General features: G+C 35.2%; 5 protein-coding genes across 8 annotated transcripts; 1 reads left to right on the plus strand and 4 right to left on the minus strand.

The window, feature by feature from the left end:
* Positions 1–9,630: 9,630 nt before the first annotated feature.
* LOC125583032 lies at positions 9,631–10,428 on the minus strand. Its single transcript, XM_048749570.1, has one exon. It carries the CDS (start codon positions 10,426–10,428, stop codon positions 9,631–9,633), a length of 798 nt encoding a protein of 265 aa, XP_048605527.1.
* Positions 10,429–18,521: 8,093 nt separating this feature from the next.
* Positions 18,522–22,940, plus strand: LOC111204598 (aminotransferase ALD1, chloroplastic). The gene is made up of 10 exons (XM_022699699.2): positions 18,522–18,655; positions 18,783–18,808; positions 19,073–19,140; positions 19,260–19,376; positions 21,117–21,179; positions 21,370–21,474; positions 21,546–21,596; positions 21,753–22,073; positions 22,169–22,375; positions 22,463–22,940. The coding sequence occupies exons 1-10, from the start codon at positions 18,585–18,587 to the stop codon at positions 22,802–22,804; spliced, it is 1,371 nt and encodes a 456-aa protein (XP_022555420.1). The 5' UTR covers positions 18,522–18,584; the 3' UTR covers positions 22,805–22,940.
* Positions 22,941–26,920: 3,980 nt separating this feature from the next.
* Positions 26,921–29,992, minus strand: LOC111204599 (somatic embryogenesis receptor kinase 4). Of its 2 annotated transcripts, XM_022699700.2 has the most exons (9): positions 29,737–29,991; positions 29,584–29,655; positions 29,362–29,505; positions 28,939–29,007; positions 28,801–28,872; positions 28,501–28,712; positions 28,078–28,419; positions 27,470–27,864; positions 26,921–27,394 (listed from the first exon to the last, which is right to left on the minus strand). In XM_022699700.2, exons 1-9 carry the CDS (start codon positions 29,946–29,948, stop codon positions 27,080–27,082), a joined length of 1,833 nt encoding a protein of 610 aa, XP_022555421.1. In that variant the 5' UTR covers positions 29,949–29,991; the 3' UTR covers positions 26,921–27,079. The 2 variants fall into 2 exon arrangements, with proteins under 2 accessions (XP_022555421.1, XP_048607091.1); XM_048751134.1 differs by lacking the exon at positions 28,939–29,007 and having other exon boundaries at positions 29,737–29,992.
* Positions 29,993–32,887: 2,895 nt separating this feature from the next.
* LOC111204600 (non-specific lipid transfer protein GPI-anchored 11) lies at positions 32,888–34,710 on the minus strand. The gene is made up of 3 exons (XM_022699701.2): positions 34,104–34,710; positions 33,982–34,017; positions 32,888–33,189 (listed from the first exon to the last, which is right to left on the minus strand). Exons 1-3 carry the CDS (start codon positions 34,429–34,431, stop codon positions 33,029–33,031), a joined length of 525 nt encoding a protein of 174 aa, XP_022555422.1. The 5' UTR covers positions 34,432–34,710; the 3' UTR covers positions 32,888–33,028.
* Positions 34,711–49,013: 14,303 nt separating this feature from the next.
* LOC106439750 (probable disease resistance protein At1g59620) lies at positions 49,014–53,678 on the minus strand. Of its 3 annotated transcripts, XR_007320759.1 has the most exons (6): positions 53,165–53,678; positions 52,047–52,933; positions 51,755–51,901; positions 49,940–51,656; positions 49,677–49,833; positions 49,014–49,603 (listed from the first exon to the last, which is right to left on the minus strand). XR_007320759.1 is itself a non-coding variant. In XM_048751136.1 (5 exons), the coding sequence occupies exons 2-4, from the start codon at positions 52,924–52,926 to the stop codon at positions 49,951–49,953; spliced, it is 2,733 nt and encodes a 910-aa protein (XP_048607093.1). In that variant the 5' UTR covers positions 52,927–52,933; positions 53,165–53,678; the 3' UTR covers positions 49,014–49,833; positions 49,940–49,950. The 3 variants fall into 3 exon arrangements, 1 of the variants encoding a protein (XP_048607093.1); XR_007320760.1 differs by having other exon boundaries at positions 52,047–53,678; XM_048751136.1 differs by having other exon boundaries at positions 49,014–49,833.
* Between the last annotated feature and the right edge of the window lie 7,239 nt (positions 53,679–60,917).

The following is a 60,917-nucleotide window of genomic DNA, read 5'->3' on the forward strand; positions in this document are numbered from 1 at the left end:
CTCTGTCGAGTAGGATACCCTTCCATCCATGAGAGTAAGAGATTGCTGCTTCGACTTTGAGGAAATGGGAGTTGTTGCAGTACTTTCCTCCTAGGATACGAGATAGGAGACATTCAGGTTTTGTGAGTAGACGCCAAGCTATTGATTACGCGTTTAAGCACACACCAATTAACCTAATGTGCCAACAATACCACAATCGAATGGTATGTCATTGTAGCATTTTAGGATCGAATCCACAGAGAACTAGAGACTTATAACACCAAGAATACACAAACCTTCCTAATCTAAGCAAACAAGAAGATAGATGATTTGTAACAAACTAATATCCTAGAAATATAAACAAGTGAATCCATGGGCTAAGGGAATTGACTTCAAGTAACTAAGATCCAATCTAGGTGACAAGCTTTCAATCAAAGTAATATCTTAAGTCTAAACACAATTTTAGACAAGTCCTATGTCTAGGTAAATGTCCATTTGCTTAGAAATCATTAAACATCAAATGTCTTTGGCTTAATTCAATCAAGCAATCTTTAAGTTCAAGTTTAATAACTATCTAGCAATTTTAACATCAAGTGTCCTTGGCTAATCTCACTAGAGCTTAGTTGAGTTGATTCAAACACTTCATCTAATCATGTCTGATGAGAAGTGTTTAGAAATCAGGTTTAGAGTGATCAAGACTAAACAAGCATTAAAAATACTCAACAAGCAAGTTCATACAAGGATCTAATACAATAACACCATAGATCTTCACTAAGTTACTCTAATCTCCCTAACCCATGAATTCTTAAGGAAACTACTCACTAATCTTCATGAAAACACTTAATCTCATAATAGATTGAAGCATATTCAAGTAGATACAACAGAGAATAAAGATAAACAAGGATTAAATAAGCAAAACGAAATTAAAACTCAAGAACAGATGATGAACAATTGAAGAACAGCTCAAGAACACTAAGAACAATGATATTTCAAAGAGAGAGAGTTTTGACAAGTTAAATTATTACAAAGTTGGATAATGATGTTTCTTGCCCACTCTTATGATAAAAAGAAAGCAGATATTATACATAAAAGTAAGAAAAATCGTGCAAAGGTAAGGTGGGTGGAAGAAAGTGGGAAGTTGGTTAATCCCATCAACTTTCCAGTGGTCCCCGGCAAGGGTTGATACACCTGTAGTAAATCGATTATAACTTATCCAATACAGCTCCAAATGACTTGAAACCACTTCCATTGGAAAGCTAACTCAATTTCCAGTGTCTCCACCAATTTTGAGCTTCAGAAAAGATCTTTAAGGCTTTCATCCGTGTTCATCTTTCACTCTCCGGATTCGGGAGCGACCTCGCTGTGTCGCTGCGAGAGGTCGCTCCGGATTCGTTGTCTCCGGGTGATCAATACGCGAGCGACTCTTCCCTGTCGCTCTAGTGAGGTCGCTCCAGACTGGTGATCAGAGCGACTTGGTGGTGTCGCTCCGGACTGGTCGCTCCCATCCCTTGTTCGCCCAATGACCACTCTAAACACTCCTTTTTGAGCTCCAAATGCCTCCAAGTACTCCATGTGGTACTCCAATACCTGATAAGGACTCATGTATGCAAAATGCAACCTAAACATGGCTAAATCCTAATCTATATGATCAAAATGCACATGGATGAATGGATAAAACAATAGAAATATGCAAGATATCAACTCCCCCACACTAGTCCTTTACTTGTCCTCAAGTAAACTTTCAAGTCCTAAGAAGGAAGAAGTTTGAAAAAGGGAGCTCATAGCCAAAAGACACACATCTTAGCTCTTCTACAACATTCCAAATGATCATAGCAAACAATCATTGGTCATTTTTTTATCAGTCTAGCTTCTCAATGCCTATCAACCTCTTTTTATTTCTTTATACAAAGTGCAATGCTCATCAATCAACAAGTAACTTCAACCAATTCTCACATTCATTCACACACACACACAAGGTGGATTCTCACAAATGGGCACATGATCTCAATCACTTGGCTTGGTAGATTAATGGTCTTTTATGAATAAAAAGAAAGGTTCAAATACAATCTTTTTAATGGTGGCAATCACTCAAGAACAAGGAGCATGATCATTATGCAAAATTTATCTAAGACTAGGAGCAATTCATGCATACATAGCTCATTCTCATCATTCTACTCTTCTTCCTAAGTGATTATAAATTCTACCCATCTTTTATATTTCAAAACCCAAGTATATACACTTCACTCACATTTCTCACCAAGTGAACTCTCTTTTTTTTTTTTTTACATGATCAACCAACTAAGAACTTGACACTCTTTTTCTTTCCCCATTATGATCTTTCATTCATTTTTTTTTTTTTTTTTTTTTTACTTTGGGGAATTCTAATTGACACACTTAAGAGTTTTTCTTCTTTTATTTTCTTGGTTCCTATTGGTTTTCTTTTCTTATTGACACTCTTTGATCTTTTTCTCTTTTCTCAAACCCAAGATATAACAACTTAAAAACACACAAACTCACTCATTATCCTAGATGCTAGTTCAAATGAGGATCTTATGCTAGCAATAGATGAGAACAAACATATGTCGCTCCCAATACTCTCAAGATTTTGCACATGACAAGCTATCAATAAGAGACCTCACTCAACAAATCGATATTGGTTTCAAAGAATGGCAAGGGTTCAAGGGTAGGGGAGTGCTATTTGGGTTAATCAAAGGATAAGACATGGAATAAGATAACCCAAATGTGTATGAAATCCATGATCAAGTATGCAAGTGCCCATATGCAAGAGAGATTAAATTCATTATGCTCAAGTTCAGTTTGTAATTGGTTTCAAGAACAATGTCAATATCATATGAGCAACATGTTTCAAAAAGAGTTTTCAAGGCTCAAGAGATGCTTGTAGATATGTTCTTTTCATGGCAATTTCAATCATGGCTCCCTATGCATAATTCAAAACTCACAACTCTTTTTAATTTTTTTTTTTTTTTTTTTTTTTTTTTTTTTAGAAATCACAAGAAAATCCAAAATGCAAATCATTAAAATCCACACAGATGCAAAGTGCTAGATATGTCAAATGCAAATCATCCAAATAAAACCAAGCAAAATGATCAGTTTTTATAGTACCCCCACCACACTCGAATCACACAGTCTCTTGTGTGACTTTGAATTTGGAGTGGTTTACATGATAAGTAAAATAAAAATTACTAGAGATGTGGAGAGATTTTAAACCGGATTAGAGTACTTACCTTGTGACTGTAGCGACTTGAGCATGTCACTATGGATATGTCGCTATGAGCATGTCTCCACAACACTTGTGTTTCTTTCCTAGCCTCTTTTGAATCCTTTCCTTTTCCTGAGCACCTTCCAAACTGAAATGACACACAATTCACACAAACAAACACACAAACAAGGATAGTTCACACAATTTATTAAAAACATTCACACATATATACAAAGGATACTCTTGAGATTTCCTCCCAAGTGAGCTTGTTTTAAGTCTCTAGCTTGACTTTGTGTGCTTGCTAATCATAAGTATCAAAAGGTTGAGCCAATGCACCTTTGGTCCCTCTCCTCCAAGAACAAGGAACCAAGTATGCAAAGGAGCACACTACTGTCCATAGAAAATAGACAGATTTTTCCTCAAAGAGCTTCACTAAAGATATGACATGAGTTATGAAATGCTCCTTGAGGTTCAGATGATCATGAGAATCAAAAGCATTAGGTGGAAACACAAAATCAACTACATGTTCAAATGAGGTTTTAACAAAGTAGTCAACTCTATCTCCATCAATCAAATAATACACAATGTTCACATTCTCATGATAGTTTTCAGCATGGGGGTTTTCTATCTCAAGCAAGAGCTTATCCACATCAAGTTCATCCCCTAAATCAGGAAGTTCAAGAAGAGGTCTAGGTTCATCAAGAATGAAAAACTCAGATTCAAGATCAAATGAAGCACATAGATAGCTCTTGTCAAAACAAACTTCAATATGATCTCTAACAAGTTTTTCTATTCTCAACTCATCTAGTTTCTTAGTTTCACATATCAGATCAAGACATTCATTCATGAGCACAAGAGAATTAAGACCAGAGATATTATTCTCACCACAAGGCAAGCATATTTCCTCGAGTTGAAGTTTTAAAGTGGAAATTTCTATACCTTCCAGTTGGAGTGGTGGAGCCCAATACATTACCTCATTAAGGGCACAAGCAGCATCTAACTCATACTGGGTAACCTCCCTTTCTTCAAACTCTGCTCGGTCCCTAATGAGGTGTATCCGGATAAGTTGTGCTAGGTTTCTCTTTGTCTTGTCCCGATTCTCTTTCATTCTCTGAAGCCGATGCAACTCATCCCTTTGGTCTGGTGTGAGTATGCGTATATCAAAGGGTGGTGGCTTCACATATGGCTGATCTTCAATGCGATCTTCAAATGTCTCTTCCTCTTCTTGTGGCTTCTCAGAGTAGCTTGAAGCCATCTCTACAAATAACAAAAGCTAGAAGAAGAGGTTAGTAGCTATACAAAAGCAAAACAAAGCATAAGAAAATAAAGCTTAGTCTCAAGAAAGTTTGAAATCTTAATGACAAATCTACTTAGTTCCCCGGCAACGGCGCCAAATTGATTACGCGTTTAAGCACACACCAATTAACCTAATGTGCCAACAATACCACAATCGAATGGTATGTCATTGTAGCATTTTAGGATCGAATCCACAGAGAACTAGAGACTTATAACACCAAGAATACACAAACCTTCCTAATCTAAGCAAACAAGAAGATAGATGATTTGTAACAAACTAATATCCTAGAAATATAAACAAGTGAATCCATGGGCTAAGGGAATTGACTTCAAGTAACTAAGATCCAATCTAGGTGACAAGCTTTCAATCAAAGTAATCTCTTAAGTCTAAACACAATTTTAGACAAGTCCTATGTCTAGGTAAATGTCCATTTGCTTAGAAATCATTAAACATCAAATGTCTTTGGCTTAATTCAATCAAGCAATCTTTAAGTTCAAGTTTAATAACTATCTAGCAATTTTAACATCAAGTGTCCTTGGCTAATCTCACTAGAGCTTAGTTGAGTTGATTCAAACACTTCATCTAATCATGTCTGATGAGAAGTGTTTAGAAATCAGGTTTAGAGTGATCAAGACTAAACAAGCATTAAAAATACTCAACAAGCAAGTTCATACAAGGATCTAATACAATAACACCATAGATCTTCACTAAGTTACTCTAATCTCCCTAACCCATGAATTCTTAAGGAAACTACTCACTAATCTTCATGAAAACACTTAATCTCATAATAGATTGAAGCATATTCAAGTAGATACAACAGAGAATAAAGATAAACAAGGATTAAATAAGCAAAACGAAATTAAAACTCAAGAACAGATGATGAACAATTGAAGAACAGCTCAAGAACACTAAGAACAATGATATTTCAAAGAGAGAGAGTTTTGACAAGTTAAATTATTACAAAGTTGGATAATGATGTTTCTTGCCCACTCTTATGATAAAAAGAAAGCAGATATTATACATAAAAGTAAGAAAAATCGTGCAAAGGTAAGGTGGGTGGAAGAAAGTGGGAAGTTGGTTAATCCCATCAACTTTCCAGTGGTCCCCGGCAAGGGTTGATACACCTGTAGTAAATCGATTATAACTTATCCAATACAGCTCCAAATGACTTGAAACCACTTCCATTGGAAAGCTAACTCAATTTCCAGTGTCTCCACCAATTTTGAGCTTCAGAAAAGATCTTTAAGGCTTTCATCCGTGTTCATCTTTCACTCTCCGGATTCGGGAGCGACCTCGCTGTGTCGCTGCGAGAGGTCGCTCCGGATTCGTTGTCTCCGGGTGATCAATACGCGAGCGACTCTTCCCTGTCGCTCTAGTGAGGTCGCTCCAGACTGGTGATCAGAGCGACTTGGTGGTGTCGCTCCGGACTGGTCGCTCCCATCCCTTGTTCGCCCAATGACCACTCTAAACACTCCTTTTTGAGCTCCAAATGCCTCCAAGTACTCCATGTGGTACTCCAATACCTGATAAGGACTCATGTATGCAAAATGCAACCTAAACATGGCTAAATCCTAATCTATATGATCAAAATGCACATGGATGAATGGATAAAACAATAGAAATATGCAAGATATCAGCTATCTTAGCGAGCAGAGCCTGATTGAATGCTTGGATGTCACGGAAGTCCAAGCCGCCAGAGCTCTTAGGCAGTGTAAGTTTGTCCCACGAAATCCAGCATATATTTTTTTCTCCCTTCTTTGAGTCCCACCAAAATCGTGTAAGGACTGATTGGATGCGTTTGCAAACACTTACAGGTAGTTCAAAGCATGACATTGCGAAGGTGGGCATGGTGGAGAGGACTCCCTGTAGCATTACAGATTTACCAGCCATCGAAAGGAACCGTGAGGGGCAGCTTAGAGCGCGTTGTACCATTCTGTCTACAGTGGATGAGAACAGATCCTTTTTGCTTCTTCCAAAGTGCTCAGGCAGCCTAAGGTATTTACCCACTCCTCCCTCTTTGTCAATGCGTAGGTGTTGTTTCACCCTAAGTCTGACGTCTTGTGATGTTTTGGCAGAGAAAGAGATAGACGATTTAGCCACATTAATCATTTGCCATGACGTTGTTTCATAGCTGTGGAGTATATTGAGGAGCGCAGTACAGCTCTGGGGGTCAGTCCTTGTAAAGAACAATGTGTCATCGGCGAAAAGTAAGTGGTTTATTCTAGGACTGTTTCTAGAGACTCTTATCCCTGCCATTGTTCCATTGATTTGAGCTCTTTTGCAGAGTCCCGAGAGTACCTCTCCACAGAGTATGAAGATGTATGGGGAGAGGGGGTCTCCCTGACGTATTCCACGTTGTGGAGAGACGCTACCAGCAACCACATTGCTGATGAGGAAAGACCGAAAGAGTAGGACACTGTGGTGATGCACGTCATGATCAGCTTTATCCAGGTTTGATGAAAACCTAGTCTCTCTAGAACAGCTTGTATAAAAGGCCACTCCAGCCTATCATAGGCTTTACTAATATTTGTTTTAACAGCCATAGAGGTGTGTACCGTCGCTCCTGAAGTCTTCAAGTAATGAAGCATCTCGTGGGTAATAAGCACATTGTCGGAGATGGCTCTATCAGGTATAAAAGCATATTGGTTTTCAGATATGATATCCTTTAGCACTGGCTTCAAGCGTAGACAAGGATTTTTGAGATGATTTTGTAGTAGACGTTACATAGGGAAATAGGTCGATAATCAGACACTTGTTTAGGACTTTGGACTTTTGGGATTAGTCTGATATGTGTGCTATTGATAGTGATGGGTAGAGAGCCTGTCCCGAAGATCTGAATTTCTTTTATAATTGCAGGCCCCACCACATTCCAGTTAGACTGGAAGAAACTAGCCGAGAAGCCATCTGGCCCCGGGGCTTTATCAGGATGAATACCAAAGAGAGCTGCTTTCACTTTAGACGCTGAAGGCAGGGAGATGAGCAGCTCATTTGTCGATGCGGATATACACGGAGTTAGAGCTTTGTTGACGACCTCAGTGGCTGGTGGAGATATAGAGGTGAAGATCTGTTGGAAGTAATGTGATATGGAATCCGTGATCTGCTCATCCTCAAACACTGGGTTGCCTGTTTGGTCTTCGATGGTGGTGATTCTATTTCGGGATCTGCGTCCCTTTGTGGAAGCGTAAAAGAGTCATGTATTCTTGTCACCAAGAGTCAGCCAGAGCTAGCGGCTACGCTGCTTCCAGAATTCCTCCTCGTCTCTGTAAGCGGCAAGGAGCTTTTGGTTGATGGAAGATATCAGAAGGTCATCAGCAAGGTTGTCTGTCATTGCTACATCCAAGCTCCTTCTAAGTTCCTCTATCAGGCGTTGACTATTGATGTAGTTGCGCTTGCTCCAAGTTGCAATAATGTGTCTGCATTTACTGATGCGAGCAGAAACATCCAGGTTAGGATTTTCCAGCCAAGCTTTCTCTACTAGATCAGAGACTTCAGTGTTGTCGCGGAGTCTCTTATCATATCTAAACGCTTTTTGTTGTTTCTTCATTTTTGAATCAAAGGTTGAAAGGAGGGGCCGATGATCAGAGCCCTCGAAAGGTAGATAGTGAGAGCGCGTCCATTGGGGAAGAGGTCCGACCAAGAGCTGTTAGCCATAGCTCGGTCTAGGCGACAGTTCACAAGGTGGGTGTGACGTTTACCTCTCCAGGAGAGGAAATTTCCAGTATGCTTGAGATCAAAGAGGTCACACATAGATAAGAAAGATCGGAAAGCAGTGAAGGAGCTCTCAGGGCGTTCCCTACCTCCAGATTTCTCTGAGTTGTTAGTTATCTCGTTAAAATCCCATGTCCGGAACCACGGTGAGTCGCGTGTTTCTGAGATGGTGGAGAGACCGTCCCAAACTGCTTGCATGTTTGGTATTTCTGGAGCCCCATAGACGAAGGTACCATTGAAAGTTGTCTGCTTAAAGCTGATCTGAGTGTCAATGAAGTTTGGGTTTGAGTCCAAAATCTGAATATTGAGTTCTTTTTTCCAGAGTAAAGCTAAGCCCCTACCACTTGTGGCGCTAGGAGAGACCAGGAAATAAGATTCCAGACGCAGGGGTTCCAGTTCCTTGAGGACAAAGCCATCTTCATTCCTTGTTTCTGATAAGAAGAGAATATCAGGGGAACTCTTCGCACAAATGTCTTTGAGCTTTAGAACTGTCTGTGGGTTCCCAAGACCACAACAGTTCCAGCTCAAGACGACTAAGGAAGAGGAGGAGGATGGGTGGGAAAATCCTGATGACGTCCCTCATTTGCTTCAGCAGGGAGGTGTGCTTGTCTGTTTCCCTTAGAAGTTGCATTGCTCCTCGGCCTCTGAGACAGAACAGGGGAGGCATATGGGAAGCCATGTGTTGAGGGAGATCCCTGGAGAATGTTGTGTTTTATGGAGCTTGCTCCTGGTAGATTTGGAGGGCTAGGGGCCGTTTTTTTCCTCTTCGTAGCTGTAGAGTTACCTAATCTCTGGAGAGCTGATTTCTTCTTGCCGGGGGGGGGGGGGGGGGGGGTGGGGGGGGGGGGGGGGGGGGGGGGGGGGGGTGGGGGTGTTGTCAGGAAACTCCAGTCTGTTGAAAACCGAGGGAGGAGATGGGATCACCTCAGTCTCTCTAGATAGATTTGCAGATGCGGCCGCTATTATGCCTGCAACTGTTTCCTCCATAAGTCCATCCTTCTCACACTGCATGACCCTCTGTTTGCGAGCTGCACTTTCGGCTGGGTCGGTCACATTTATGTATTGATCAGAAACTGTCTGTAGCTCTGCGAGAACTTCATTCCTGGTTGGAAGAAAGGGAGGTTGGGGGAAGTCACAGTTTGCGAGAATTCTCTCGAGGGGTGGTCTGTTAGTAGCATCATGTGATCTGGTGTTCAGATGAGTTGAGGGGTTGCTGCTCTGGTCCTCTGCAGGACGAGGAGCAGGCGTGTGCTGTTGCTTTCCTCGCCATTGCATCTGGGGTTGCTGATCGTGGTGGGGAGATAGCTCTTTTCTTCGGTTTGTCTGGGATAAGCTTGTTCCCTAGCGGCTGTCCTCGCGCTGCAGGGAGGATAATCCTATCTCCAAAAGGGCGGCCATACCTATCCAGTCTCTGATGGAAAGGTTCTCAAAGAGGTGCTTGACTAGTGTCATTCCTCTGAGGAGGAGGTCTTGCAGGGCTTCCGTCTGAGGATCGAGTATCACCAGTCAGCTCTTCACGGTACCTGCGCTTCTCCATTGTATCAAGATATCGGGCAGTTGAAGCAAAGGGGCAGTCACTAGCTTGGTGGCATAGCCTGAAGCAAGAGGAGTAGTGACTCTTAAGGTTTTCATAGTCAAGAGATACAGCCAGTTCTTCTCCCGAGTCGAAATCAATCACCGCTTCTTTGATAAGGGGTTGGAGTCCGTCCATCAGGACCCTTATTTTTGCTGAGGTCTTTGAGATCTGGAAATCTTCAAGATTCCCTATCTCCCTACCTATGTGCCAGAGCAATTTTTCGTGCCAAAAGTGAAGCGGTAATCTTTGCAGACGTATCCAAAAGGGGATCTCAGAAGGGAAGAGCGGGGAGATAACATGTTCCCGTTTTTGAAGTATGACCATCCAGTGATGATAGGAGTAAGGTCTGTTGGCAAGAACCTTTCTTATGTCCTCTTCCAGCTCAAATCTAAATTGGAAGCAGCTTTTACCAAGGCCAGAACCTGTCACCCTTCCTCTTAGGATCCAGTTTCTTGGCAGCGAAGCAATAAGACTATCAATGGGTTGTGCTCTTGCATTAGTTACTCTTCCGATGAGGGTCAGAGCATTTTCCTTTATTAGGTCGGAGGTATCAAAATCCGGAGCTCTGATGCATTTTCGTGTCGGTTCCGTTGGGTGGTGGGCGATAGATTTCCCTTTTTCCACTGCTGTGTAACGTCTGGTGGCCATTTTATGTGAGTATTCGGAGTTTTAGCAGGAACGCTGGTGTGTGAGTAGAGGTTGTTCAGCAGGCAGGAGAGCAGACAGCACCTGAGGAGTAAGCGTCGACTCTAGGCTGCTGCGCGTACGAGGGACCCGCTGGCTTAAGCCAGGGGGTCGGAACCTGGTTGAGAAAAATCCGATCAGTGGTGGTTTTCAGTAAGACGGGAAGTTAAGGACCGTTGGGTAAAGGCGGGAGAGGAATAAAGTCCAGTAGATAAAACCAAAAAGGAGAGGTAATTTGAATCTAGTAGGCCAGGTGGCAGAAGAGCGTATCTACTTAAGGAAAGTCAACTTCGGGAGCATAAGAGGGACCAGAAAGTAAAGACTAACACCGAAAAGAGTGTCTAGAAGAAAAGGAGAACAGTTTTCTTGGTCTGTAAAAGGCTATTTAACGGTGTTTGTAAAGAGTGGTTTCGAAAGTAAGAAGGTAGACAGTATTTTCTGTCAACAATATTTATATCTACAACAACTAAAAAATTCAAGTCATCTATCATCTTAGGTCAAATTGAGTTAAGCAGAGTCTAAAACATTCACTTGATAATTTTTTTTTATTTCATCCTATTTGATAAATTATATGTCTACAAAGAAATAGATAACAACATCATGATTTTGTGACAGTCAATATAAGATCACTAAAACTATTAAAATAATAAAATATATATATATATATATATTTTACAGTCATTTTTTTATTTGTCATTTTCAGAGATCACCATTTTATATATATATAACGGTAAATAATATTACTATTTAATTAAAATTATAGTGTAATAAAGATGCCTAAAAGACATGCCCATCCATATTATAAAGCAAGTGTATTGTGTCACATGCTACCAAAAATTAAATTAGATTTGATCCGTGTTTTGAAAGCGCGTAATAATTATCTTTGTAAAACTTTATTTAGAAGTTATAGTTGTATCCATAATTTATGTATTGTAAGTTTTTCTAACTTTGTGTATATTATTTTTAATAGTTTACTTAAATTTGAGTTTTGAATTTTAAGAAAAAAATATAATCATTATTCTATATAGGTTTTCTTAATTTGAATATTTCTAAATTAGATGAAAATAATATAAATATATATATATGAGAAATGTCATTTTTAGTTTTATTACACGTGTATAAGTTTAGATTTCAATCTTAAAATTCTTAAGTAAGGCAAAGCGTTAGTTTGAGATTTTAATATAATTTATATTTTAAAGTTGCGAAAAGAAAATTTTAGAAAAACTTAGTTATTCTATTAACTAATCCGTACTATAACGCAATATCATAACTAAAAATAATATTAAGTTGTAATAAAATAATCATTGTAAGTTTATTATGTATTGTCTTGATTTAAAATATATTGTTTTACGGAATAAAATATATTTATATAAAATTTTATTTAGTTTTAATATTCTATAGCCAAGTTAGAGTTTATACAAATATAATTATAATAATCAAAATAAAATAATAAATTTAGTTGGTATGTCTCGTATTTTTTTTGAGTTTAACTTTAACAAATTAAAATTGAAACAGAATTATACATCTAAAAAATGTATTTCACCGGTTAAATTTTGTTTATATAAAAAAGTTAGAGAAGCTATCTACTATAGCACTTAATTTTTTTTATCATAAATATAGCACACAAGAGTCAAAATGATCAAATTTTTCATAAAGAGGTAAAAAAACATTTTAACCCGTAGGGTCAACTTAGAGTTTTAGATTTGAGAGGTGAGGTTTTGGGAATGAGATTTTTTTCTTAAAACATAAATTTAAAATTTAAAAAATAATTTTTTAGCATGGATCATCTATTCTGGAGAGTTTTACCACAGATGGAGGATCACCAGTTTGTATGGATACTATGGTACATCTGAAAAGCTAGGAATAATAAAGTTTTCAGCAATTTGGATATGGACCCTATGGATACGCTTAAATTGGCGGAAACAGAATCGACATTGTGGGCTGAGGCACAAGTTGTGAATGACCAGAGGATGCCACCACCAATAATAGATATGATATTGTCGTCGATCCCAGGAAGATGGTGTTTCACAGATGGCTCGTGGAAAGAGGGGGTTACTTTTTCAGGGCAAGGTTGGCTTAGTACTTTGGAAGGTTTTAATGGATTGTTGGGGGCGAGGAATGTTCGGGCTAGTCTTTCGCCTCTTCATGCGGAGATGGAAGCGCTACTATGGGCAATGGAATGTATGAGGAATTTACGTCAATTTCAGGTCACGTTTGCAACAGATTGTTCTCAATTGGTGAAGATGGTTTCGGAACCAGAAGAATGGCCAGCTTTTGCAAATTATTTGGATGATATCAAGATCCTGAAAGAGAGTTTCTCCCGATCAGAGCTTATCTATGTACCACGAACGCACAATTCAAAAGCAGATAATCTAGCACGCAGTGCTAGAAAGCAATCGTCTTTCGTCGTTCACATGGATGAAGATTACCCGGTTTGGTTTACAGAGTCAGTATGAGTCTGTATTGTTGATGACAAAAAAAAAAAAAAAAAAAAATAATAATTTTTTAGAAGTAATTTCAAAAATATAGAGGTGAGATTTTGGGAATGAGAATTAATTTTTTATTTATTTTAAAACATAAATTTAAAATTTAAATAATAATTTTAAAAGTAATTTCAAAAATATTTTTGAAATTCAAAAAACAATTCTTGAAAAAAATAAGAAGAAAATTCAAGAAAAATGTTCAAATTGAAAAAAATTATTGTCCAAAGAAAATAAATAGTTTTTATTATTTTGCTAATTTTTTATATATTTAAATATTTCTTTATAAAAAGGTCTCTTACCTGTTTAATAAAATAATTTTTGGTCATGTTCCTCCTTATGTGCCTTTTTTGTCAAAATAACCTACTTTAAAATCTTCTAGGAGATTTGTTGAAAGATTAGTTGAAATGGATTAAAGTGTATTTAAAAACATCTTGTACTTGATTTTACATGATTGATGAAATAAACCATAAATCTGTAATTGCAGATATATCCATCATAAGTCATTTCAATATATTATAAAATAATATAAATATTAGCTACTTTAATATCCTATTCTTATAAAGTAAATACATATATAAATATATATAATTTTTAGTATCTATATAAAAAAATATTTTAAAATTATAATATTTTTATTGATTTTATATTTATTTTTATAATATGTTTTATGAATTAAAGTACATTGCCAGATCTAGGAATTTTTTGATATTTTGTGTGTATTACACTTTAATTGAGTTTTACAAAAAAAAAAATTAATATATTAAAATATTTAACTATATTTATCAGTTAAATTAATATTTTATGCTATAAATAAATAAATAAATAAATATAATTTTATAATTTTATATTGTGTATATAAGTCGAATTTAATTATTATTTAATACTTCCTCTGTTTTTTAAAGATGAATGTTTTGGTGTTTTTACACATATTAAGAAAACACAATAATCATGCATCATTTTTTGAAATTATCAAATTTCAATGCTTTTTAACCAATATTCTTTCAATAAATTCAATTAATTTTATTAAAATTTACAATTTTTGTATAGAAAACATAAAAAAATCTATCTTTGTGAAACAAAAATTTTCTCTAAAACTTCTATCTTAATGAAACGGATGGAGTATTAATTACGAAATTATTTAGATATTTATAAAGTGTTAGTATTTTGTATGAACCTAAATATTTATATTTTATAAAATATATAGCAAGATTTTAAATAATAAGTTTTTAAAAAAAATCTGTATGAATATCATTTTAGTTTATGAATATTTAACTATTTAGTTGATTTAGTTTAGTAATTAAGTTGTTATACGACATATTGGAATGTATAGTTCATATAAAATGCTAAATTTGATAATATCAAATAGTAAATCAAAGTTATGTCCAAATAGTGTTTTTTCTTCCTAATGGTATATAGATCAAACAGGCCACATTTTCAATACATTGTGAGTAATTTAGATGGTTTAATACATGAAACTGATATTCATGTCCCAAGTTCGATGCATTAAAATATGAGCAAATTAGCTCAATACCCTAAAAAGAGTGGGATACCATTGAATTGGGGGAAAATGGTAGTATTGGGGGGAAAAAAATTGAAGGGAAATAGGGTATAGAATGCAAATAGGTGAGAAGTTGTGTGTAGGGAGTACAAATACTCTTAAAATATTTTATTTATCTTTTCTGAAGACAACTTTTCATTTTGCTTTAAGAAAAAATATTTCATTATTTTCTGAAGGCAACATATTTCCACGTGCTTTATATTGGGACACATTGCTAAAGGACACCTAGATTCAACTTATATCATGAAATAAGAAAAGAGAAATTTTCATCATTATCACATTGTTGATACCATTTATCATATTTACTTTCATTAATAATATATTTTCACAAATACATTCTTCATTAAGAGACAAAAAAATTCTTATACCCTTACTTTACATATATGTAATAAATAATTATTTAAATAAAAAAAATAAAAAATAGTTTTTGAATTATACGTTTTCAAGTTTGAACTAATTTATAAAAAAAAATCAATTTTTATTTTATTTTTCAAATTTTCTTTCTGAAGCTCGAAGATTCTTTTTGAAATTTTTTTATATTTTTTAAAAAAGTTTTTAAGTATTTATTTATATATTTATTAGAATCTTAAACTCCACGTTCCAAAACCCTACACCATCCCTTAACTCTAAACCATAAATTTAGATTAATTAATCTGGTTATAAGTGTATTTTTACCTCTTTAAAAGTAGTAAAAGTAAACATGAAAATGATATTAAGAATGTGTTATTTTAGGCAATTTCTCAAAATAGTGCAAGTGACTAAAACAGTGTTTTAAAATAAGATCTGAGCGCTTGTACATGCGACAACGTTTATGCGCAATAAGATAGTTGATCTTACTGTTTTTATATTTTACAATATTTTATGCGGATTTATATAGTTCAGATGAATAACAGCATTTAGGCAGACATTATACAATATGCACAGACATTTAGGTGGATTTCGAACATTAATACTCAAAATTTTCAATATTAGTGTTATTATAAATTTTATTAATATTATTATCTATATTAATTGTTACTTATGTATGTATTTCAATTATTATAATTATCAGTCTAATTGTTTGCAATATTTTTAAACTATCATTTTTATATGTTTTAAATGTTTTTTTTTTTTTATGATTTGACAATATTTATATGTTTTACGATATAACTTCATATATAAAATTATATTTAAAGTATATTTATAGTTAATTTTCTATAACTTATGTTTATATTAATTTTATATTTTATGTAAAATATATATTTATAGATACCAGGTTTAGGCATAAGCGTATACGGATAAACGCTAAAAATCTATTTTTTACGTAATGAGCGTCAAACGGGTTTTAGAACACTGAACCAAAACCATACAACATCAAGAACAATTCTAATGTAATATTCATGATGTGGCCCATACACGGAAGATGCTTACTACTGAGGAACTTGCCGACAGTTTTCTAAAAGAATTGGCCAACCTAAATTTGAAGCAAACATTTCAATGTAGGCGTTTGCATTGAGCAACAATCTGCAAACTCCAACTTAAGAGAGGGTCTCTTTGGGACGCAAAGTCACTGTTTCTGCTTCCAAAATGTTCTATAAATCTCCCAATATTTTGTATATTTACAATTCGGATAACTTCATGTATTGGAGGAATATTTACTTTTCTTATTGTTCTTTTGTGAAACAGACATCCGAAATTTCTCAAACCGCAACCTTTTCTTTCTGATGCTCAAACCGCATCCCTTTGTTAAGAACTCGTAGTTCCTAAGTTCAAAAAAAAAACTCGTAGTTCCTTAGAAAGATTATAAAGGAGGATAATTCACACCTTGGATGTAACCGGTGACCAAGAAATGAAAAGAAATAATGTATTTTTTACTATTCCTAATTTGTTTTATCATTTACAAAAAATTATTTTTTTCTTTGCATTCATTCTCATTCATTTTATGTTAGAGGAATATAGAACAAATTTGTTTCTCACCAAAATTGATAAGGAATCATTTTCTTTTTCATTTCTCTAATATTATTTCTCTGCATTTTTCTCCTACTCATTCATAATATTTCTGTAATAGTCACCAGTTAAACCCCTTGTCTACGTAACGTTTCTGATGTAAAATTGAAATTCATTTCTTTAACAAAATGTAAAATTAATTTCAGTGGAAAATTTATTTGGTAACGGAAAAATTTCAAATAGGAAATTTAGAGCCTATTTACTTTATTTACGTATTTAAATTTTATTTTTCCTTGACTGATCCAAGATTCCTAAATTTTATTGTTCCTGTCTAGAAGAGATGATTTTCCACGATTTCTATAATATTATAACGACAAGTTTGCAGTTTTCCGTGTTCACTGAGCAGTTTTTTCTTTCCAAATATTTTAATAAATGATAATTATTATTTTAATTTTCCTCTTTTATAGTTTTCATGACACATGGGTGGCTGATAAGGAGTGCAGAGTTTTCAAGTGGTAGTCGTATATCATATAAAACTATAATCTGTACTATATCCTGAATTCTGACCGACAAGCTTTAAAAAAAAAGAAGGAATTATTCTCTTTCAGAATATGTCATATTTGTACCAAACTTATTTTAATATAAAAATTGACTATTATGAATTTTCTTCCTCTTTATTATTGACTTTTCACCTGCTAGAATCAATATATAGTCTGGTTTGGTATATAAATGAGTGATACTTTTGTTTTTTTATTCTCTTATAATGATGTTGAGATATATTAGTCCAGTATTTTCATTCTATAAGAAAAAGCATGTTAATTTCTACGAGGCTTCTTAGTCATTTCATAAGCATATTTCTTAACCTATTCATACGTGACTTTCCTGAAGTCCTCTTAGATCAAGATAACAAAATTTGGTCCAAAGTTTGTGGTAAACTTAGAGTGGTATGAAGGTTTAGTATCACTTGGTGGAAGAACATTTCAGATTACTAGTCGAAAATGTTTTAAGACTGGTACGAGTCCACCTAATGGTGACATGTTATAGGACTTATCTTGGTCTACAGAGTGGAGCATAACCATTTGATCCCAAAGTATATTATTCAACCATAGGATCATAATGAATGTATATATGTTGTAGCTAACAAGTTTTGTAATGACCTACACCAATATAGCTGCTGTGTTTAGAGATAATTCTCAACACTTGCTCGTGAGCATCAACTTCGCCAAGCTCGGTTTGGTACTACACATGATAACAATCATAGAAGTCAAAACAAGTAACTTATAATATCCACTTAATTAATTAGTCCAAAGTAGAACCGTGGAACAACTTTTTGTTGACCCCTACAATTAAAGAGATCAAAATTAGTTGTTTGCAACATTGTGAAAAAATCAAAATGGTATAAATATTTAAATTTACCGAAAACAAAATAAATTAAAATGATCAAAATGCATTTAAGTTAAACTCTATGGCACGGCATTGAAGTCAGGGGACACCACCATCTAGTATGACACCAACTCGCGGATCCGAATGTTAGTCTACTAGAACTGCTTCATCGTGAAAATTGAAGTTTTTTTCCCTAATCTAAACGCCTCTTTTTTGCTTAAGTTTCGTGTTCACGCATATTAAAACCAGCATATAGATACTCTTTTTATCTTACCCTTAATAACGCACTTATGTATAAATTAACTGTTCCAATAAAAACTTAAAATAAAAAGGATAAACCTAAAATTTGTTTAAAATCTGTATTAAATGCAAAACGCCTTTTCGTGTAACAAAACTAAAATCCCAGAAAAGGATGGTTCGCTGGAGTTTTCAGATGATTTTGAAGTACCTTCGATTAATAAGCTCTATTAAAATATTCTTGTTCACGTATATATATATATATTTTTGGTCAAACTATTGTTCGCGTATATATTTGTCCAACATTTAATGGACAATAATAAGCAGACATGGTGTGACGTCATCTGACTAACTAGCCGTGCATGGATTGGCTGCTTTAGAAATTTCTTCGCTTTGTCTACTTGAAACTGACATGTTTATATCACTTTAATAGTGGTTATTGAACTTGCTTGGAGTATATATATATACGTGCTTAATAGGCTGTATCATTGATATATAACACCTTTAAAGCTTTTATAACTTGGAACTAAAGAATGGTCAGTCTAACGTTCTTCAGTTCGGCCTCATCTTTATCCTCTTCTCCATCAAAAATTGTCAAGTCTAGGTACTGGTTCACATTTGTAATGCAAGAAATATACTAAAAATTATATATATACTAAAAAAAATTCCCCTCTATCTTTGTGTTATAATCCGTTTTATCTGATATGTTGCACTATTTCTTTATTCTACAGTTTAGACTTCGAGTTGAAGAAACTTGGTAAGATTTCCTCATCTTTACTCTCAAAACTCTGATATGTATGTAATTTTATTTGGTTGTCGTCATAACTCATAACCATCTTTTACCATGCGCAACTAGATCACTGGAGCAGAGTCCCAATTTTACAATATATGTAAATATAACCTTTTAAAAAATATTTTAATACATCAGATAAATTCAATAAAAATTGGACAAAGACTACATATATTTTGAGACGGTTCAGATATCATAAATCTGTTCATTGTTGTCTTAATGTCTTCTCAGGTGGCTGCACAAAACTGGTCCGCAATGTGAATTTGGAGAAACTAAAGAACAACTATTTGTTTCCCGAAGTAATTTCATGATCTTTCTAACTTTATTGAAAAATTTACATATACCGATTGGAGGTTTCATATTTCACATGTCACGAGTTTTCACATGTCACGAGTTATAATGATGTTAATATATATAGATAAGCAGACGTGAGGTTGAGCACGTTAAAAAGCATCCAAATGTACAATTAATAAGCCTTGGGACTGGTGATACAACAGAGCCTATACCGAAGCAGATCACCTCAGACATGTCTAACGTAAGATTTATCGTACTTCTGTTGTTTTTAATTTTTATTTGCGCGTTTGTTGGTTTTCATCTGTTCCCTAATTCTTCGCAACATATAAATCGGGGACAAGTATATACTAGTATGAAATAAACCAAAAAGTACATGGACCGTTTAAAAACGCAACAAATACGAGTTGAGCTGGGTTTAATTGTGTTACATGCAAAAACTTTCTATGTTGTAAATGTGTATGGCATTCTTCCAGTTTTCCTAGTATTTTTTTTTCTTCCTTTTCCTATTCAAAAATTTAGGTTTCATAGTATTTTTTATTTATTTTTCTAATAAAAAAATTATGTTTCCAAATATTTTAACGTTTAAATTTTCAGTTTTGATGTTTCAGTTTGCAGTGCAAAAAGAATAAACAATAATTGGCAGTGATATAAGAGCACAGTTATAATTGGAGATATCTGACAAGGGTTATCAACTATTAATAAAATAAGAAAATTAGTTAAATATTGTTTATTATTTTGGATATTTTTTATAGAAAAACTCTTACCTAAAAGAAAATTTATTTAATATTTATATTTAATTAATTATATATAACGTTGACGAGAAATCTAAAATGAAAATGCTCTAGTAGATCGGCCTAACTAATCAAGTCTGAGTTTTATCCAAATCTACAAGCCAAAGTGAGCCATTAAAACCTGGTTTGATCCAATTAATAATCAATCCAAGTATTGTCTAATATGGAATCCTTCGTCTAGAGTTAGAACACTTCAACTGTTCTCAACGCTTTACTAATTTATGTTCACGTGAATTGTTTGTTTTCTGCATATTTTGTTGTTATGCTCGTCGACGCATGTGTCGGCTCTTTTGTCTGTAGCTAATAATAGCTCTGACAGTCGATCTTTTATATATAATCTGTTTTGGTATATTAGATATATGTGGATGATAATGGGGGTGATTGGTAGTTGGTACAGTTCTATTTATTTCTAAATCACTAAATTCAGAGTAATCAAGCTTTAATTTTTTTTCTACAGTTCTTTAAATAACCTACAGCTGTACAAGTGCTCTGCAGAACCAAATATCCAAAGCAATTTTTTAGTGTTTTCCATAAAATTCTACGGTAATAAAATCTAAAACCACTGCAAAAAAATTAAAAAAAATTTTCTACAGCAAAAATTTTAAAGCTGCATGCCATTACCAATGAGACCCAATATGAAAACTTTTGGAATTATATTAGGAGAGCAAGAAAAGTCATGTTAATCCTTGCCCAATGTCAATGCGTCGTGAGTGTCTTTGTTTCTTTTTATTAAATACTTGTCCCATTAATTATGCTGCTAGAATATGGCAAAAATAAAAATAAGAATAACGTTTTTAATAAAAAAAAATGTTTTTAATAAAATAATGTTTTGATAAAATAATGTTTTAAATAAAATAAGTTTCTATGTCACATGTCTATGATTTTGTAATTTCGTCTGTTGTGTGCTCTTATAGTGTAAACTGTAAAGTTTATTTGACTGCATGACTTTGGTAGGTTAGATCAGTTTACTTTGTTTAATTGTTGTTCAGGTATTTCCTTATATATGTGAAGAAACTATTAACTTTTGAGAATGAACTTATCATTTGTTTCTTTTATTCAAATAAAAGCACAAACCCTGGTCCAACTGGTCACATTCGAGTTTTCTAAATCATTGGTGATCGTATTAGAGTAATATAATATCTGTAGATAAATGTTAAGTAATTAAGTGTGTTCAATTCTGGACCATTCAGTTTGCACATGCCCTATCAACTGTGGAAGGATATAGAGGGTATGGCCTGGAACAAGGTGACAAGGTAATTATGGTCTTTCTTTCACCTTGTTTTGACAAAGTTATTGTGTGTCAATTTAATTTGTTCTTTCTTTATCAGCACGGTTACTATATATTAAAAAAAAACTAAAGAAATATATTAATTTACATATACATAATTTAATTTTTATAAGAGTGAGTGTCTTTTCCTACATTGACATTTTATTTGGTACCAGGTTCTTAGGAAAGCTATTGCTGATACGTTCTATGGACATTTGCACGTGAAAAGCAATGAAGTATTTGTATCAGATGGTGCACAAAGCGATATTTCTCGTATTCAGGTATGGATCATGAGATGTTTTGACATGTAAGACAATCTCTTGACGTTATGCTTACTTGATTTCATCCACAGCTACTCCTAGGTTCCGGTGTGACAATTGCTGTGCAAGATCCTACCTTCCCAGTACGTAATGTCATCGATTTTATTTTATGTTTCATCTGTACTTTCTTTCAATAATTGCTGAACATAAAAAGCTTAATTGGCTAAAAGATGGAAATAGAGAACTTCTTGTGAATGCTAGTCTTTGCCTCTTATGTTGCCTTCTCTTTGTGGAATTAGGCTTACATAGATTCAAGTGTGATTATTGGCCAGACTGGTAATTTCCATGAAGCAACCAAGAAGTACCAAAACGTTGTCTATATGCCTTGTGGACCTCAAAATAGTTTTTTCCCTGATCTATCAAAGACTCCAAGAACTGATGTCATCTTCTTTTGTTCTCCTAATAATCCTACTGGTTATGTGGCTTCAAAAAAACAACTACATCAACTAGTTGAGTTTGCAAAGACCAATGGTTCTATTATTATTTTTGACTCTGCATATGCTGCATTTATCGAAGATGGCAGCCCACGTTCAATATATGAAATCCCTGGTGCTCGAGAGGTGATACGAGTTTTCATGTATATATTTCTTGGAGTTATGTTTCATTACATTCATATATATTCACAACCATCAATCATCATATTACATTTTGCTAGGTGGCAATTGAAATTTCATCATTCTCTAAGTTTGCTGGTTTCACTGGTGTTCGGCTTGGTTGGACTATCATCCCTGATGAGCTCTTGTACTCTAATGGTTTTCCCATTATAAATGATTTCCATCGCATTGTAACAACTTCCTTCAATGGAGCTTCAAATATCGCTCAGGCGGGTGGATTAGCATGCCTTTCTCCTGTTGGACTTAAGGTAGTTAAATGTTTTAGCATTAGTTTGAATATTTTGTTTATTTTTATTCAACATCATCTTTATTTTTTCTTTGGTTAAACATGATAGGAGATACGCTCGGTGATCAATTACTACAAAGAGAACAGAAAGATACTAATGGAGACTCTGGCATCGCTCGGCCTCACGGTTTATGGTGGCATAAATGCTCCATACTTGTGGGTTCACTTTAAAGGATCAAAATCATGGGATGTGTTTGCTGAGATTCTTGAAAAGACTCACATAATTACAGTCCCTGGCTCAGGTTTTGGACCTGGTGGAGAAGAATATTTAAGGATCAGTGGGTTTGGACGTAGAGACGATATGGTTGAAGCATCGAGGAGGTTGCGAAGTTTCTTCAACACTCGAACCAAGCATTTTCCTTTTCTCTCTTCCGCTTCTAATACAAACTAAGTTGAACGCATCTCCGGACTTATATTTACCTTGCCTTGAATAATACCTCCCACTTGTATGATGCATATAAATAAAAGCTATGGGACCATGTTTAACTTTTATTCATAATTAATGAATAATCTTATATATTAATTTATAATCCTATTTTTTATCCCCTTATAAATAGTCTACGTTGGACCATTACATTTAACTAGATTTTCTATTATTTTTATTTTTACTTAATTTAATTATTATTAAATATATACCCTAACCTAAAATTAAAGAACTAAATAACTAATCTATTATTTTGAATGATGAGTTCAATTTATATTAACACTACTTTTAAGTAAATAATCAATTATATTTTATTTATTAATATAAAAAGAATTATATATACTTACTAATTCATATATACAATTGTACTTTAATTCAAAAGTAAAACACATTTTTTTAAAAACCTCACCAAATACATAATAATATATCTTATTGATAAAGTAATAAAACTAGATATATATATATACATATATATGATAAAATAAATAGTAATAGTCATTATTATTTAATATGTTGGAACATGTTATTATTGATATTTTTTATGAATATAGTTTCAGGGGTTATTCCAATACATATAATATTTATCAAATATAAAACTCGCTGAACAAAACATAAAATATACTTTAAGTTAGGCTTGAGCATTCAGGTACCCGTTGCGATACGGGTTGAGTATTTGGAATTTTAGTTCTAATTTATATCACATCCTAGGTGTCATTCTGATAAATTTGTAAGTACAAATCGGGTTCGGATATAACACTTCGGTTTTGCTTATAAATTGTATCACATCTAAAATCCATAAAGTAACCATATATTGTTTTTGATTCAGGTTATATGGGTTTGATTCGGACATATCTAAAATTAAATCCAAAATTAAAAACCTCTCAAGGACTCGGCACTCTAAGTTGGTAAAGGGATAAGCCTTGCTGCTATGAAACTGTAAAGCTTCAAAGACAAGGGATGTGGAGTGAATGGTCGCACGAAGGATGCGGAAGGCATCCGATATTCCAACTCAATGCCCTAGGATATGACACACCAAGACGACAATGAGGATGATTCCCTGGATATGACGCACCAGGACGAATCGGTTTGATCCCTTGGATATGACTCACCAAGACGGATCGAAAAGATCAATGGATATTACACACCATTGAAAGAAAAGTGAGAATCACTCTCAAGGTTCCAAAAATAATCACTCAAAGCTTCTCTTATTTCAATAGAGATTACAACTTATTTATAGGAAACTAAACTTGTTGAGAAAGCTAGATAATTAATACATAGGAAATCACAAAATAGTGCATGGAGGAGAGAGAAGGTTATTGGAACAAACAATCCTTGCATGCAGGAGATATAAGCTTTCCATGCAATTTAGTTTCTGATTTTCGTCACTTTCCTTGGACATCAAAAAAACCACTTGATTTTGATTCTTCTTGGACTTGTAACTTCATAAAAATGGGCTGGACATGTTACCTAACATCATAGGTTGATTTCTGATTATTTTCCATGTCCAAAACTTCATAAACCTTCCCAAGATCAAATCATACTCCTTCTCTTCAAAAAGATTTATCCTCAAATCTTGCTCTCCGAATAAATAAAACTTGTACACACACTTTCCAAAGATCCAGCAGATTTGTAGAACATAAATAATAAAACTCTTTTTTTTTTCTTTTTTTTTCTTTTTTTTTGTAGAAGATAGAAAGAAGATAATGGTGATAACAGAATTGAATACCAAACTCAGAGTGTTGCTCTGATACCAAATGATAAAAACCTCTCGAGGACTCGACACTCTAAGTTGGTAAAGGGGATAAGCCTTGCTGCTATGAAACCGTAAAGCTTCAAAGACAAGAGATGTGGAGTGAATGGTCGCACGAAGGATGCGGAAGGCCTCCGATATTCCAACTCAATGCCCTAGGATATGACGCACCTAGACGACAATGAGGATGATTCCCTGGATATGACGCACCAGGACGAATCGGTTTGATCTTTTGGATATGACTCACCAAGACGGATCGAAAAGATCAATGAATATTACACACCATTGAAAGAAAAGTGAGAATCACTCTCAAGGTTCCAAAAATAATATTCAAAGCTTCTCTTATTTCAATAGAGATAACAACTTATTTATAGGAAACTAAAGCTAGATAATTAATATATAGGAAATCACAAAATAGTGCATGGAGGAGAGAGAAGGTTCTTGGAACAAGCAATCCTTGCATGCAGGAGAGAGAAGCTTTCTATGCAATTTAGTTTGTGATTTTCGTCACTTTCCTTGGACAACAAAGAAACCACTTGATTTTGATTCTTCTTGGGCTTGCAACTTCATAAAAATGGGTTGGACATGTTACCTAACATCATGGGTTGATTTCTGATTATTTTCCATGTCCAAAACTTCGTAAACCTGCCCAAGGTCAGATCAAAAATAAAATCCAAAATTAAAAAGCAAAACATAAGAAAGAAACTTATTTATATATGATTGGATATTTAAGGTACTTATTGAAGATTTAAATACTTATTTTTATATATAGTTTCAAAATAAATATAGAATTGAGTATTTGAAGTACATATTTATGTTTCAAATATTTACATTTGCAATTAATTTGGACTTTCGGATCGGTTTTTTGGATTTCTTGGGTTTTTTTTTATTTTTCGGGTTTTCCGTTAGGGTTCGGCTACGGCTAATAACACTTCGAGTTCGAATATATGGTTTATTACACTTCGAGTTCGAATATAAACTTTGGATTACGGATTGTATGCTCATGCCTACTTTAAGTAAAGAGAAAATGCAATTATATATAAAAAATTACCAAAAACTTTTTATGCGCTTTAGCGCGGCTAAAATTCTAATTTTACTTTAAAACAAAATAAAATTTGCGATAACATTAAGGTAAATTTTACTTTATGACTACTGGGAAAGAAAAAAATAAATATGTTAACAGAAACCAACCACATTCTTGAGTAATTTTCATGTTTACCATTTTCTTGGTACAATTATACATATTTACCAATGCTAAAGAAACATTTTAAAAATACATTTTTCAAGTGGCAAAAGATTTTTATACTCTTGTTTTCTCTATATATAATAAATAATTATTTAAATAAAAAATAAAAATTAATAACTTTTTTATGATTTCGAATTATATTTTTTCAAATTCAAACTTTTTTTAAAAAAAAATTGATTTTTTGGGAGTTTTCATGTTTACCACTTTCTTGGTACCATTATTCATGTTTACCATCACTAAAGAGATATTTTCAAAAATACATTATTCGTTAAATGACAAAAGATTTTATACTCTTGTTCTTTACATATAATAAATAATTATTTTAAAAAATATTTTTTTTTTGTTTTTTATTATACTTTTTCAAAAAAATCAAACTTTCTAATAAATTATTTTTTTTTGAATTTTGTTTTTCTGATTTTTATTTTATTTTTCAAAATTTATTTTTGAAACTATTTTTCAAAACTTTTTTATATTTTTTTAAGTATTTATTTATATATTTATTAGAATCTTAAATTTCACATTCTAAAAATCATATCCCAACCATCAACTTTAAACTCTAAGTATAGATTAGTTAAACTTATGTAGTATTTTTGATAATTTTCCCGCATTCTTTTCCATTAGTACATTTATGTTGAAGCACCAATTCAATGGAGAACGAACTAACAATGATTACTGCCAATTCATAATCTAAAACAATACATTCTACAAGATAATAACGTAAAAATTTCACAACATTTATATACGAAGATTTTTGTTAGAAATTTTAAATAAATTCTCAAGTGAGTATTTTATAATTTTTAAAAGAATAATAAGAAAATAAAAGAGAGTGAAAATAAATTTTCAAATGAGCCAAAAAAAAAATTCAAATGAGAATCTTTGATATCCGTGAGAATTAGACACATACAAAAAGGTGAAATTTTTCTTTGTTTCTTGATGGTTTTCAAATCGTTTTAGTTTCTATTTGTTTTTCATTTCATGGCAAGACTTTTATCTACTTAGAAATGAGGCAACTGTTCCTCGAAACGTAAATGAACTGATGCAGTTATTTAAACTGAACGCTAACATTTTTGTTTTTGCTCTAAACAAAGATCGGTGATATATTCTATTGGTTCGTAAACAAATATGGTCTATATCGTAGAGATGATTTGTACGGTTACTGTTTTGCTAAAGATTTAAACGTGAATGTTGGGTTTTACGAATCTATATACTTTGTCTGAAGAACCTCCATGAGCCCTTTGTAAAAGGGTTATCGGGGACCCGAGGGATAATCGTTTTCGATGAGGGAATTGGAAATTGGGATGAACCATTCAGTGCCAACTTGAAGATAGTTAGAATCATTTGTCAAAATCTCTTCATTTTGCCATTCTTCCCATTTCTCAGCTAAACCTTCTCCTTCAAGCATCCTCACCACTTCCGACATTTTAGGACGTTCCAAAGAAGAAATCTGAGTGCATAGCAGAGCCATTTGGATCAGCTGCTCCACTTCTTTCTCCTCGTATTTCCCTTCTAACTCTTCGTCCACAAGACTTTCAAACTTCTTCTCTTTCAAAACCTCTTTCACCTAAAAAAACACGACACTTACACTGTAAAGGAAAATTGGCAGTTTTGTAGATGATAAGAAAACCATGAAACATACCCAGTCGAGTAACATGATATCATCATCATTAGCAAGGCGAGCAAGATCAAAAGCCTTTTGTCCAGTGATGAGCTCAAGAAGCATGACACCGTATCCAAAAACATCAGTTTTCTCAGAGGATTTTCCCGTCGAAAGGTACTCAGGTGCAATATGCCCAATCGTACCGCGCACAGCAGTTGTCACATGAGAGTCATTATAATTCATGAGCTTTGCTAGCCCAAAATCTCCAACCACAGCTTCGAATTCTTCATCTAACAATATGTTGGCAGCTTTCACGTCACGGTGAATGATTTTTTGCTCGCACTGATCATGTAAATATGCCAGCCCCCTTGCTGCTCCCAGAGCGATATGCTTCCTTTTTGGCCAATCAAGTGCTGGATTACCTTCAAGTCGTTCTAAAACATGATAGATACATATATATAAGATAACAGAGATAATATACATGATTATGTAGTTAATTGTTTTTTATTAACTGGGTAATTGTTTTTAAGGTTTTATGGTTTTCTTATATATAGCCGTTTAGGCTTCGCTAATTAACGAACTTGATTTCTAAATGACCTTTATAGCACGTGCAAGTGACATAATTTAAAACCTGCATGTTAAGATACCTCTTAAACAAGAAGCAACACTTCCATTAGCCATATAGGGATAAACGAGCAATCTTTCAGTTGGAGTCATGCAAAAGCCACGAAGACGAAGCAAGTTCCTGTGAACAGCCATACTAATCATCTCGACCTCGGTTTGGAACTGAAGCTCTCCACCTTGGGTACGTTCTTCCTTTAGCCTTTTGACAGCCACTAGAGAGCCGTCGGCTAAACGTCCTTTATACACTTTACCAAAACCACCTCTGCCCAATACATTTTTGTGGCTAAAGTTGTCTGTAGCAACAAGCAGTTCACGCAGTGAAAACCTTCTGAGTTGTCCAAAATGAACCTCTGGGTTTTCTTCAGCTGCAAAAATGAAATGAAAAAAAAAATCAGGCAAAGAAGTTTTAGTGGGGAAAAAAAGAGATGAAGATAATTTTGACTAACCAGGTACATCAAAAAAGCGATCCTGTGATCTACTTCTTATCCACCAAGCAAACGCAATGGCTGGACATGCAAATAGAACTGCTGCACCTGCAGCAACTCCCCCTGCAACTGCTGCAGTCATTCGACTCCTTGACACTGGAGGTGAAGGTGGTGGAGTAGAGATAGGAGGAGGCGGAGAGGGTGGATGCTGCCGTAAATTATTATTGGCAAAACTGCAAAATAAATTTCAGAGAATTAGTAACGCGTTAACATGAATATCTCCATCGAGCCGAGAATAAGACTAGGGACAAGAAGGCAAACCTAATAGGAGTGAAAAGCGAGAAGGAACCATTAACAGGAATATCTCCATTGAGTTGATTGTTTGCGACATCCCTGTATTTTTTTTTGTCATAACTTAAGATCGCATCAACAAATATTTGAAAAGAAATGAACACTCACAGAACTTGCAGTGACACAGCAGTCAAAGACAATGGAATTTCGCCAGACAAGTTGTTGTTATTAAGACGCCTAATCCACATACAAAAAAATAACATGCCATAAATATTAACCAAAGCTGAGTTAAAACTGAAAAAGATGCAAAGATGATTTATTTATTAAAACAATAGTGCTATTTTGAATCCAACAACATGGAATTTTAGGGCAATGACTGAAATGTGTTATTGAATTTGTACAATTAGACTCTATCTAATTCTGAAGCATTTTTGCTACACAACAGGGACCCAGCCAGTGACTTTTTTGAAGATAGCTTATATTGAGCAAAGGCCAAATGATATTCAGTGGAAGAAGGAAAGTTTGCTACATCTATTAAGCTGCTTAACTTTCTCACAATTATAAAGATAATAAAGATGCAAAGATACATACAAGAAGCGGAGTTTGTCTAGTTTGCCAAGCGAGGATGGGATAGGACCGCTTAGTCTGTTCTGGTAAAGATCTAAGCTAACCAGTTCCCTCAAGTCTCCAAGCTCTTTTGGTATCTCCCCAGTAATGTTGTTGCTGTAAAGCTCCCTGTCATTAACTATACTTTTAATAATAGAATTTTTATTTTTATTTTTGAAAATCTCTATAAGCCTACTTTTTACTTACAAGTACTGCAAGTTTGGAAGCTGACCAAGCTGTGGCACAAGTTGACCAGACAGTTTTGCATTCCCCAAGTCACTGACCAAACATCAAAACAAGGACTTTTTGAATCATTTCAATTTTTTAGAAACAGAGAGACAAAGACAGAGAAGAACTTACACACGGACAACTCTGTTCTCAGGATTGCAAGTAACATGAAACCATGTACATGGAGAAACACTGTTCTGATTATCCCAGCTTTGGAGTGCGTTGGTAGGATCAGATAAGCTGTCCTTAAACGCAGTTAAAGCCTCACCTTCTGAGTTTCCGACGGCTCTGAGAAGCAAATCGGAAAGAAGGATCAGCCAAATAAAGCTACGTGGCCATTCCATTTTTTTTTTATGAACTTGTCAGAGTAAAAGCAAAAAATCCTTAGAGCTTTATGAGTGAACTTTTCAACGCAAACATTGGATTCAAACCTTTGACGAAGGAATAAACAAGGGAGAAAGGTCTTCCTGCACACGTTTTCCCGGCCGTTGACTAAGAATACAAAATGGACAAGAACTCTGAGATTTCTTCTGATTGCTCAACGTTGACTCCATTAGGAAACTAGATGACTGGAAGGGGAGAAGCTCAGCTGACCGGTGATAGACTCTGTTCGATCTAAGGCTAAAGACAGTAAAGTTTTTGGGAGAAACCTGATCGACGGAACACTGATTAATCAACTTACGCTCGGGTAGGCCTGGGCAGGTAAGAGTTTTTTGGGTTTTCAGGTACAAGTCCACTCTAGTTTTATTGGTTAATAATACTTTGGAATTGGGTAGGATTTATAACACTATCTTTTTTTCTTTAAGTTTTTATTGATAATGATTTGCACCTACTACATCCTAGAAGAATATATACAGCAAGAAAACAGTGAGAAACTAACGGTCCTTGAGCACCAGAAACTAACAAGGATAAAATCATTGATGACACATTAGAAATAACAAACTGATCTTGTTGCTTCGAACGAAGATAAATTAAGTGTTCTCGTTCCAGCAATAGCAGACATATTTCTAATACCTCTAACGAAAACAAGAACATGTAGATATAAGTCTTCTTCTTCAATTGACTTTGTCAATTTTGTTCCGAGTTAGCTTTAATTAAGCTACCGTTGAACAAATCTGAACTGCAAAATACAAACCACGTAGATAGTCGATCACATCCATTAACATCACCTTTAAAACATATGTCCCTGAAGACAATGGAAACGTGATATCAACCACTTTGCCACTTGACCCGTCCCCACCATAGAACATAATAGAATGAATAAAAACGTGACCACCACTATCCACCACGCACCACCACTCTGAAGAAGCCAAAGCAGTCAAGAAACAGAGAAACGAATCTGGTAAACCATCACAGTGACAAACACCGAGTCTTAGTCCAATGAAAGCGCCGCCTCCAGAAACAAAGACGTGTGCCTGAGAAAAGGAGGACGCAGTCCTTGCACCTGTCAAACCATAGAGAAACCACGAGATCTAACCCAAGAATCTCACAGATCTGACATAGTAGAGCCTTTCTCCCACCAAGACAAAGACATGGACCACCAAAGAGAGAACGTAGACGATAAGGAAAAGGTAGAGAACATAGAGATTTATAACACTATCTAAGATCCATTTTAATACTTTAGGTTTGGATACTTTTAGATATTATATCAAATAAACATGAATTTGAGTGTTTAAAGTACTTATTTAGGGTTGATAATCTAAATACTTATTTAGATACTTATTTCGGATATTAATTTGGATTTGGAGTAAAAAAATTTGGTTTATTTGGATTTTTGAGTTTTTTTGGGATATCTATTTGGGTTGGGTTAATAGTATTTCAAGTTTGGATATATTTTGTACTACCTCACATGATCCATTCAAGTATATTTACATCTCAAACCGAGTGCATTTTTTTTTTTGTTAGAGTTTGGTTCAGATGTCGCGTTTTAGATATTTTTTTCCATGCTTAGTGATGCAAGATCAGAAACTGATCGTAACCCAACCGACAAAAATGTCAACCATGACGATCGCTCCAAAGACCCGATCCAGAACAAGGGATTTAAGAGAAAGTTTCAACCAGTCAATTAAGGTTCTCTTAACTCAACCACCCAACATAATTGACCTAACAAGTCGTTTAACCAGCTCAGTCTCGACCAAAAGAAGGAACACTTAAAGAAATTGGTCCAAAGGAGTTCAATCCATTTCAGTCCAGCCCAACTTCGATGGACATGATAGCTTAAATGATAAAACTTATGCTTGTAAAGCTGATGGACATTCGAAAATAACATAGTTTACTGATTCGTCGATATCCCCACATTCCCGTCGAATATGACGATGTATCAGATTATTAGTTACCCCCAAATTTCATGTTGCAATATGCCATACAAGATGACATATTTTTCGAAGAACATTAATCTTACAAACAAAGGTTTGAACCTTAATGATACTAGGCTTTGAGTACTTGACCTCAGTTGAATGATTTTGAATATTCATGGCGCCCAGTGTCCTGATTTTACAGTGTATTAACTAACTACTCTTTGTATAACTTTAACAAAAAAGTATCTCGATGAGTGGATTGGCTTACAGTAAACTCCAAATAAGTGATATATCATCCGGTCGGTAACACCATGCTCTCTAGCATCTTTACATTAAATTTTTAGGCTCGCCATGAATAAATTCGCTTATTGTCATCCTCCGGTGGACTACGTGAATATTAGACCATGTTGGCCTCACAGAAATTGTTGGGATCGAAGGATTTTTCCCGACTTTAATCTCAAAACTAGATGCGCCTTTCTTCTGATTTCCAAAGTCAGTAATAGTTTAGCTGCTGAAACATTTGTACATATGTAAGAACTATCAGTATGGTTTGATCAAAAAGGTGAACAAAATCTATAATACTTGTCATGCAACACTCTTCCGGTAAGGGAGTCTGAAAATTGTACAAATTGTCATAACTATTTGGCGAACAACGCGGCATTAGATCCATGGATCATACAAAAACTAAAACCAATCTTCATCTTTGGTTGTGAAAAATCACTTCGCAAATAGATATAGGATTAGCAAAAAAAAAATGAAATATTAATTTTTTAAGCATTCTAAAACTAAAATATATCAATATTTGTCTCAGAGTATTTTATATTCGTTTGTATATTTTTGGGTTATATTTTCGTTAGTATCTTATTGATATGATAATAAGTGAAATAGTTGATAATGGATTGAGCTTCTCTTAAGATTAGAAACCGAGTTGAGTTATAATAATACAAATATTACTAATTAAGAAAGCTAAAAATATTTTTTTAAAATTGAAAAAGAGAATTCTCATTGATAAAATTAAACAAATGGAAGGAAAATGTAATGGGTGACGCCAAACTTTAAGAACAAAATAAAAGAAAAAGAAAAGAAAATATCTCAAGTACGGAAGCAATAAAATGGACCTAAACAACTCAATAGAAAGAAGAAGAGATGAAGGCGATAAAGAGAGCAGACGCAAAAGAGACAGAGACCAAAGACGCATCGGAACTCCCCGCCGGGACTGGAACTGGAGTTGCCGCATTTGCTTCACTTGACGAAGATGGCGCACCTGCTCCGGCCGTGGGAGATATTTCTGTTCACACCATACTAAATCATTATCTCTTATATACTTCTATATTTCATATTCAGTGACATTTTAAAGTAAAAAATATGTTAGCAATTTTTTTTCAATTGATTTGTCTCTTTTCTTTTTAACTTGATTAATAAAAATAATATATGTTAAAAAAATTAATAGTTAAACAAAAACAATTTAATATTGAACTATTTTCTTAAATGGTTCCAGATTTGAAACGGAATAAGAGTATTAGATAAGAAATCACAACACTATATTTGGAAAATTTTCAATACTCTTAATGAAAGCATTTAAATTTAAAAATTGAAGGATAAAATATGCACGCAAATATATGCAGATAAATGTATAAATGTATTCAAATTTCGAATTCATCATGATGTTTACAATATGATTCAAACATCTTTTGTATAAATTGTATCACTGAATTTAACTTATGGTTGTATATACGTAGCACCACAGTTTGATCTAAAGCATTTGTTTAATACCCAAACATAAACCATAACATACTTATTTTACTTGAATAGATTTTAGTTACTTTAAACAATATTATTCAAAATATTTAAGCAAAAAAAATTATTCAAAATAACAATTAGAAAATCCAACTAAATTCCGGATTGATCAAATCTCTAAAATCATTCTTTTTAATTCATGTTGTTAACCGAATCATAAACCAATTCGAATCAAAATTCTCAAACCAAATTAAAAAGAACTCTGTTTGAGTGCACATCTACTATTTACAGAAAAAAAGAACCGAAAATATCCTATCAGCGGACAAAGCATGAGAGAACATACCAGGGGCACTAGCAGGTGGAGATGCAGAGACAGCGACTGCAAAACACAACATTTTTAAAACTAGATACAACTAAATGCCGTAAATATATGAACCAACATTAATATGTAAAAGGAAAACTTACGGCCACAACGAGCAGATGGAGGGGCAGCAACTTTACAAGCTGAAGGAAGAGAAGCAGCTTTAGCAAGATCAAGAGTAACACCAAGAGAGGCACTGTTCTTGAAACCCTCACAAATACATTCAGGTCCTGACCTAACCACAGTCTTGAGACCTGAGCAACATGTTCCTTCAGGCTTCTCCACCGTACTACCATTCGTCACGAACGACAAACAATCAGCCATGTTTAGTATCAACGAGGAGCAGTCCACTGCGATGGCTCTCTCGCCGGACATTAATGCGACCACCGTGAAGATCATGAGAATAGATGTTTCCATTGTTCTTGACGCCATTGCAATTGGGAGAAGAAAATGATTATGATGATGTGTGTTTTTTGGGAGTCCCTAGCCCGCTAAATAAATGGAATTGCCTTTTTAGTATACATTATTGTTTATTTTGAATTGGTTTCGCCGAAAGAGAAGACATGAATCATTACTTTCTCAGTGTAATTGCTTTATGGAATTTAAATCACTTTTATGTTTAAAATTCGGTCGTCGGCAAAGTACCTGAGATTGGTATAATTTTAATACTACAGATAAGACCATCGACCTGCAATCATCCAGATACGGAAAACAACAGATTTTGGGAAGAAAAGTTTTTGTTTTGATAATAGATTGACAGAACGAGAAGGTTTTAAAGAAGTTATCATCGATGGTTGGAACTTTACAATACCAGGACAACACGTTTCAGTTTCTGACCGTATACGTAAGTGTCGTCATGCTATTTCTCAGTGGAAAAAAGCAAACAATACTAATTCTGCTAAACGTATTAAAGCATTGACGGCGCTTATTGATGAAGCCCATTCTGATCATCTTTGTCCTCTCCGTGAAATACATAACTTACGTAAGGAACTACTGCAAGCATATAAAGATGAGGAAGCTTTTTGGAGAAATAAGAGTCGCATTCAGTGGTTGACCTATGGTGATCGCAATACACGTTTTTTCCATGCTTCTACAAAAAATAGAAGAGCAAAAAATAAGATTTTGAGTATTCAAAATAATCTTGGTGAAGAAGTTTTTGGTAATAAGGAGATCTCAAAAGAGGCACTTCGTTATTTCTCTGAAATTTTTACTTCCTCCTTGCAAGGAAACATTCAGGACAGTCTTGGGAACATCAATCGTGTGGTTTCTGATGAATGCAATGCCTATCTCTCTCGGGACGTTACCGCAGAAGAAGTTCGAATAAGTGTTTTCTCTATTGGCGCAACACGAGCCCCGGGCCCCGATGGTCTTGCAGCTAGCTTCTATCAGACATATTGGGATATTGTTGGTCCTGCTGTAGTAGAAGAGGTACGACATTTCTTCAATACTGGAGAATTCTATTCCGATTTGAATCACACAAACTTGTGTCTCATTCCTAAGATTACAAATCCAATCACAATGAAAGATTTTAGGCTGATTGCACTTTGTAATGTAATGTATAAAATTATTTCAAAAATTTTGTCATTACGTATGAAGTCAATCTTACATTTTGTGATCTCTGAAAACCAATCGGGCTTTATTCCAGGAAGACATATCACTGATAATGTCTTTCTCGCTCATGAGGTTTTCCATTCTTTAAAGGTTCGGAAATGTATCTCGGAGAACTACATGACAGTCAAAACGGATGTTAGTAAAGCTTATGACCGAATTGAATGGCAATTTTTAGAAGAAGTGATGCGCAAGAAAAGTTTCTGTGAAAAATGGATCATGCTTATAATGAAGTGTGTTACATCGGTTTCTTTTTCAGTCATGGTAAATGGTAGCTCTTATGGTCATATGAATGGAACTCGTGGACTACGTCAGGGTGATCCACTATCACCAACCTTATTTATCCTCTGTGCAGATGTTTTAAGTTCTTTGATTCAACAGGCGGAACAAAACAATGAAATCCAACCAGTGCGTCTCAGTATTGGAGGTCCTTCAATATCTCATTTATTATTCGCAGATGATTCTCTATTTTTCCTTAAAGCAGATCAGACTAACAGTTCCTGACTTCTTCAGATTTTCAAAGATTATGAAAATATATCTGGTCAGATGATTAATTTGGAGAAATCCTCTATTACTTTTGGTACTAAGGTGTTCCAGCAGACGCGAGATATGATTCAGAACACATTAGGTATCCCAAATATTGGTGGTGGTGGGAAATATTTAGGTCTCCCAGAGCAATTTGGTCGGAATAAAAAAGCAATTTTCATGTATGTCAGAGATAGTGTTAATGGGAAGGTAAATGGTTGGCAAAATAGATATCTCAATATGGCTGGAAAAGAAATTTTGATAAAATCAGTCGCACTTGGCATGCCGGTTTACTCTATGAATTGCTTCAAGTTACCTGTTGAGTTGTGTAACGAGATTGATGGAATTCTTTCACGCTTCTGGTGGGGATCGACAGAGACAAATAGAAAAATGTCTTGGCTATCTTGGAAACGGTTGTCCAAATCTAAACAGAGTGGAGGATTAGGGTTCCATAATCTACAAAGTTTTAATCAAGCTTTACTTGCGAACCAAGTCTGGAAAATTAATCAACGACCAAATAGTCTTGTTTACCGTGTCCTGAAACACCGATATTTTAAAAAGACTACTATGTGGAAGGCTAAGCGCGGTTATCAGAGCTCCTATGGTTGGCAGTCTTTATTACATGGACGGGATCTTTTGGAGCAAGGCATGCAATATAGTATTGGAAGTGGAGATACAACAATTATATCAGATACATGGCTCCCAACAACTCCTCCCCGAGCCCCACGTTTACTTCCTTACACAAACCCTCAGTTAAGTGTCAAGACCCTTATTGACACTACAAGAAAACATAATCTTAACGAGGGCGGTTTTTCTCACTAATTCGTCGTAAAAGAGGCTTTACGACGAATTAGCGAGGAAACGCGTTTGCTCGTTACACGTCTGTCGTAACACATATTTCCTCGCTAATTCGTCGTAACTTAGCGAGGAATATATTTCGTTGTAAAGACGAAGTAGGACGATTCGTCGTAAAGACCACGTCAATATTCCACGTAAGGACGTCGCTATAATTCCTCGTAAATACCTCGAAAATAGTTCCTCGTAACCTACACGTAAATACCTTGAAAGAGTTTCCTCGCAAAATACACGTAACAACCACGAAATGATTTCCTCATAAAATGGTCGTAAACTTTTCCTCGTTATTTCCTCGTAAATGATTCCTCGTAAAATACTCGTTAAATGTTTCTCGTCATTTCCTCGTAAGGTTTCCACGTAAAGAGGTCGTACATTGGCTACGAATTTACTTCGTTTTTATTATTTTACAGAATTTAAAAATATAATTAAAAAATAATTAAAATTATTTAATTTAATAATAAATTAAAATTCAAAATAAAAATAAATCAATATGAAAATATTTTATATATAAATAAGTTTTGAATTTATTATAATACAACAACCAAAAAAAAAGCTAAGGGTCGTTCATCGCCCGGTAGAATTCATCACTCCTCCTCGTAACATCCGCCTCGTTATGTACGTCGGATGACTCGCCTTGAATGGGATGTTGTTGTCGCATGTTCCTCAACATGGACTTCCATTCCGGATTTGTGGCCGCAATAACGTCCAAGAAGCCCTCGACTCCACCCATACGAGATTTTGTCGCGGTCAACTCGTTACGCAGCTGAGCGGACTCTCTACGCAGCTCCGTGACTTCATCATCCCGTCGCTGACCATAAGACGATGTCGCTCTCGGAACATCGTTGACGGAACCAATACCCAACGTCCGTCCCTTTTTTTTAGGGACAACCTTAAAAACAAAAAATAAATATTGTAAGTAAAAATTTAAAGTTAAATTAAATGAATAATTAAAAATTAATTTTTTTGAAAATTTACCTCCTCGTAAATCTTATCCACTTCAAGTGTGGATAAGGTGACGGGTAATCCGTCGGTAGACTGCTGGGTCAGCTGAGTCTGGCGGTCTTCAACCCGAGCAACTACGTCGTTGTAGATTTGCTCGGACTTGCCATCTACAAATACGCCCGCCTTGTTCTTGTGGGTCCTCTCGTAAAGTTCCATAAGAGACGGGAGATGTCCCGTCTCTTTGGCCTAAAAAACAGTTAAGAAAGTTAGAATAAATTAATATATGTATTAAAAAAATTATTTAATAAAATATTTAATTACCATTTCCAAACGGACACCGGCGTGGGGTTTTTGGCCCGTAGTGTGAAGCATCGGCCCGTTCCCGTGCTCATCGACCGTGTTACGGGAGTTAGAGCAAGCCTGGGCGATTCTAATGGAATCAGGAAGGCGCCAATAACGGATGAGGCCATCCCACACATCCGTGGTGAGCTCAGCGGGTTTGCCACGCTCATACCCCTTCACGATCCAGTCACCCTTCCAGTTGGAGACCGTGTCCAACAAGCGAACTTTCGCTTTCGCGTTAAACTTCTTCCTCACCCTCTCAGTGATCCCCAAGGCCCAATTATATTTTTGCTGTTGGAAAAAATAAATTAACAATTAGTTTTTTAGAAAGTATATATATAAATCATGAAAAAATTAAAATATATATAATTAATTAATAGAAACTTACAGCGTAAATTTTGAACCACGTCTTTCTGACGTAGTGAGGCGTCTTACTCCAGTTTGGATGTGCCATGGAGAAGTAACCCTTGATCGTGTCGGTTACGTCCGATGCAAGACATCCGTCAACCCCCCACCTGGAAAATACAAATTTAAAATATAAATTATTTTTTAATGTTATAAAAGAAATTTAAACGAATTAAAAAAAAATTAATGCAACATACCACAACGTTCCGTCCGGTCGGTCTGGGTCGATGACTGGTAAACCTTCTCTGCCTGGCAGACTGAGAATGTCCTCTACAGTGTACTGCGAGTAAGGAGCACTCGGAGGCACCATCAGATCAGGATGAATATCGGCGACCATCGGAGGTGCCATCGGAGGAGGCACAGGAGGAGGCATCGGAGGAGGCACATGAGGAGCCGATGGTGCACTAGAAGAAGTAGACCCAGAGACTCTCTGAGTGTACTGAGTCTCGGGGACAGTCTCCTGGCCCGAAGAACTGGGAGCGGAAGAAGAGGCCGGGTCTAAACGACTACCCGGCTCACCGAAGATCTCTCTGTAATGGGCAGTAAGTCTTCCTTTTCGAACCTGGGAAAAAAATGAAAATTTTAAAATTAACATCAACAATATATTTCCCAACATTATCCACCTAATCAACACTAAATAACATAAAATCCGCAAACCTATCTAAATTCCCTATACTAACCACCTAATCTATCCTAAACTAACCAAATTAGAGAGGAATCAGAGAGGCTTACCATTGCTACGAAATGGAGAGGAAGTAGAGAGGAAGTAGAGAGGAAAGAAAGAGTGAGCGCTCGGGTGTATATATAAGATTACATATCGTCGCAAATTCGTCGTAAGTTTACGACGAAATAGCGAGCAGTTACAAAGGCCCGTGTTTTTTTTACGAGGAAATTGCGAGGAATCACAAAGGCCCGTGTTTTTGTTTACGAGGTATTAACGACGATTTTGCCTACGTGGAATTAACGAGGCTTGCTTTCCTATAAATATACCCACAACTCTCATTCTCAAACCACACATAAACTCCCAAATCACACACCTATCTGAAATCACATTCCTCAGCAAAATCATATTCAAATTATAAATATTTGAAAAAAATAGGAAAAGGATAAGATATTAGAATTCATGTGGGCGAGACTTACGTATTATAATTGCTGGAAGTCTTGCCACATGTTATTCTGGTATTTTGATCATTTTCCCTTTTTCTAGTTTTTACACTACGAGGTATTTACGACGATTTATGCTTACGTGGAATTAACGTGTTTTATGTTTAAATCTTTTTACGTGGTCTTTACGACGATTTCTGCTTACGTGGTCTTTACGACGATTTCTGGTTACGTGGTCTTTACGACGATTTATGCTTACGTGGTATTTACGACGATTTCATCCTACGTGGAATTAACGAGTGTTATGTTTAAATCCCTAGAATCCGAAACCCGAAACCCCATACCCAAAACCCCATACCCGAAACCCCAAACCCCAACCCCCAAACCCGAAAGCCCAAACCCGAAACTGAAAACCCAAACCCCCATCTTTAATTTTCTACTTCATATATTCAAAACCCCATATTTAATTTTAAGTTTCGTCGTTATTCCTAAACCCCAACCCCCAAACCCAAAACCCGAAAGCCCAAACCCGAAACCCGAAACCCCAAACCCAAAACCCAAAACCTCATACCCGAAACCCTAAACCCCAACCCCCAAACCCAAAACCCAAAAGCCCAAACCCGAAACCCAAAACCCAAACCCCCATCTTTAATTTTCTACTTCATATATTCCAAACCCCATATTTAATTTTAAGTTTCGTCGTTATTTTTAACGAGTGTTATGGTTAAATCCCTAGAACCCCAAACCCGAAACACGAAACCCGAAACCCGAAATCCAAAACCCGAAACCCCAAACCCCGAGCCCCTAAACCCGAAACCCCAAACTCGAAACCCCAAACCCGAAAACCGAAACCCGAAATCCAAAACCTGAAACCCGAAACCCCGAACCCCTAAACCCGAAACCCGAAACCCCAAACTCTGAACCCCTAAACCCCGAACCCCAAACCCCAAACCCCGAACCCCTAAACCCGAAACCCGAAACCAAAAACCCGAAACCCCAAACCCCAAACCCCAAATCCCATATTCCTTATTTTCTACTTCATATATTCCAAACCCCATCTTTATTTTTAGGTTTCGTCGTTATTTCCTCGTTGTCTTACGTTGTATTTACGACGATTTCATCCTACGTGGTTTTTACGACGAATTCATCATACGTGGTATTTACGACGATTTTGTCCTACGTAGAATTAACGAGTCTCGCGTTCTTTATTTTTATATTTCCTCGTTATTTCCTCGTTGACCTACGAGTCCTTTACGATGATTTCTTGTTACGTGGAAATAACGAGTGTTATGTTTAAATCCCTTGAATCCGAAACCCCAAACCCCATATTCCTTATTTTCTACTTCATATACTCCAAACCCCATCTTTATTTCCATTCCAAACCACAATTCCCACATTTGCTTATTCATAAAACAAACTCCCGGCATTACCTTCTTCATAAAACAAACCCAACATTATCTTATTCATAAAACAAACTCCCTCATCTTATTCATAAAACAAATACATCAATCGGATACATCGATATTCTCGTCATCACTAGAAACATCATCATTTTCATTAAACTCGTCTTCAACAGCTTCGTCTGTGGCATCATCGGTAAGATCTTCGTACTCGTGATTATGCGGATCAATGAGAAGGATGTCATCAATTTCTTGTTCAGGTTCCTCAACTTCATTTATCTGTTCTTCTTGCAATGGTGGTTCTTCTCCACTGATGATTCGTCCTCGAGGTGTAACTTTGATCACTGCTAACCAATTTATACCTGAATCTCTCATCCGAGGGTATGGAAGGAAGCTAACTTGGTCTGCTTGTGAAGCTAAGATGAAAGGCTCGAATTTGTTGTACCTTCGTCCACCGTTGACATCAACTACACCGAATTTGTTAGACCGAACACCTCTGTTGACGACGGGGTCGAACCATTCACATTTGAAGAGGACGCATTTCAGCTTCAGTATCCCTGGAAATTCGACTTCAATAATCTCCGTCAAGATCCCGTAGAAATCTGTTTCCCCTTTCACACATATTCCATAGTTACTGGTCGCCCGCTGTCTACCATAGTCATATGTATGAAAAGTATAGCCTCGTGTGAAATACATCTGTGATGTGGTGACCTTTACAAGTGGAGATTGAATTACTTCGTGTAACCACTTAGGATAATCTGCATCGTCGTCGTCATAATCAACCTGCAAAAATAAAGAGAATGTTAATGAAATACAGATAATGTATGAAAAAACGTTTTAGTTAATACCTGATTCCGCAACCACTTAATGAAGTGTTGATCTTTCCTTTTGTCTACGTCACTTGTGGATATACCAGGAAATGTTTCTTCGACTTGAGAAACAAATAGGCTGTAAAATCACATTTTATAGGAATGAATCTCTCGCAATTATACAATTAATTATACTTATATGTGTTTCGAAGTGTCAATATATGTTACCTTTCAAAATAACGCATCAATGGATCTTCGCAATTGAGTAGAATATAGGTGTGTGCACTATGAGCGTCTTCTTCACTCGACCACCAAACCTCTTTAGACTTCCCACCGAGTCGCCCAATCTGGCTAAAGATGTCTGGAACACCAGCAACTGCATATGTTGGCGCAACACCACCATCATCATATCTTCTTGGAGCTCTTCTCCGTGTACGTACTTTTGACGCAAAGTAGTACGATGTGAAGTGAGAAACTTCTTCCGTCAAACTTCCAGCAATTATAGAACCTTCAACTTTGGCGAGGTTCTTTGCTTTTCCCTTCAAATATTTCATGGCTCGCTCATACTGATACATCCATCCGTAATGTACAGGTCCACGAAGCAATGCCTCATATGGGAGGTGGACAGCTAGATGCTCCATGACGTCAAAAAATCCGGGAGGAAATATCTTCTCCAAGTTGCACAATAAGATGGGAATGTTCTCCTGAAGCTGTTCCACAACTTCTTCTTTAAGAGTGCGTGTGCTCAGATCCCTGAAAAATGCTCCAATGCCTTTTATATTCAAAAAAAAATTAAACACATTGTTAGTCATATATTATTTTGTAAATTATTGTGATATAATACACTACGTACCTGCAAGTGCTTCATGTACGTTTGTTGGAAGTAGCTCCGCAAATGCAAAGGGCAGTAGTCGTTGCATAAATACATGACAATCATGACTCTTCATCCCGGAGAACTTTTGACCCTTTTCAACACATCTAGAGAGATTCGAAACATACCCATCGGGGAACTTCACTTCTGATGCCACCCAGTTGAACAACACCGACTTTTTTCTGAAGATAATCTGAATATCGGAACGGGAACTTGTCCATTGCTTTTAATATGTAACTCGCTTCTTGAGCAAATATCCGGCAAGTCCAACCTCGATTTTATGTTGTCTTTTGTCTTCCCTGGGACATTCAATATTGTATTCATGATGTTCTCAAAGAAATTCTTCTCTATATGCATCACATCGAGGTTGTGGCGCAGAAGAAGATCCTTCCAATATGGCAACTCCCAAAATATACTCTTCTTGTGCCAGTTGTGATGAACACCGTAAGAATCTGGCATATTACGAGGGACATGCCAATTACCACCCCAACGAACTGTTTCGTTAGCTCCGTAGTAGTCGATTTGCGCTTCAATTTGTTCTCCAGTTAGATATGGAGGAGGAGTGTCTCTCACAACCCTTTTGTGCCTAAACAAATTCTTGTTTCTTCGGTAAGGATGGCCAATGGGAAGAAATCGACGGTGACAATCAAACCAACTTGTCTTCCTACCATTCTTCAGTTGAAACGCATCTGTCGTTCCATTACAATATGGACAAGCTAATCTCCCATGTGTAGTCCATCCAGACAACATCCCATAGGCAGGGAAATCACTTATGGTCCACAAAAGCATCGCTCGCATCGTAAAATTCGTCTTCGTTGAACAGTCATACGTCCTCACCCCTGTTGACCACAAATCCTTCAACTCTTTTATCAGTGGTTGTAGGAAAACATCCAGGGACCTTTTTGGATGGTTCGGACCAGGTATTAATATGGTCAAGAATAGTAACTCCCGTTGCATGCACATCTCCGGTGGCAGGTTGTATGGAGTAAGAAAGACTGGCCACAATGAATATTGTCTCCCTGACATTCCGAACGGACTAAATCCATCTGTGCATAATCCGAGATACACATTCCGGATATTGCTAGCGAAATCTGGATGTACTTTGTTGAAATGTTTCCAGGCTCTTGCATCTGATGGATGAGTCATCTCACCATCCGTCTGAGTATGCTCGGCATGCCATCTCATCTTTCCAGCAGTCTGCTCTGATTGATACAATCTTTTCAATCTGTCTGTAATTGGTAGGTACCACATCCTTTGGTACGGTACCCTATTACGTCCCCGTCCTTGCGGCTTGAATCGTGGCTTCTTGCAGAATCGACATTCTTCTAGCTTCTCATCATCTCCCCAATAGATCATGCAGTTGTCGATGCAAACATCTATCATCTCCGAAGGCAACCCAAGACTATAAACCAGTTTCTGAATCTCATAATAAGAATCAGCAGACACATTGTCTTCCGGCAAATACTCTTTAAACAAGTCCGCCCATTCGTTCATGCAACTTTCAGGTAGATTGTGATCAGTTTTAATATTCATCATTCTAGCAGCTAACGACAATTTAGAGAGACCTTCTCTACAACCACTGTAAAGTGGTTGATTCGCCGCGTTTAACATTTCGTAAAACTTTTTTGCATCTATATTAGGTTCTTCATCTTCATCATGAGCTACGAATGCATCAGCTACCATATCATGAACCCTATCATAATCTACCATCTCCTCCTGATGGTAACTATGTTCATTATGCAAATGATGATCAACCGGTTCTTTTTCCTGAAAATTGCTATTACTACTACTAGCTTCATTCTGATCATAATTAAAACCTTCTCCATGTTGAAACCAGATATAGTAATTTGCCGTGAAACCTCTATTTATTAAATGCTTCCAAACATTTTCACGGTTTGCCAGTTTCGAATTGTTGCATTTCCGACAAGGACAGAACATCTTACCACTTTCTTGGGCGAGCGGTGTTGAATCTGCTTGATGCATAAATGTCTCCAGACCCGCAAGGTATTCTTTCGTCACTCTCCCGTTAGCATCTCTATGCATATACATCCACTTCCGCAACTCGTAAATAGTCCCGGAGCCAGCCATTTTTTTTCTTTCACGTTTTTTGTTGTTGGTGTGTTTAAAATGATGTTCAAACATCCATATTTATAGGAAAATTCGAATCTGGTAGTTGTAATTTTGCTATGAATTTACGACGAAAATTAATTAGGTGGGCAAAAAAAACGTGTAACACCTATGAAGTTGGTGGATTCAAAAATTTCCTCGCTAAATACACGTAAACTATTCCCTCGTAAATACCACGCAAAGTTTACGTCGTATTTACGAGGAAATAGTTTTTCCTCGTAAAATACTCGTAAAATTACATCCACTTTACGACGAAACAGTTTTGTCGTTACGTTACGAGGAAATAACGATGACTTTAGTTTTTCACGTAAATTCGTCGTAAACTCGACGCAAATTTACGAGGATTGTTTTTCCTTGTTAATTTTCGTCGTTAAGCATGTGTTTTCTTGTAGTGTGACCCAATTTCAAATCAGTGGGACTTGGAAGTCATTCGTGATCTGATTGAACAGACTGATATACCTCTCATCCAGAAAGTTTATTTACCCTATCAACCAGCCACTGATGGCATTATCTGGCCTTATACGCTCGATGGGAATTACTCTGTCAAGTCTGGCTATCATTATATAACTACAACTCAAGATGCAGAAATTGTTCCACCACCACTTGCTTCTTCTCCTGCCTTAACAAAAAAGATCTGGTCAGCACCGATCCCTCCCAAACTTAAACATTTCTTCTGGAAAATTGGTTCAAGAATTGTAGCTGTTAAAGAAAATCTTCGTCATCGGCACATTCCAGTTGATCCTACTTGTCCAAGATGCTGTGATAACAATGAATCGAGTGATCATGCTTTCTTCACTTGCCTTTTCTCACAAAAAGTCTGGCGTCTCTCAGGTTCACCAGTTTCTTTAACCACGGCCAATGACTCTCTTTTGAATAAGTTGGAAACTATTTTCTCCTTTGCATCAAATAATAATCTCCCAGATGAGCAAAAATTATTAACATTCTGGGTGGTTTGGAGATTATGGAAATGTAGGAATGATCTACTGTTCAACAAAATTCAATATACAGCGGATGAAGTTATCTCCAAAGCCCGGACAGATTTAAAGGAATGGTTGGATTTTACAGTTTCATCGCAAATAACTAATTCTACGCAAATAACCCGATCTGGAAACATTCGGTCTCATTAGTCTCCACCCCCTTCAGGTTAGGTCAAATGTAACTACGACGCTGCTCACCATGAAGGTCCTCACGACTCTGGAATGGGTTGGTTAATCCGTAATAAACATGGTACTCTTTTAGAAGCTGGAATGAGAAAATTTGAAGGACGATCAACAGTTATGGAGTCGGAATTGTCTGCACTGATTTGGTCAATGCAAGCATGCTCATCGTTAGGTTATAGGAGCGTCATATTCGAAGGAGATAATCTCAGTATCCTTAAATACATAAAAGGGGAAGCCTATAGTTCTCGTTGTCAACAGTTGGTCAACTCAGTCATTGCATGGAAGTCTCGATTTCTCTCAACATCATATGTGCATGTTCATCGTCAACATAATGGTTGTGCTGACTTACTAGCAAAAAAATCTATTATTTCTCCGACTGATTGGAGTTTGTTCCAATCTTGTCGAGGTTTTTTGTACAACAATATTTGTACTGACAATAATTAATAAAATCTTTTAGCCGGAAAAAAAATAATTATACAATGAGTTGTTTATTACGATTGTTTTATCAAAATTAACTGAAATTCAATTACAATTTGTTAACAATTATCAACAACAACATTGGTTGATCGAGGATATTATTACTATTTGTTAATAACGTTTCAACTACATTGGTTGATCGATTATGGCTAGTTTGGTACACGCTACTCACTTAATCATTTTCATCTGTATATAACAGTGTTTTGTAACATAACTAATTGTTAATGAAAAGTAACCAAGTCTAATGGTGGTGTCAGAAAATAAATATAAATTTTAGGAAACAGTGAACTGTAATCAAACGAGTGTAATGATGGCCTTTGGTGGAGAGGGTGCCATGAAATGAATGCAAAGGTGGCGAAGATTTCCCTTTACAGTCATATTCATATATAACTGAAACTTATAAGTGCATGCCTTCATGCACTTTATTTCTCCACCTCTTTTCTTTTTATGAACTAGGTTTTTGTCCAGTTGATAAAAAAAAAACTAGGTTTTTGTCCACGCGGATTTGTTTATTATTTTTAGTGTTTTAATTATGTTCCTTTATTTTCTGTTATTTTATTAAAGTTTTAATGTAGGATGTTTAATTTTTAATTTTTGATGTTCTTCGGTAATAAAAATAATAATTATATTTGAAATGTAATAGACATTATTTATTATTTGATTGAAAATTTTTCCATTTATTTATAATGTAGTAATTTAAGATATGTATAAATTGGTGTGCCTTTTTTTCTTTTTATTCTAGCCATTTTTCTTTCCTTAATCTGGTTTGTTGTTTTACATTTTTTTACTCGTCTTTGAATATTTTTATATATGGTTCATTCTAACTCCATTTTTTTCCTGCTTTAAAATTTTAGTTTACAATTAATATATGTAAATATTTTCAACGGTGGTCTAGATTAAAAACTGTTAAAGTGTGACATTGAAACTTTTGTGATTAGTGATTAGATTTTTTGTTACAACAAAATAGAAATAATCTTAAAACCATATGAGTATAAAGTCTCGTTAAATAAATTTTCAGATTAAATTACATAATTTTAAAATCCTGTAAATTAAAATATATACCATAGAAAAGACATAATATTTTAATTTCAAAATTTGCATTGAACAAACATTGAGAACTTAATATTTTAATTTTTAAATTTACATTAAATTTTTAAGATGATTATAAATTACTAAAACTATTAAAAGTTTCATATTGAAAATCTGGTTATCAATGATCTAAGAAGATACAAGTGATAATAAAAATATGAATATGAAGCCTTATTTAATAGATACTTATATGAAAATATACTACATATGTTAGTATCAATTAAATTTAATTATATACCATATAAATAGACAAAAGTGATTATTTGGATTTATTTACCTTAAATATGGTAAATAAACCAGAGTTATTGTTTTGATTTATGTGTTTGCGCCAACTTAATTATATACATAATAGTTACTGAATTTCAATTATTTAATATATATTAATTTTTTTTTATATGTAAAAAATTAAAAAAAATACGTAAAAATAATTTGAACATAATGTTTATCCTGCACAAGGCGCGACTCTTAATCTAGTAACTTATTATTTATGAATTTGTTAATAGAGCATATGTGCTAGGCCTGGGACTTTTATCCGAGATCCGAATTCGATCCGAGATTCGATCCGGATCCGATCCGAAAATCCGGATATCCGGAGGGGCCGAATCCGGATCCGGATAGTAAAATGCCGGATCCGGATCCGGATATCTTAATTTTTAAGTCTGGATACGGATCCGTAAGTTTTATTAATAAATATTTCAAAAATAGTAATATCTATATATAAAAATTAATTTTATTTAATATATTTTTATTTTTATAATAGTATATATAAAATTTATGTAAATTTTGTAATATTATACATAGAAATAATTAAAGACATTATATATTTTTTAAAAAAATATTGTTAATATTTTATATATAAATTAATATTATTTTTTATTTATTTTAAGGATCCAAATCCGGATCCGGATATCCGCCGGATATTACAATTTTTAGAAGGATATCCGACATCCGGGTATCCGAGAACCCCGGATCCGGATAAGGATAGTAAAATTATGGATCCGCCAGATAAGGATCCGGATCCGGATACCTTAAAATTGCCCAGATACCCGATCCTCCCAGGCCTAATATGTGCTGGTTGTTTAAATGTTTCCAAATTTTTAATTTGTTTCTTTGTATAATTTGTATCTAAGTGGTTTCGGGAGAATTTGGACACACTTCCCATCTATTCACCACGGATCAATACTTTCAAATAAAATGTTATAATGTTTTTGTCCCATTTTCAATAGAAAAAGGAATGAGCTTATAAGAAAATAGTAAATGCTTACTTGTTAGTTGCATTGGCATCACAATATCCCCTTAATTCAGGTGGAACCCTGACTCCATTCTTTGGAATCGGATAAAAATACACAAAGGAATTTGAGGTAAAAAGCTTTAACATACATCTGCAGACTGGATGCAAAAAAGGAAGAGAATAGACAAACTTTTCTGTTCAGTCTGATTTTAAAGGTACATAAAATGAGAATTCTACTTTACCATATCACATACCATTCATTTTTAAATGAATGTTTATAGAGAGAGGCACAATTCACACACGAGACTCATGATCTTTCCGTGGATCGTAGCCTCTTTAATCCAAAACCTAAGAAATCGACAACCCGGGAAAATTGTGACAAAAAAAACAAAGGACTGCAGAGAAAGTTTGATCCATAAGAAACACATAGAATATGTTCACCTGTTTAGTATGTGATGTGTGCATTTAAGACTTCGAACACTCCATGTTTACTCTAAAGTAATAGTCCGAACCACTATACCACAATGAAGTTTAACAATTTTGCTACCCCTTAAAACTATAACATAATTTGGTGCCTAAAACATGGGTTTTACCAGATTTAGCCCAGGGTCGGCCCCCTGGATACTGCTACCTGCCACTGCCATTGCTATTGGTTGGAGCTGGGGACAATGAATTATTCCCAGTTTAATATCTTTTGGATCTGTATTGAGGTAGGGACAAAGTGGACCTTACTTGTATGGTGATAGATCGATGGTCAGATCAATGACGTGGACGATGGACGATGGACGATGGAAAAGCAATGATTAGTGGACAATGAGCATTGATTAGTGGATGGAGACAATATCCAGTCGGTGAGGCTAAGGTTCCTAATCGACGCAGGATAGTCTCCCTGCAGACATGAAGACAGAAATCGTAGGTCTGATTACACACAACAAACTCATCAAGACAACAAATTTTCCCCTCAAATTTTTAGATGTGTGGTAATAATATTTTACCTAGTATAAAATCAACCTTTCCCTCCAAACCGAACAGAAATGACGTGTTGGACTTTGTAATAATCTTCTCCTCCTTCTGATAGTCTCTTCTTCCATTCCTCTCCCATACACAGATCTTTTAAAGAAGTGAGAAATTGTATCCCATTAGGAACCTCTTTTAATTTTGCAGAATAACTAACATCGAGAGTATGAAGAAGGGGCATTGAACCTTCTTCTACTATCCACTCTTCCCACTCATGTAATCCAAGAAATAATAGCATCTGCAACTGAGGAAACCCACCCCTCGAGCAAACCATTCTCTTCCCACAGAATGATCTTTTCCCTAAATCAACCTCTTTCAAGTGTGACAACTTCTCTAGAATCAGCATTGGATCCTCTTTCAAACGACAACCAGTTAGAGATATGGTTGTAAGGTGAGAAGGAAGGTGCTTCTCATCAGGTAACCCTGGCATGTATACACACAACTCCAGCTTTTTTAGATGGATACAACCCAAAACAAATCCTTTTTCATCATCTGTGGGAGCAAAAACCTTGAAATGATTGTAATCTATGCTAAGACTTTCCAGATGTCTCAGTTTACTTAGAGACGAAGATAGCGTTTCCATAGTACACCCCTCTTCGTTGAATATGATTAAGAGATTCCTTAGCCTTGTCATACAGTGAAGATCCGTCACACTGCTATGCTTTGTTGAGAAGAACTTCAACGTCTCCAAGTTGATTAGGTTACCTAATTCCAACTTTGTCTTATCATGCATTCTCCCTGAAGGTAATGAAAGGTATCTCAATTCTTGCATCCCTTTAAAAATGTTTGGCACATAAAGTGGATATCTCGCATATAAGCATAAGTTTAAATAGACCAGCTGCTTCAGATTCCGCATTGAAGAAGGTAGACGAGATACATGCGCTTTATATAAACTTAGATATCTTAAATGGATGAGCTTTCCAATGCTAGATGGTATCTTCCCTCCTTCAAAATGCGCTCTAGAGAGATCCAAAACCCTCATCAATTGTAGCCTTTCAAAGAATAAACCTGATGCCTTCCAGTTTGAACCCCAAATAAACAAGAGAGACCTAAGGCTTGGACTATTCACTTCCTTCTCCATACTAAATGTTTCATCAGGACGATGTACAGCGAGTCTGCGAGATTTACGATAAGATTTAGAGTATGCAGTTGACGATGAACCGTGAACAATTTGTAGGAAGTTCTCTTCTTCAGTTTTAAGCAGACAAACTTCTCTCATCATGTCATGCAAGTGACATGTTTCAAATTTTGAAGTAGAAGCATTTTTTTCAGAAATAACCATGTTTCTCTTCACCAAGTCTGCTATGTACCCCTCTGCGACTTCTTCAATTGTCGCTCCCTCGGAATAACTCGGCCTTGGTATTCCTTCTGCAGCCCAATAATAGGATAAATTCTCCACACTGATTTGATAATCTCTGGGAAAATGGACGAGGTAGAGAAAGTAATGTTTCAAAAAAGTAGGCAACTCTTCGAAGCTTAGAGACAGTACACTATGAACTGAATTGCAATATCCATCATTAAAACTAGTTCTTCCTGCCAAGTCGGATCCAATATTCTCATAAACCCTTTTCCATTCACTTAAAGTGGGTTGGGCAGCTAACAAGCCTCCTAACACTTTGACAGCCAATGGTAGTCCTCCACAATGTTTTATCATTTTCTTGCCCATCTCTAACATGTCTACATCAACCTTAAACTCTGCACAACATCCCACGTAATATTTGGGATTTAAGATAAAGATTTAATGCAACAAGACATAAAAAAGAGAGGTTAGTTGTTGTTACGTAAAATCTTACCTGATGTGTCTTTCCTAGGAAAAGCTATCCTCCGAAAAAGTGTCCAACTTTTTTTGGGGGTTAAGCACTTTAGTTTGAAAGTTACGCATTCTGTATCTGCGCGTAGTGCAACATTCTCGTTGCGAGAAGTAAATAAAACCTTCCATCCTGAAATATATTTCTCAAGTTATAATTCCTAAACAAAGAAAATATATCGCCAGAATGTGTCTTGCAATGCTCTATATATATATATATATATCTTCATAAATCAATTTTTAGAAAAGATAATAACAACAAACAGCAGATGTTTTACCTTTAGTTGGTGGAAACACATGCTTTATATTGTCCCAATCATCTTCTCTCCACATATCATCCAGGACAATCAAAGATTTGCTAGTTTCGAGTAGTCGAAAAAGTTTGTCTTGAAGCTCATCTTCAGTCATATCTGACCCTCTGTGTTCATCGTGATTGGAACTAAACCTCTGAAAGATAGTCTGCCACACATATTTTCGTGTAAACTGTTGTGACACACAAACCCACACAACTCCATCAAAATGTTTCTTAACCATCTCATGACTAAAAACTTGGCGAGCCAGGGTAGTTTTGCCAATACCGCCCATCCCACATATAGAAACCACTTGAATGCTCTCTTCTTCTACCAAATAGCCAACCAATTCCTTCACCTTTTCCTCCAAACCCACAAGATGGCTTTCGTTGTCGCTAGGAAAAGTATGTCTCATCTCCCTTTGTTTTTCTTGGATAGTGTCTGAATACCCGCTGCCATCAACAATCCTCTGTTGCACCCCAAAACTTTGCATGTTTCGGATCACCTTGGAGATTCTCTTACTTATGCCTTCCATCTGAGACACAAGTTCCCTGCGATCCGCTATGGTGAAAGCAAGTCTTCTCATGCGCTTCCTGATGCCACTTGTTCGTCCAAGTTCTTTCTTTAGAAGAAACGTTTCGATTACATCCTCAGCGTCGAAAACGATTTCCTTGATCTCTTCCACACAGTTTCTAACCACTGAACTTGCATGTTTCTTGGCATCTACATCTTTCAAAAAGGACCTAAGCAAGTTGACATCACTTTTCAGTACAGTAAGTTGCTCGTTAACTTCCTTAAATCGATCAGATTCTCGGACAAGAAGCTCCCAAAGCTTCTGAACTCCAAACGACAAAAGTGTCTCAGCCATATGTCTCCTGCTAAATCATGGAAGTAGAAATAGTATATTTATATCAAACTAGAGGAAATCCAGGACGGGGAGTTTAAAGATCATATTTTTTTTTGGCAAAATTTACAGAATTAGTGTACTCATAACTTTCTAAAGAGACATGAACTAATTGAGATAAAAGAAAATTTGCAAAATGCAATATCAAAGCCCTTTCTTTGACAAGAAATGAGAAAACTAAAGAAATAAAAATAATAGTCACCTCTTGGGAATCGCTTTTCTTCCAACTGATCTGTCGAAAAAGTGGTGTTTAGTTGTCTTGGTTAAATCTTGCTCAAGATCGATTATAAGAGTTGACTCCAAGTTAACACTGTCAGTGTCAAGTGTCAAACCAACCGTAGTCAAAATAGCGTGTGAATCCAAATACTTTGGCAAAAAGTCTTTAGAAACATTACATTTTTTTTTGGTAGCCACTTCCTACTTGCCACGTCTCGTTTCACAATTTCGTTGAAAGAAAAGGAAAGAAAGGATTTATATCTCTAAGTTGAATTGGTCCACCCGTTACATCTTTTGTCTAACTAAATAAAAGATAGGAAATGCAAATCACTTCGTTAGAAGTTTGACAGGAAGATAACACATGACTATGATAATCACTGGGTGATGAATGCTAAAATAATGCAGCTATCATAACTATTTTGTTCTATAGGAAGATCGGGAGCGCCCTCCTCAGTAGATAGATTAACCCCCCAGGATTTCATAAAAGATTTCGAAGTTTGCATAAATAAAAAATTAAGAAAAGGAACCCACAGATACTAATAAGTTCATCTTAAGCATCAAACATGTAGATACTCCTAAACACTTCATGGCCGACAGAGGAAAACAACTAGAGTGAGCTCCTGAGGACGAGTTCTATTGCAGCTCAATTATAATCACGAAAGGACGAGTTCTATTGCAACTCAAATCCGAAACAGGCTCTTGAAAATTCCAAGCATTTTCCGCGAATAAAATAACATAATTTTAGTCTAAACTTAGTATGACTACTCACCAAATATACATCTTTCCAACTATTATTATTTGTTTATTGTAAACGTCTCTTTAGCCAACGCATTTCTACCGATTCTTTTATCATATAAACTACGTTAAAATCCGCGTGAGATTAACATTTTAGATAAAAATTATTTTATGTATTATATGTTTTTTATATATTATTAAATAATAAATATATATTGAATAATAAAAAAAAATCAGTAACTATGTATTGATGTGAACATATAAATAATTTTTATAAATCCAAACAACATTTTTTTCTATTTGATATAGTACATAATTAAATTTAAATGATATTAGCATATATGTAATATATTTTTAATATTAATATCTATTAAATGATGCTTTCTATTTATATGATTATTTTTGATCATCTGTATATGTTATAACAAAAACTTTAAATTGCTAATAACAAAATTTTCATTATGTGATTCATAGTTTTAGTAATTTAAAATATTTTTAGAAATAAAGTTGTCAATATTTGTTGAAAGCTTTTATAAAAAAAAAATCTTCAAAATTTAAATATCTATGTACTTTTATATGGTATATAGCTTAATTTAAAATAATATATATATATATATATATTAATCTTAATACTTTTTAAATAAAATTTTATATGATTTGTAACTATTTGTATCTTCTCATAACAAAAAAATTAAACCATGGATCAAAAAATTTGAATATAAGACTTTTAGCAGTATTAGTAATTTTTAGTCATTTTTAAAAATTCAGAAAAATATCATATACAAAAAAATTTAAATTTTCATTATATGGCTAATATGGTTGTTTAATTTATTTTAATAGTTTAAAAATTAAACAAATATGATAAAAGATACATTAATTTTTTTATCAAATCTTTATTATTAAAAATCATTAATTGCCATATATATTTTTAATGATTTTAGCCATATTAGGTAATTCCATAATTTTTATTTAAGGAAATAACGAATGACATTAATAATGAATTTATGGTTAGTTTAATAAATAGCTTATTGTATATTTAGATGGACCAACCTATTTTTCTAGAGATTCTAAGAATCATCTGGCTACCAAAAGATGTTGTAATGATTCTCAATTAATTAATATATAAAGAATATGTGATCTGCCTCTGTGACAACTTACAAGGGATATAACAAAAAAGTTTTAACAAAAAATTCTTATCTGTTATGAACCAGATTGTGGATGGCTCATAACCAAGAGATTATGATTTGTAATCTTTCCATTTATCTATGACGGTGTAATCTTCTATATAAGGAACCTCTTTTTTTTTTAGCAACATATAAGGAACCTCTATGTTATGAATAAAGATAGATTTTTCCATTACTTTCACTACACGTTATCAGCACGAAACTCTAAATCCTTAAGCTGATACCCAAATCGAAAAACCCTAAAACCCTAACCCTAGCCGGCGATCCGACGAACCCTAAACCCCGATCGCGTCTCTTGTTCCCGCATCTGTTCCAGCTCGCGTCCCCGACCAGCTTCAGCCCAAGGCGTTCCTGATCCTAGCCCAGACGTTCACGACCCGAGAGCAGCTCCAGCACGCGACCTCTTCCTCGTTCGCGACAACATCAGACAGCTCGTGTCCGACGATCAAGGCGTTCCCGATCAAGCAACAAAGGACGCCCGCGACCCGATAGAAGCGACTCGATCCATTCCAGCTCGCGTCCCGTTCGTGTCCAGCTTGCGGCTCAACTCCTTTGGTGGTTCGATTCAACAATCATCTAAGGTTAAAAGGTAATTCAAAACCTAAGAACCCATAATCGAACATGGATTGATTGATAAAGAATGAAACCCTAAAACCCTAATCTTTATGAATCAAAACCATAGGGTAATAGATCAAAAATCCTAATTGAGTAAATCGAAGCTCTAAAAGTTCGATACCCCAAACCCTAAATCATGTTCCTACATGATTAAAACTCCAAATCGGTTTTTACAAGTTAAAATCTGATAAACCCTAACCCTATATCTATAAACCCTAAATAATATAAGTATCAGAATTAATTATACTAGAATTATCAAATCACATATTAAAACCCTAATCGAATATTTTGAAATCAAAACTGTTTTCGGTTTTGATCATTGATGTTTTAAATCTGATTGAATCTGGTGCTATGTTGCTAGAATTGTTTGACCATTAAATTGATAGATTTATTTTCTCATCCTGCTTGGTTAATTGTTCATCTGATTTAAAATTGTTTAAACCGACCAGCCTGTTAAAACATTGATTAAATCCGATATGTTGCTAGCTTACTTTGCTTATATAATCCGATAGGTTGATAGATTGATTGAGGTTTACTTGTTTAAAATCCGAATGATCTGATTGCATGATTCGTGAGGTTTAATATCATCTGCTATGATTGATAGTTTTGTAATCTGATCTGTTTTAAATAGAAACCCTAAATAATCCGTATGATATGTTATATTGATCTGATTTGGATGTCTTTGAGAATTGAGAATTCGTATGCTAGGTTGATAGATTCATGATAAACTCTAATGTCTTAAGGTTTAAGATTGTATGCTAAGTTCGATTAAACTGATTGATCTAATTATATGTTTTTGAGGTTTGATAAATTCAGATACTAGATAAATTATTTACACATGGTTTATGCTAAATACCAATCAGCCTTGAAACTGACTCATTGAAATTCATGTTTGAAATCTATATTCCATTGATTGTTAAACCCTAATTGCATGATTGATTGAATCCGTTTTTGCTACTCTTGATAAACCATAATATTATGAGCACATAGAAATAGTATTGTTGAGACTTGCTAGAAATTGACTGATTGATTAAATGCTTTTAAGATTGATAGTCTCATTGTCCTCACAAGACTGAAATCCAAATTGATTGTTTTTAAGAGTAAGGCCGCATGAAAATTATACCTAAATATTGAGTGATATATGATTTGAGATGTCGAAAATCAACCTGGATTTTGCTGCCCTAAATCTCTCTGGAGATAATTATTTACGGTGGGCATTGGATACAAAGATTATCCTAAAGTCAAAAAGATTCATTGAAATTCATGTTTGAAATCTATATTCTAGTATTGCTAAAATCAGCTTTGAAACTGATTCATTGAAATTCATGTTTGAAATCTATATTCTAGTATTGCTAAAATCAGCTTTGAAACTGATTGAGTGATTAATAAATCTTTTTACTAGTCTTGCTAAAATCCATTGATTGTTAAACCCTAATTGCATGATTAATTGAATCCGTTTTTGCTACTCTTGATAAACCATAATATTATGAGCACATAAAAATAGTATTGTTGAGACTTGTTAGAAATTGACTGATTGATTAAATGCCTTTAAGATTGATAGTCTCATTGTCCTCACAAGACTGAAATCCGAATTGATTGTTTTTAAGAGTAAGACCGCATGAAAATTATACCTAAATATTGAGTGATATATGATTTGAGATGTCGAAAATCAACCTGGATTTTGCTGCCCTAAATCTCTCTGGAGATAATTATTTACGGTGGGCATTGGATACAAAGATTATCCTAATGTCAAAAATACTTGATGAATGTATCATAGAAGGCAATAATGCCAATGAGAAAGATTGATACAGGGCAATATTAATTATTAGTCATCATCTTATTAAGAGTCTCAAAGATCAGTATCTGACTATAGAGAATCCTCTAGACCTTTGGACAAAGTTAAAAATCGAGATATGATCACCAAAGAGCGGTGTTATTACCAAATGCCCTATTTGATTAGAGGAATCTCAGAATCCAGGACTATAAGTCCGTGGATGAGTCTATTGCTAGCTGGGAAAAATAATAGATTACTGATGAGAAATAGTGAATTGAGACCTCCTGGATTAACCCCATTACCTGATACCAATAAGGCCGCAGAAAAAAAAAAGGTAACTACGTCCAGAATGATAGACCACACGGCCATGGCCGTGGAGGGTGGAAAGGACGTGGCCATGGCCACTATAATACATTTGGACGTGGGAATCACTATAGCAGAGGCCGTGGGTATCAACCCAATTTTAGCCATGGTCAAGGCAGTGGCCGTGGTATATCCTTTAAACCACAAAGCTCGACCAAATCAATGTGCCATAGATGTGGAATGGGGAACCATTGAGCTAAGATATGAAGGACTCCCAAAGAGAGTCTGAAAGAGAAGAATCCTGAAACCCACTTGGTTTATAAAGATGGTGAAAATAATTTCGAACATGATCAAGATGATCTTATGGAATATGAGACTTATTATTGCCTAAAAGAATCAAGTTGATAATCTGATTTCGACATCAAACTTGTGTGATTGCTTTGCTTGTATGTTTTCTCTGATTTTTATCTCTTTGAATTTATTTCTATTACATTGTCTGCTTAGATTAAATGAATGAATGATTTTTCTATATGAGTACACTGAAAAACGCCAATATAAGTACTAAAGCAGGTATCGTCAGTCTGAAAGAAGACTATGGCTAGGCTAATATATTATTGCCTAAGGGTATGCATCTAGAAATCAGTGATGTCTTATATTCACTCAGCTCTAAGAGCAAGAACAATCTATTGAGTTTTAAAGATATAAGAATAAATGGTTTCCATATTGAAACAATGGGCGAAGGAAACAAATAGTTTCTTCAAATATATGTATAAAATCGCCCAAGGTCATAATAAGTCCTAAAGACTATACCTGCATTCTCTACTGACCTAGACTATGCATAGATCAGTATGATAGAGGCTAAAATCCTGCGAAAATATACACTTTATGGCACGACCGGATTGGCCATCCTGGTCCAAACATGATGCGAAAATTGATATTCAAAAGGCACACATTAAAAGATAAGAAGAGTTATCCCAAAGAATCTCACGTGTGTAGCATGTACACAAGGAAAACTCATTAGGTCATCACCAGTACAACGGCTACGAACCCCTTTTTCATAAATAAAGACTATATGTCTAGATAATACTAGTGAATACATGTCCCAAGTGTTTAAATGATTATGGTATGTCCATGGGGGTAAGTGTGGACAATTAGGTGATACATGTCCATACCAAGAACGGCTTGGCCGAAATCATTTAAAACGCAAATAGCTGATTGATAGACCATAACTTATGAGGTCAAAACTCCCATTCACAGCTTGGGCCACACGAAATTTACATGCACCTAAGTTAATACGCATCAGGACATTTAGTGAGCATAGATATCCCCTATCACAATTATTAACGGGTCAAGAGCCAGACATACCCCATCATAAGACATTTGGATGTGCTGTCTATGTACTAATTGATCCACCACAGAGAACTAAGATGGGACCTCAAAAGGAGGATGGGGATATATGTTGGATATGATTCTCCCACAATAATAAAGTACTTTGAGCCAACTATGGGTGATTATATTTGAGGCCAGATACACGGATTATTTTAAGACCAGAAAGAGAAAAAATAATAAAGCTGGTAAAAGAATGGTAAAAGAAATAGAATGGAATCAACCATCAATGTCTTGGCAAGATCCTCGGACTAAAGAATGTGAAATAGACATCCAAAGATTATACATTTACAAAGCTAGCTAATCAAATGCTAGACACATTTGCTGACCCGAAAAAGAATGACTAAGTCATATATAAACCAGCTTGTAAAGCACCAACGAATTTGATGTCCAAGAAGAGACACAGTCAAGTTGCTACAGAGTCTAGACAACTTATGAAACGTGGTAGACCAATAAGTTCCAAAAGATAAGAATCCTCGGAAACAAAAGAAAGATGCAGAGAATGATAATCAAAATCCAAATCCGAGGTTACTAAGGAAACCATCCCAGACATGGAGATAAGGCCGGTCGGCTCTAAGGTACAGGTACCAAACAATGTAGCTTGGGACGCCAAGCTGCAAAGTATTAAAGGTCCTGATAATAATGAATCTCAATCGATTATATCATGTCTGGAACATAATGGAACCAATAAGGAATGTCGACATAAGATGATTTATTTGCATACAAGGTAGCACTTGAATTTATGAATATAAGCGAGGATCATGAACCCACGTCAATATAAGAGTGCGCACTCGTAGAACAGATTGGATTGAATGGAAACGTGGGGTTAAATAGTTTAAGGAAGAAAGACGTATTTGGCCATATGATTAAGACGCCATATGATGTTAAAACCAGTGGATATAAATGGGTCTTGTGAGGAATAGAAATCGTGAGATATAAAGCTGATGTTGCACAAGGATTCTCACAAAGACCAGTAATAGATTATGAGGAGACATACTCTCATGTGGTGGATGCAACTACTTTTAGATTTCTCATAAGTCTGGCTATATAAGAGAGAAAATTAGACTTGCAGCAAGTTGATGTAGTGACTGCATATTTATATGGTCCACTGGATAATGAAAGTACTAGAGGGTATTGAGCTGAAAGTACAGCAAGTTCTCGAGAACAATATTGATAATCATCAAAGTATATGATCTGAATATCCTATGAACCTCTGGATACAATTTCCCAAACAGTTGAATATCTCAAGAAAGAGTTTGAGATGAAAGATCTTGGAAAACAAAGTTTTGTTTGGGATTACAGCTTGAGTACATTAACAATGAAATCCTTGTGCATCAAATAGTATATACAGAAAATGGTACTCAAGAGATTTAATATGGACCAGTCTCACCCATTATCTAGTACATGGGCGTGAAATCACTTGTTTTGGACACTGATCCATTCAGTCCAAAGGTAGACGATAAAAAAGTCCATTTAGCCCTGAGATGGACGATGTAAAAGTCTTGTTTTAGACACTGATATGTTTGGTCCATAAGAAGGACGATGAAGAAGCCTTTGATTTTGGTTTATTTTATACTAACCAACCCAAAGAGGGGTTATTTTGTTTTGTTGATTTGTTTTCAGACAGGTTATGTTTTACACATGGTGGTATACACATATCACAACAACATCATCCAAGATTTCGTGTGTGTGTATTTGAGGTCGATGACTCAATATGTTCGATCAGATTGTGGCATGGCCGA

The sequence above is a fragment of the Brassica napus genome, chromosome C3, assembly GCF_020379485.1.
Source record: "Brassica napus cultivar Da-Ae chromosome C3, Da-Ae, whole genome shotgun sequence".
Taxonomy (NCBI): domain Eukaryota; kingdom Viridiplantae; phylum Streptophyta; class Magnoliopsida; order Brassicales; family Brassicaceae; genus Brassica; species Brassica napus.

Bases quoted from the DNA above. Each gene is read 5' to 3' on its own strand.
- LOC111204600 (XM_022699701.2), bottom strand. From the start codon at position 34,431: ATGGCGTCAAGAACAATGGAAACATCTATTCTCATGATCTTCACGGTG. The intron at 34,018-34,103 runs GTAAGTTTTCCT...TGTGTTTTGCAG, and splicing joins TCCATCTGCTCGTTGTGGCC to TCGCTGTCTCTGCATCTCCA. The intron at 33,190-33,981 runs GTATGTTCTCTC...TGGTGTGAACAG, and splicing joins TCCACCTGCTAGTGCCCCTG to AAATATCTCCCACGGCCGGA.
- LOC125583032 (XM_048749570.1), bottom strand. From the start codon at position 10,428: ATGGCCACCAGACGTTACACAGCAGTGGAAAAAGGGAAATCTATCGCC.
- LOC106439750 (XM_048751136.1), bottom strand. From the start codon at position 52,926: ATGGCTGAGACACTTTTGTCGTTTGGAGTTCAGAAGCTTTGGGAGCTT. The intron at 51,902-52,046 runs GTAAAACATCTG...AATATATTTCAG, and splicing joins TGTGTTTCCACCAACTAAAG to GATGGAAGGTTTTATTTACT. The intron at 51,657-51,754 runs GTAAGATTTTAC...GATGTTGTGCAG, and splicing joins TCCTAGGAAAGACACATCAG to AGTTTAAGGTTGATGTAGAC.
- LOC111204598 (XM_022699699.2), top strand. From the start codon at position 18,585: ATGGTCAGTCTAACGTTCTTCAGTTCGGCCTCATCTTTATCCTCTTCT. The intron at 18,809-19,072 runs GTAAGATTTCCT...ATGTCTTCTCAG, and splicing joins CTTCGAGTTGAAGAAACTTG to GTGGCTGCACAAAACTGGTC. The intron at 21,180-21,369 runs GTAATTATGGTC...ATTTGGTACCAG, and splicing joins GCCTGGAACAAGGTGACAAG to GTTCTTAGGAAAGCTATTGC.
- LOC111204599 (XM_022699700.2), bottom strand. From the start codon at position 29,948: ATGGAATGGCCACGTAGCTTTATTTGGCTGATCCTTCTTTCCGATTTG. The intron at 28,873-28,938 runs GTGAGTGTTCAT...AAAAAAATACAG, and splicing joins GCTGTGTCACTGCAAGTTCT to GGATGTCGCAAACAATCAAC. The intron at 28,420-28,500 runs GTTAGTCAAAAT...TCATTTTTGCAG, and splicing joins TCGCTTTTTTGATGTACCTG to CTGAAGAAAACCCAGAGGTT.